Here is a 72,089-nt window from a genome sequence, read left to right on the forward strand (position 1 = left end):
GTGTGGTGGTTCTAGACTGTCCAGCAGGTGGTTCTGGCATGTCTGTCGGGTTTTTCTGGCATCTAAGGGGCCTGGTTCCAGCGTATCGGGCAGGTGATTTTGTTGTGTCCGCCTGGTGGATGCAGTGAGTCAAGCAGGTGGTTACGGCATGTTCATCAGGTGGTTCAGGTCTGTCTGGGAGGTGGTTCCGGTGTGTCTGGCACGTGGTTCTGGCATATCTGAGAGGTTGTTCCGGCATGCCCGGCATGTGATTCTGGAGTGTCCATCAAGTGGTTCTGGTGTATCCAGCAGATGATTTCAGCATGAGTCAGGTGGTTCTGGCGTGTCCTGCAGGTGCTTCCAGTGCATTCTGGACGTGATTCTCACGTCTGTGGTGGGTGGTTCCACAGTGTCCGACAATTGATTCCAGCGTGTCAGGCAGGTAGGTCACATATGTGCGGCGGGTGGTTCCGGCTGTGCTACAGATGGTTCTGGTGCATCCCGAAGGTGGTTTCGGCATGTCTGGCAGATGGTTCAGTCTTGTCGGGGAAGTGGATCAGTCATGTGGGGCACCTGGTTCCAGCATGTGCTGCACCAGTTTCTGGTGCATCCGGCAGGTGGCTCCAGCGTGTCCAGCAGGTGGTTCTGTTATGTCAGGCACATGGTTCCGGGATATCATGCGGGTGATTTCACCATGTCCTGTGGGTTGTCCAGGTGTGTCCGACACCTGGTTGTGGCGTGTCCTGCAGGTAGTTTCAGCAACTCAGGCACCTGGTTCTGGCGTATCCAACAGTTGGTCCCAACATGTCTGGTAGGTGATTCTGGCGTGTGAGGCACATGGTTCCGGCGTATCCGGCAGAGGATTTTGACGTGTCCAGCAGGTGGTTCCAGCGTGTCCGTCACCTGGTTCTGGCATGTCTGGCAGGTGGTTCAGTCATGTCCGGCACCTGGTTTTGGTGTGTGCAACACCTGTTTCTGGTGTATCACGCAGGTGGTTCTCACAAGACTGGCAGGTGGTTCAGGCATGTCCAGCATGTAGTTCTGGCATGTCGGGCACCTGGTTCCGGTGTGCTGGGCATGTGGTTCCGGATTGTCTGTAACGTGTTTCAGGCTGGTCTAGCAGGTGGTTCAGGTGTGTCCGGCAGCTGTTTCAGGTGTGTCTGGCACCTGGTTATGGCCTGTGCTGGACCTGTTTCTGATGTATCCATCACATGGTTCTGGCGTGTCCAGCACATGGTTCTGGTGTATTTGGCAGGTGGCTTCAGTGTACCAGGTGCCTGGTTCCTGTGTATCTGAGAGTTGGTTCCATGGTTTCTGGCAGGTGATTCCTGTGTGTCTGGCATGTGGCTCCGGTATGTTCTTAAGGTGGTTCCGGCATGTCCAGCAGGTGGCTACTGTGTGTCCAGGACCTGATTCCATCATGTGCGGTTGGTGCTTTCAGAGTGTCCAGGTGTTGGTTCCGGCATGTCTGGCAGTTGGTTCCCACATGTCCGGTGGGTGATTCCGGTGTGTCCGGCAGGTTGTTCTGGGCTTTTATGGAAATTGGTTGTGGCGTATCCAGGATCTTGTTCCAGTATATCTGGCAGGTGATTTTGGCATGTCTGGCAGGTTGTCCTCATGTGTTAGGCTGGTGGTTCTGGCTTGTGTGGCAGGTGTTTGTGGCATGTCTGGCACCTGGTTCTGGCATATCCAACAGGTGGTTCCGAAGTTTCTGGTAGGGTTCCTGTGTGTCTGGCATGTGGTTCTGGTACATTCGGAACTTGGTTCTGGCATGTCCGTTGAGTTCTTCCGGCATGTCCGGGAGTTGGTTCTGACATGTCAGAGTCATGGTTACAGTGTGTCTGGTCGGTGGTTCCAGGTGGTTCTGGCATGTCTGGTGGGTGCTTCTGGTGTGTGTGGTGGGACGTTCTGTCATGTCTGTGTGGTGGTTTCACAGTTTCCGGTGTGTAGTTCTGACATGTCTGTCGGGTTTTTCTGGCATATAAGGGGTCTGGTTCCAGCGTATCAAGCAGCTGTTTTTGGCCTGTCTGGCAGGTGTTTCCGGGGAGTCAAACAGGTGGTTCCGGCGTGTCCAGCAGGTGGCTCCAGCGTGCCAGTCAGGTGGTTCTGGTGTGTCCGGCATGATGTTCCCTCTTGTCCTGCAGGTCGTTCTGGCATGTATGAGGATTGGTTCCAGAGTCTCCAGCATGTGGTTCCATCGTGTCTTGCTGGTGGTTCCGGTGTGTCAGTCATGTGGTTCTGTCATGTCTGGAAGGTGATTCTGTTTTGTTTGGCCTGTGGTTCTGGCATGTTTTTGAGTGGATCAGTGTTGTCTGTCGGCTTCTTCCTTCCTGTTCATCAGGTGTTTCCAGCATGCCCATGAACTGGTTCTGGCGTGTCTGGCAGGTGGTTCTCTTATGTCCACCACATTGTTCCAGCATGTTTGGATAGTGGTTGTGGGGTGTCCGGCAGGTGGCTCAGGCCTCTCCAGCAGGTGGTTCAGGTTGTCTGGCAGGTGGTTGAGTTGTGTCTGGAACCTGGTGCCGGCTTATCTGGTAGATAGCGCTGGTGTGCCCGGCAGGTGGTTCTGGACTGTCTGCCAAGTGATTCAGGTCTATCAGGCAAGTGCTTCAGTCTTCTCTGGCAGGTGGTTCAGGTGTGTCCTGCAGGTTGTTCAGGCATGTCCGGAAGGTGGTTCCAGTGTGTCTGGCACCTGGTTCTGGCATATCTGACTGGTGGTTCCAGCATGCCCAGCATGTAGTTCAGGAGTGTCCGTCAAGTGGTTCAGGCGTATCTGGCAGGTGGTTCTGTCTTGTCTGGCAGGTGGTTCAGTTTTGTCTGGCAGATTGTTCTGGCATGTCCAGCCAGTGGTACAGGTGTGTCATTCAGGTGGTTCCAGCATGTCAGGCAGGGTTTCCTGTGTGTCTGGCATGAGTTTCTGGTATGTCCAGAAGGTGGTTCCTACATGTCCAGCGGGTGGCTACGGCATGTGTGGGACCTGATTCCGTTGTGTTGGGTTGGTGATTTTGGCATGTCCAAGTGGTGATTCCGGCATGTCCGGCAGGATTTTCTGGCCTGTGTGGAATTTGGTTCAGGTGTATCTGGGACCTGGTTCCAGTGTATCCAACTGGTGATTTTGGCCATTCTGGCAGGTAGTTATGGCGTGTCTGGCAGGTGGTTCCCTCTTGTACAGCAGGTGTTTCTGGCATGTCCGGCACCAGATTCTGGCATATCTGGCAGGTGATTTCATGGTATCTGGCACTTGGTTCTGCTGTATCTGACAGGTGCTTCCGGCATGTCCAGGACCTGGTCCTGGCATCTCCGGCGCGTGGGTCCAGGATGTCTGGGTGGTGGTTCTGATGTTTCCGGCAGTTGGTTCCAGCATGTAAGCCAGGTGGTTCAGGCATTTACGGTGGATGGTTCTGGTATGTCCGGCGGGTAGTTCCGGCCTGTCGGGCAGATTTTTCAGGTGTGTCTGTCAGCTGGTCCAGGTGCATCCAGCACATGGTCCAGGCATGTCCATCCCGTGGTCTAGGCATTTCTGACGGTGGTTCTGACGTGTCCGAAATGTGGTTTGGGCAGGTCCAGCATCTGATTCTGTCCTCTCCTGGAGGTGCTTTGGGGGTGTCTGGCAGGTTGTCTGGATGTATCTGGCAAGTGGTTCTGGCATGTCTGGCGTGTCCTTCCAGTATGTCTGGCCTGTGGTTCTGGCATGTCCAGAAGGCAATTCTGGCATGTCCGACACCTGGCTCCAGCGTGTTCAGCAGGTGCTTCCAGAATGTCCAATAAATGGTTCTGGAGCATCCTGAAGGTGCTGATGGCATGTCTCAAAGGGGGGTTCAGGTTTGTCCAGCAGGTGATTCAGTCATTTCCAGCACCTGGTTCTGGCATGTGCGACACCTGTCTGTGGCGTATCTGGCAGGTGGCTCCAGCATGTCTGGAAGGTGGTTCAGTCATGTCCAGCACCTGGTTTCAGCATGTGCGACACCTGTTTCTTGTGTATCCAGCTGGTGGTTCTGGCGTTGTTGGCAGGTGGTTTACACAAGTCTGGCAGGTTGTTCAGGCATGTTCAGCAGGTGGTTTGGGGTGTCAGTCACCCAGTTCTGGCATGCCATGCATGTGGTTCCGGAATGTCCGTAAAGTGATTCAGGCAGGTCTAGTGGGTGGTTCAGGCTGATCTGGAAGAGGCTTCATGCTTGTCTGGCACCTGGTTCTGGCCTGTGCTGTTCCTGTTTCTGGAGTATCCAACAGATGGTTCCAGCGTGTCCTGGAGGTGGTTCCGGCATGTCCGGTACATGGTTTCAGTGTATCCGACAGGTGATTTGGACGTGTCTGGCAGGTGTTTCCACTGTGCCCCGGACCTGGTTATGGCATATTCAGCAGGTGATTTCAGTGTATCCGGCAGATGGTTCAGGTATATCCAACAGGTGGTTCCGGCGTATCTGGCAGGTGATTCCTGTGTGTCTGGCATGTGGTTCTGGTATGTCTGGAAGTTGGTTCCATCGAGTCCGGTTGGTGATTCCGGGGTGTCCAGCATTTGGTTCCTGCATGTCTGGTGGGTAATCCCCGTGTGTAAGACACGTGGCTCCTTCGTGTCTGGGAGCTGATTCTGTCATATTGTGTTGCTGGTTTTGGCGTGTCTGAGTGTTGCTTCCGGCATGTCCAGCAGGTGTTTCTGGCCTGTTCGGAAGTTGGCTCAGGCATATCTGGGACCTGGTTCTGGCATATCTGGCAGGTGATTTCGGCCTGTCTGGCAGGTAGTTCTGGCGTGTCTGGCATGTGGTTGCCTCTTTCCTAGTAGGTGGTTCTGGCGTGTCCGACACCTGGTTCTGGAGTATCCAGCAGGTGGTTTCATGGTGTCTGGCACCTGGTTCCGCCATATCTGACAGCTGCTCCCGGCGTGTCCAGGACCTGGTCCTGGCATCTCTAGCATGTGGTTCCAGATTGTCCGGGTGGTGGTTCCAATGTTTCCGGCAGTTGGATTCAGCATGTCAGGCAGGTGGTTCAGGCATTTCCGGTGGATGGTTCCAGTATATCTGGTGGGAAGTTTTGGCATGTCCAGCAGGTGGTTCCAGCATGTCTGGCATGTGGTTCTGGCATGTAAGGGGCCTGGTTCTGGTGCATCCGGCAGGTGATTTTGGCTTGTCTGGCAGCTGGTTCCACCTTGTCTGGCACCTGGTTCTGGAATAGTATACTTGTGGTTTCAGTGTATCTGGCATCTGGTTTCGGCATATCCAACAGGTGGTTCCGGTATGTCTGGAGCATGTGGTTCAGGTACATTCTGAAGGTGGTTCCAGCGTGTCCAGTGGGTGCTTCCGGTGTGTCTGAGTGGTGGTTCCAGTCTGTCTGGTGGGTGGTTCCAGCATGTTTGACAGGTTGTTCTGGCATATAAGTGACCTGGTTCCAGCGAGTCAAGCAGGTGGTTCTGGTGTTTCCAGCAGGTGGTTCAGGTCTGTTGGGAAGGTGGTTCCGGCATGCCCATCACCTGGTTCTGGCATATCTGACAGGCCATTCTGGCATGCCTGGTGTGTTTCTGGTGTGTCCGTCAAGTGGTTCAGGTGTATCTGGCAGGTGGTTAAGTCTTGTCTGGCAGGTGGCTCAGTTTTGTCTGGCAGGTGGTTCTGACATGTCTGGCTGATGGTACTGGAGTGTCATTCATGAGGTTTCAGTGTGTCAGGCAGGAGTTTCCTGTGTGTCTGGCATGAGTTTCTGGTATGACCAGAAGGTGGTTCTGACATGTCCATTGGGTGCTTCCAGGGTGTCTGGCAGTTCGTTCTCGCATGTGTGGCAGGTGATTTGGCGTGTCCAGGAGCTGATTCTGTCGTGTCTGGTCGGTGGTATGGACGTTTCTGGGTGGTGGTTCTGGCATGTCCAGCAGATTTTTCCGGCCTGTCTGGAAGATTGTTCTGGTGCATCCTAGACTTGCTACCAGCATGTCTGGCAGCTGGTTCACACAAGTCTGGCAGGTTGTTCAGGTGTGTCCAGCAGGTGGTTCTGGCATTCCTGGCACCTGGACCTGGCATATCCAACATGTGGTTCCAACGTGTCCGGCAGTTGCTTCTGGGGTGTCTGGCAGTTGGTTCCTACATTTCCAGTGGGTGATTCCAGTGAGTCCGGCAAGTGGCTACAGCATGTCCAAGACCTGATTGCATCAGGTTGGGTTGGTGGTTTTGGCACGTCCAGGTGGTGGTTCCGGCGTTTCTGGCAGGTTTATCTGGTCTGTCGGGAATTTGGTTACGGTGTATCTGGAACCTGGTTCTGGCGTATCTGGCAGGTGATTTTGGTGTGTCTGGCAGGTGGTTTTGGCTTTTCTGGCAGGTGGATCTACTGTGTCTGGCAGCTGGTTCTGGCGTATCTGGCAGGTGGTTTCACGGTGTCCAACACCTGTTTCAGCCATATCCAACAGGTGGTTCCACAGATTCTGGCAGGTGGATCCTGGGTGTCAGGCAGGTGGTTCCAGTGTGTCTGCCCACTGGTTCAGCCGTCTTTGGTGGGTGGATCAGTGCTATCCAGCAGGTGGATCAGTCGTGTCCGGTTGTTGGTTTATGCATATCCGGGGGTTGTTCCAGCATGTCAGTCAGTTGGTTCTGGTGTGTCCGGAAGATGGTTCCATTGTGTCTGGTGGGTGATTTTCTAGTTCCTGTACATGGTTCCAGTGTGTCTGGAAGGTGCTTCCGGCTTGTCTGGCACCTGATTCTGGAGTTTCCATTGTCTAGTTCCAGAGCATCTGGGTGGTGGTTCTGACATGTCTGGCAGTTGGTTCTAGCCTGTCAGGTAGGTGGTTCACGTGTTTCCAGTGATGGATCCGGTGTGTCTGGTGGGTAGTTCTGGCACGTCCGGAAGGTTGTTCAGGCATGTCTGTGAGCTGGTCCAGGTGCATCAAGCACATGGTCAAGGAATGGCCCTTCTGAATTCCACATATTTCTGAAACGTGGTTCTGACGGGTCTGAAAGGTGAGTTGGGCATTTCTGGCAGGTGATTCAGGCCTCTCCAGGCTGGGCTTTGGGACTGTCTGGCAGGTGGTCTGGATTGGTCTGGCAAGTGGTCCCTGCATGTCTGGCATGTCCTTCCAGTATATCTGGTCTGTGGTTCCAGCATGTCCAGCAGGTGGTTCTGGAGTGTCCGGCACCTGGCTCTGGTGTGTTCAGCAGGTGATTCCGGCATGTCCAACTGATGGTTCCAGCGCATGCTGAGTGCAATTATGGTGTGTCCAGCAGGTGGTTCTGTCGTGCCCATCAGGTGGTTCAGGCTGGTCAGGCAGGTGGTTCAGTCATGTTCAGCACCTGGTTCCAGCATGTCTGACACCTGTTTTTGGCATATCAGGCAGGTGATTCCAGCGTGTCTGGCAGGTGCTCATGCAAGGCTGGCAGGGGGTTCAGGCTTGTCCAGCAGGTCTTTCAGTCGTGTTCAGCACCTGGTTCTGGCATGCACGACACCTGTTTCTGGTGTATCAGGCAGGTGGCTCCATCATGTCTGGCAGGTCTTCAGTCGTGTCCGGCACCTGGGTTCAGCATGTGCAGCAACTGTTTCTGGCATATCCAGCATGTGGCTCCAGCATGTCCAGCAGGTGGTTCACACTACGATGGCAGGTGGTTCAGGCATGTCCAGCAGGTGGTACTGGCATGTCTGACATCTGGTACCAGTGTGCCTGGAATGTGGATCCAGAATGTTGGAATCACCACACATACATGCCAGAACCACCCATCACACTTGCCAGAACCAACAGCTGGGCACGCCAGAAGCATCCACTGGAAATGATGAAACCACCTTCCGAAAGTTCCAGAATCACATGCCAGACACACCTGAACCACCTGCCAGACACGCCAGAACCACCTGTTGGATATGCTTGAACCAGGTGCCGGATACACTGAAACCACCTGATGAATATGCCAGAACCAGGTGCTGGACAAGGTGGAACCTGGAGCCCTAAGGCCAGAACCACCTGCTGGACACACCTGAAACACCTGCCAGAATTGTGTGAACCACCTGCCGGACACACCGGAATCACCTGCCAGATATGCTAGAAAAAGGTGTCACAAATGCCGAAACCAGGTGCTGGACATGACTGAACAACCTGCAGGACATGCTGGAACCATCTAACCAATACCCCAGAAACAGGTGTCGCACACGCTGGAACCAGGTGCTGCTCACGACTGAACCAAGTGACGGACAAGCCTGAACCACTTGCTGGACACACCGTAACCAACTTCAGGATGCTCTGGTACCATCTGCTAGACATGTGGGAAGCACCTGCCAAGCATGCTGGAGACAGGTGCTGGACACACTGGAACCGCCTGCTGGCCATGCTGGAACCCCAGGCCAGCCATACTTGAAGGACATGCCAGACATGCTGAACCACTTGCCAGAAACACCTGGACCACCTGCCAGACACCCGCAAAGCACCTCCTGAAGAGGACTGAATCAGATGCTGGACATGCCCAAACCATCTTTTGGACATGTCAGAACCACGTTTTGTGAATGCCTGGACCACGGGATGGCCATACATGGAGCATGTGCCGGGTGCAACTAGACCAGCTGATAGACATGCCTGAAAAACCTGCTGGACATGCCAGAACTACACCCTGGTCATACCGGAAGCATCCACCGGAAATGCCTGAACCACCTGCCTGAGAAGACTGAACCACCTGCCTGATACACCTGAAACACTTGAGGGACAATCTGGAACCACATGCTGGGCACGCTGGAACCACACATCAGATATGCCAGAACCAGGTACTGGACATGCCTGAACCACCTGCCGGACATGCCAAAATCACTTGCTGGATACACCAGAACAAGGCCCCTTATATGCTGGAGCACCTGACAGACATGCTGGAACCACCTGCCTGATACACTGCAACCACCACTCAGACACGACAGAACCACCCAACAGACACGATGGATCCACCAGCCAAACACGCCAGAGGCACCCACCGGACACGCCAGAACCATCTGTTGGATATTTCCGAACCAGGTGCCAAAACACTGAAGCCACCTGTGGAATGCACCAGAACCAGATGCTGCACATGGCAGAAATACCTGCCGGACACGTCCAAATCACCTGTCAGATATGCCAAAAACATGTGCCAGACATGACAGAACCATCTGCCGGATACGCCATAAACAGGTCCAGCACTGGCCAGAACCACGTGATGGAGAAGTCCACAGCTGCTGCAGGACTAGCCTGAACCATCTGCTGGACCATCCTGAACCACTTTATGGACATTCCAAAACCATATGCCGGGCATGACAGAACCAGGTGCCCTACACACCAGAACCACCGGCTGGACACACCTGAACCACCTGCCAGATAAGCCAGAAACTAGTGTCACAAACGCCGGAACCAGGTGCTGGAGACGATTGAACCAACTGCCGGACAAGCCTGAACCACCTGCTGGACACAACTGAACTACCTACCAGACATGCTGGAACCACCTTCAGGACATGCCAGAACCATCTGGTGGACATGCCGGATCCACCTGCTGAACATGCCGGTGTCAGGTGCCAGACACATCGGAACCACCTGCTGGACATCCCCGAACCAAAGTCCAGACATTCTGGAAGGACACGCCGGACATGCCAGAAGCACTTGCTGGACACACCCGGACCACCTGCCAGACACCCCCAAAGCACCTCCCAGAGAGGCCTGTATCAGATTCCAGACATGTCTAAAACACCTTTCAGACACGTCAGAACCACGTTTCAGAACTGCCTGGACCGCAGGACACCCATGAAAGGACCATGTTCCAGATGCAGCTGTACCAGCTGACAGACACGCCTGAACAAACTGCCAGACACACCAGAACTACCCCCAGGTCACACCGGAACCACCACCCGGACACTCTGGAACCACACACTGGAGACACCAAAATCAGGACATGGACATGCCAGAAGCACCTGCCGGACACACTGGAACCACCTGACTGACATGCCAGATCCACCTGTCAGATACGGTGGAACCAGGTGCCAGACACTATGAAACCACCTGCCAGATATGCCAGAACCAGGAGTCAGACATGACAGAACCACCTGCCGGACAAGCCAGAACCACCTGCCAGACATGCTGGAACAATCTGCTGGACACACTGATATCCCCTGCCCAATATGCCAGAACCAGGTCCTGGATACACCAGAACCAACTTCCAGAAAGTCCAGAAAATCCTGCCGGACACTCTAGAACCACCATTCGGAAATGCAGAAACCACCAATGTGACACGACGGAATCAGGTCCCAGACATGCCAGAATCACCCTCCGGACATGCGGGAACCAACTGCTGGACACCCCAGAAGCATCCACCTGACACGTCGGAACCACCTTCTGGACATACCGGAAACTCATGCCAGACACACAGGAATCCCTTGCCTAACACACTGGAGCCACATGAATGAAACACAGGTAATACAGCCAGGACATGCCGGAACCACCTGGGACACAAGCAGAACCACCTGCCAGACAAGCTGGAACAACCTGCTGGACATGCAGAAATCACCTGCTGTATATGCCAGAACCAGGTGCCGACATGGCAGAAACACCTTCTGGATATGTCCAAATCACCTGTGGGATACGCCGAAGCCTCCTGGCAGACACACTGGAACCATCTGCCAGATACACCAGATACAGGTCCAGCACAGGATGGAACAAGGTGCCACACAAGCCTGCAGCTGCTGCAGGACAAGCCTGATCCACATGCTGGACCAGCCTGAACCACTTTGCAGACATTCCAGAACCACATGCCAGGCATGCTGGAACCAGGTGCCCTACACTCCAGAACCACAGGCTGGACATGCCTGAACCACCTGTCCAGACTTGCATCAACCAACTGCTGGACACACCGGAACCACCTGCCAGATACGCCAGAAACAGGTGTCACACACGCCAGAACCAGGTGCTGGCCATGACTGAACCAACTGCTGGACAAGCCTGAACCACCTGCTGGACACGACTGAACTACCTACTGGACATGACAGAACTACCTTCAGGACGCACTGGAACCATGTGGTGGACATGCCGGAACCACCTGCCGAACACGCTGGAGCCAGATGCTGGACATCCCCGAACCAAAGTCCAGACATTCTGGAAGGACACGCCGGACATGCTGAAACAACATGCTGGACACACTAAAGACACCTGTCAGACACACACAAAGCACTTCCCAGATAGGCCTGAATCAGATGCCGGACATGTTCAAACCACCTTTCAAGAACGTCAGAACCACACTTCAGAAATGCGTGGAACACAGGATGGCCATGCCAGGACCATGTGCCGGATGAAACTGGACCAGCTGACAGACATGCTTGAACAACCTGCCAGACACATCAGAACTACCCACCGGAGATATTGGAATCATCCTCCGGAAAAACCTGAACAACCTGCCTGACATGCTGGAACCAACTGCTGGGCACATCAGAGCCATCACCCAGACACTCTGGAACCACGCACTGGAGATGCCAGAATCAGGTCCGGACATGCTGGAACCACCTGCCGGACACACTGGAACGACCTGCGGGAACTGGCAGAATCACCCGCCAGGTACGGCAGAACCACCTTCTGGAAACGCCAGAATCACCTGCTGGACACTACGGAACCACCTTCTTGACATGCTGGAACCACCCCTGGATATGCTGCAACCAACCACTGGACATGATTGATCCACCTGCTGGACAGCAGTGATCCACCTACCAAACACAACTGATCCACTGGCCAGACACACCAAAACCACCTGCCTGACACCCCCGAAACACCTGCCTGACACACCAGGACCACCTGTTGGATACCGCGGAACCAGGTGCCAGACACTGTAAAACCACCTACTGGATATGCCAGAAGCAGATGCCGAACACGCCACAACCACCTGCCGGCCGGTGCATGGCCCTTGTGCTTCCCCACCCCGCACCTCCCTCTCTCTCCGTCCGCGTTGCGGGTCGACCAGCATCCCGCCGCGTGGTTCGACCCGCCGCGGGCGCGCGGGTGGGCCGAGAGAGGAAAGGTGCGGCGGCGGGAGGCCTGGCGCGGGTGCCGGCCACGCCGGGCCGGGCGGAGGGGTCGACCAGCTGTCCGGCCCGGACTCGGTCCCCGGACCGGGGGCGCGCGGGTCGACCAGATGTCCGCGCCGAGCGCCGCGGGTACGCGGTCTGGGTGGGCTCCCTGGCCTCCGTCGGCTCCAGAGACCCCGCGGGCTCGTGGGTGCGACGCCCCGGTGGCCGCCGCCCTGCCGGGTCGACCAGCTGTCCCGCCTGGACTTGGTCCCCGGACCGGGGCGCGCGGGTCGACCAGATGTCCGCGCCGAGCGCTGCGGGCCCGCGGGGCGCTCGGGCTTCTCGGAGCCCCGAGGGCTCCCTGGAGCCTGCGGACGAGCAGCCGCGAGGACCCCGGGGCCGCCGCCCTGCCGGGTCGACCGGCGACCCGGCCCCCGGGTCGACCAGCAGCCCGGCCCGGACTCGGGGGGGCCCCCGGGTCCCGTGGCGCGCGGGTCGACCAGATGTCCGCGCCGAGCGCCGCGTGGCTGCGGGTCGTTCGGGTTTCTCGCAGTCCCGAGGGTTCCGCGGGCACGTAGCTGTGAGACCCGGGCAGCTGCCCTCCGCCCGGCTCACGGGGCGCTCGTGTCCATCAGCTGGTCGTGCGGAAATCCCGTGGTTGGCCTCCCTCCCTCCCTCCCTCCCTCCCTCGTCCAGCCGCACGTTTTCGGGGTTCGTGCGACTGGGATGAAATAGACCTTCCAAAGGTCAATCGGAGATCATCCATCATACCTCTCGAGTCCCCAAAAGCCAAGAAACACGCCAACCAAAACGCTTTTATTATGCCAACGGTTCCCGTTTTCATTCCTATCGTTTAGGGAGGTTTGGTGGCAGCAGCGGCCGAAAGCAAAAGGAAACCCGAGGAAAGCGGCTCCATCCACCAGGGCTGTGTCTCATCCGTGCCGACGCAGGAGGGACGGGCTTCGTTCGTTCGCTGCGGCCCAAATTCCCGGGCCGCCCGAGGACCGCTCGCACCGGCCCGAGGGAGGGAGCCCCGGCAGGCAGGATGCCTCTGGTGAAATGGCCAAGTCGACCGCGCGACCCACAACCCGCCCGACTGGGGGCGAGAAGGCGCACGGAGGAGGACTCCGTCCCCTAGTCGGCAGACGGCCCTGGGACAGGGCCGTTCGCCAAAACCTCCCCAAGGCCGCTTTCCGTGACCGAGTCGGCCTCCCCGCCTGTACTCGTCCTGGCCCGAGAAACGAGACGCGGGGTGGATCGGGACCAGGCCACGCACCAGGCCGGCCGGCACTGCATCCTCCCTCCCCAGACCTGACCTGACCTGACCTGGAGGAACGCCTCCCCATCGCCCGCCCCCGCGAGGCTGATCCGTCCGGCCGGTGAGGAGGCCGCTTGTCGGGCGCCACCTGCTGCCCGGCATCCTCTTATATAGTGTTCGAGGAGGTCGACCAGGTGGCCCGGCTGGGATGGGGGTGGGGGCGTGTGGGGGGGCGGCGGGGGCGGTGTCCCGGGCGGCGGGGGGCGGGGGGGTAGGAGTGGAGAGGGGAAAGGTGGGCGGGGAGAATGCCGGGGGCGGGGGTCGCCTGGGGCGGGGCGGGGCGGGGCGGGGCGGGAGTTGGGGATGGGGGAGGGGCGGGAGGCCGTCTGGACATGGAGGGTCGGAAGAGCGGTGGTGACAATGATTTTCATTATCATTTAGAAAGAAGAACGTGGACTTCTTTAGAGGAGTCCTTTGAATAGCTTCTCCATTTAGTTAACATACATCCAAATGGAGGTCGGGAAACTTGGGTCCTGTTAACATATGGATGGAAGTGGAAAGAACTATCGCGATGACCGTCCTTGTGTTTCTTTTTTTTCTTTCTTCCTTCTCCCCAAAGCCGCCCCCCCAACCCCTGCTCTGCCCCGCCCCGCCCCGTCCCGTCCCGTCCCGTCCATAGTTGTAGGTTCCAGTGGTAGGTCTTTCGGGTTTCTGCTATGTGGGACGCCGCCTCGGCGTGGCTTGAAGGGCGATGCTGGGTCTGGGGCTGTGCCCAGGATCCGAACCGGTGAAAACCTGGGCCGTCGAAGCCGGGGGTCGGGGTGGGGGGCGCGTACTTGACCGCTCGTCCACGGGCTCGGCCCCCGGCCCTTGTTTTCTAGGGAGAGAGACAGAGAGACCCGGTCCATTTTCTCTTGGCCTCTAAAGCGTGTGTGTGGTCGAAAGGCGACGGAGAGAGGGGTTCTGGTCCAGAAAGCCCCGACCGCTCCGCCGCGGGGATCGGTCGGTCCCGCCCGAACCGTCCGAGTCGGAAAGGAACGGACAGCTTTCCTCCTTTGGGCCCCTGACTTGGGACCAACAGGGGAAGAGAAACAGGCCTCTCTCCCTCACACCCTGGCCCCTTCCCCCAGGACGCCCTCCTTCTAGTCAGCCCGCCTCTGGCTTTTCCACACGCCGACGACCGCTCGTTGGCATGGACCCACCTTCCTTGGGGGACACCACCACACGACTCTCCCACTCGTCTGCGTGCCTTTCGTTGGCGTCGCTGCCAAAGGCGAGGGGTAGGGGTGGCGGTGGCAGGGACGGCAGGGGCCCAGCGGCTCTCTTGCGGGTGAGGAAGTCTTGCTGGTTCTCCTAGGTCGGTGATCTTTCTCGATCTCCACACACATTCTTCGTTTGGGGAGCCAAGAGACGCCCTCTGAGGAATCCCTATGGCCAGGGTCGATCACTTACTCGCTCACTGCCTCGGCCTCGGCCTCGGCCTTGGCCTCTGTCCGTCTTGTCTCTCTCCCTCCCTCCCTCCCTCCCTCCCTCCCTCGTCGGTCTCTGTGTGTGGACGTCTAGGTGGAGGCGAGGCAGGGAGGCCACCCACCTCGTGGTTTACCACACGCTCTACACGGAGGTAGAATTCCCATCCCACCGAATCCATCCTTTCCACGGGGCACAAGCCAGTGGCCTTCGGGAGTCTCTCTCCCCAAGGTGGCGCATCCGTCACGGCTATCTATTTCCAGAAGGTTTCCGTTTCCACCCCCTCCCTCCGAAAGAAAAAACGGCCCCACTCCCGGATCTGCCCCACCACGACCACCACCACCACCACCGCCGCCGCCGCCGCCATCTGCTGTCGCCCTCTAGGGTTGGACCGTTCTAGCTCTCTCCTCTGTGTGGAATCGCAACGTAGGTCGCCTTGGATGTCTGGCACCTCTCACTTAGCAGAAGGTTTTGGAGGCTCAGGCTGGGCCACGCTTTGGCCCGGGTCAGTGTTCCGTTCCTCTGGACGGCTTCCTCGTTTTCCATGAGAAGGAGCCGTGAAGACGGAAAGGAAGGGCGGATGGATGGCTTCTCCCGTGCTACCGAGTCCCTCTCCCATTTTCCCCAAAGCGTGAGGGGCGGTCGAGAGGATCGTCTCTGATGACAAAAGTCAGAGGCACCCCGGGTCAGACACCGTGCGAGGCGTTGGTGTGTTCTCGAGATGAGAACACGTCCCCGTCAGCGTTTCCTGTCGTTCTCGTTCCGAAAGGATTCACGCGCCACCCCGTCTCCCTCAAGGTCTTAGGGCTGTCGTGCTCCGCAGCCGTCCCGTGTCGTGGATCCTGGGCACCACCACGCCACCGCCCCCCCCCCGCCATAGCTGTCGATCGCTATGTGGCACGCCTACGTTTGCCCAAAAGAGCAGTCCGATGGACAGCGTGGTGCTTTTCCCAGCAGGCAGGCAGGTGAGAGTCGCCCCTCTAGAAGGTTTCCAAGCCCCGTTCCATTCTCAGAGGCAGCTCCTTTGGCCATCAAGGAGGCAGGCGATGGGGGTGGGGGTGGGGATGGGGATGGGGCCGGGGCCTCTGTCCCTCTGTCGCGGTAGAAATGATTGGGAAAGGAGGGACGATGGGCGTAGGTCGACCATCCTGGGCGGTGGTGCTTTGGGTGCTTTTTCTAGAAGAAGGAGCCAACGGCCTTCCCTGGGAAGGGAGGAAACCAGAGGAGGTCCCCCTCAGACCGACCTGGCACGAGAAGGACATTCTCTCTCTCTCTCCCTTTTCTTCCTGACTTGAAATCAGGAGACAAAACTCCCCTGCCAAAGGGGCCCTCCCGAAACGGAGAGTGAGGAAGACCTCCTTCTCTTCACGGCTGAAGTTCTCCCTGCCTTTCCTGGACGGGAAGGATAGCACCTACGCCCGCTGCCGTCGGCGACTTTTAGTCCCCCTGGAGAGGAAGAAATTCTTTCCCGTGGCTGAACCCTGGTGGTTCGTTCGTGCTGCAGAGGACGTGGCCCTCTCTGACACACCCAGGAACCTCCTCGCTCCGGGTCGAGGAGAGGGAGTTCTGTTCTGTGGTTTAGAATGGTGCTTAAAAAGGGACATCGCTTACAAAGGGTCCTCGGCCCCCTTCCTAAGCGGACGGCTCGGCTCGGAGGCGTGAGATACGTTTCACATCCTCCTCGTCGTCTTCACTCAAAGTTTTATTGGAGTTTTGAAGATTTTATTTTTTGTCTTTCCTTTTTCTCCCCAAAGCCCCCCGGTACATAGTTGTGTGTTCTTTGTTGTGGGTCCTTCTAGGGGTGGTATGTGGGACGCCGTCTCAGCGTGGTTTGATGAGCAGTGCCGTGTCTGCGCCCGGGATCCGAACCGACGAAACACTGGGCCGCCTGCAGCGGAGCGCGCGAACTTAACCACTTGGCCACGGGGCCAGCCCCTTACTGGATTTTTACAACAACTCCGGGGGCCGGCCCGGTGGCGTGGCGGTGAAGTTCGCACGTTCTGCTCCGCCGGCCCCGGGTTCGCCGGTCCGGATCCCGGGCGCAGGACCCGGCACCGCTTGGCGAGCCACGGTGTGGCAGGCGTCCCACCTGGAAAGTAGAGGGGGATGGGCACGGATGTCAGCTCAGGGCCAGTCTTCCTCGGCCGACAGAGGAGGATTGGCGGCAGATGTTCGCTCAGGGCTCATCTTCCTCAAAAATAAAATAATAAATCGATTCGATAAAATATCAAATAACACAACCGCGGGATCACGACTCAGAGTCACCATTGGCCCGATGATGCCACTCCCCACCCCCCCACCCCCCTACCCCCCACCATTTGGAGATGCCGTCAGTGGGATTCGTTCCTGTTTGTCCATCTTTCTTCCTCTTTTTTTTTTTTTTAAAGACTGGCACCCGAGCTCATTGCCAATCTTTTCTTTTCTTTTTATTCCTCCTCCTCCTTCTTCTTCTCCCCAGAGCACCCCAGTACCTAGTTGTATATTTTCTTTGAGGGTCCCTCTGGTTCTGCCGTGTGGGACGCCACCTCAGCGTGCCTTGATGAGCGGTACCGTGTCCGAGCCCAGGATCCGAACCTTCGAAGCCCCGGGCCGCTGAAGCGGAGCGTGCAAACTCAACCGCTCGGCCACGGGGTCAGCCCCTTCCTTCCTTCCTTCCTTCCTTCCTTCCTTCCTTCCTTCGGAGGAGGAGGAGGAGGCAGGCCCTGTGTGAAGTCGCCAGTGAGTCTGTGGAAAGAGACGGAGGATTTCCCATGGGAAGCTGGGGCGGGGGACACGGACCAATGTCGTGCGAACTTGAAGGTGAATGATCAAAAAACCCACACACGCCTAGAGCAGCGGGTTGCCAGTTAGGAGTTTGCTTGCCGGGCCCATAACGCAGGGCTCATCGATGAGCCAAACCGTCCGTGATCCTCAAGCAGTCTAGTAGGGTTAGAGAAAGGAGGGGAGCACTCTTTCTGCCCCAGACGAGGCGAGTTTCTCAGACAGCCACCCTGCCCCAACATCTTCCCTCCCTGCCTCCCGGCCCTTGGCGGACTGCGGCCTAAGGGTGGGGGAATTGAAGAAAGCCTTTCAATGGAAAAGAGCCTGAGGCCATGGGAGAGAGCTTCCTGCACTTGAATGAAGCCCTGACACCAGGCCCGTCGGAATGAATGGGCCTGACCTCCCCTCCCCCCGCCCCCCTCCCAGGCTGGCGAGTCCCACCGACTCGACTCGGCAGTGGAAGGCTAGGGGTTTCCTCCGAAATGGTGAACCGGCCCCCTTGTCCACAGGAAAACCACACACGGGTACAGCCTAGCCCGGATCTCGGGCCAAGTCGTCAGGGTGGCAAGATGATGGCGGATGAGAGGAAACTTGTTCTGGGACCGCCCCGCCCCCCATCGCCTCTCTGGCTGAGAAGAGGGCTGGGGAGCGGTGAGGGTCAGGGGGAGAGTGGGGGCGGGGCCGGGACAGGGACCACCGGGCAGTAGGACGGGAGGAGCCCTGAGGCCTGCCTGCCTGCCTGCCTGCCTGCCTGCTTCCTTCCCTGCCGGCGCAGGGCTGAGAGAGGCACGGGGCACGCTGGCTCCTGCCCCTTCACTCATTCGGGAAGCCTTCTGTTGTTGCTGCTGAGGTGCCGGCTGCGGTGACAGACAGAGCAAAACTCCTCTCTCTGTCTATTTCTTCAAAGGCCCGAGTCTGAGCTACGACAGATTCCCCTGTGGCTCGACCCGCAACCTCCCATCCTGCCAGACCAGACCCCTTGTCCAAAAACCTCCACTGGAGGAGCTCTTTCACCTGACCCGGAAAGGAAACACCAGCCCTGCCTCAGCCTCACACCCACCACCACCACCACCGCCACCACCACCACCACCACCACCACCACGACCCCCCCCCGCCCCACTCTCCTCCGGACCCAAATACCTAACAGAGGGAACAAAAATCCAAAAATCCTGCTGCTCTCCTTCTATCACCTCCACTTTAGAAGAGTCGGTCTCCCCCAAACACCTCAGACTCTGTGACTTCCCGTGGCCTCCCTTTCCCCGTCCCCATTCTCTCCCCGGACGGGCCCCATCTTACACTCGAACGACAGCTCCACCGCTCGGGGCAGCTGGACACGATGTCCCAAAGTGGCCCAGATGGTAGCCTGGTCGATTCCAAAGGACCCACACACGCAGTCGGCCATAAACGTGATGTGGAGATCGTGGACGTTCGCGGGCCTCTGATGAAATCGCTGCTCCGGGGACCCCGGCGTCTAGGACCCGTCTTCTCCGTGTTCTTCACACCGTTGCTCCTGGGCCGGTTATTCTCTTCCCTCTCGCTGACCTTAACGTTTTGTCTCTGCCATTGAATTTTGACTGTGCTAATGTGACTTGCCGCTGTAGGGCTGCGTGGATCTCTCAGGCATCCTGCTGTGCCATGCGGGGGGAATCCTTGGTGGGTGGGTCGATAGACGTCCGTTTGGTTGTCCCCTGGAGGGGAGAGACAGAGGGGACGACTCAATCCACCACGAACGCTGATGTCACTCCGATAAACCTGTAGCGGTGATTCTAGTTTATGGCCTGTGTCCTGAAAAGAACTTCCCGAAGGGCCAGCCCAGCGGCACAGCAGTTAAGTTCGCACGTTCCGTTTTGTCGGCCAGGGGTTCGCCGGTTCGGATCCGGGGTGCGGACGTGGCGCCGCTTGGCGAGCCACGCTGTGGTCGGCGTCCCGCCTATCAAGGGGAGGAGGATGGGCACGGATGTTAGCTCGGGACCACTCTCCCGGGGCAAAAAGAGGAGAATTGGCAGCAGGTGTCAGCTCGGGGCTTGTCTTCCTCGAAAAATAAATTAATTAAATAAATAAAAACAACTTCCCAAACCTCTCTGATAACTTGAAGCTTTGAAGTTTTGCGAGGTGAAATCAGGTGATAAAAAAGTCCACGGACGGGGGCAGCCCCGTGGCCGAGTGGTTAAGTTCACACGGCCCAGGGTTTTGCCCGTTCAGATCCCGGGCACGGACACGGCACCGCTCGTTGGGCCGTGTGGAGGCGGCGTCCCACATGTCACAACTAGAAGGGCCCTCAACTAAGATAGACAACTATGTCATGGGGGGGATTTGGGGAGAAAAATCGGGAGGGGGGAAAAAACAAAAACGGAAGATTGGCAACAGTCATTAGCTTGGGTGCCAAACTTAAGACAAAAACAATTTCCTTGATGATGTAGATCATTTCCGAGTAAGATAGAACCTGAGACGTGAGTGGCTAAATAGAAGTTTATCTACTTTGGGTTTGTGAGGATACGGAAACTAAAAGACGTTTGGGTCTATCGAGGAACACGTCTCGTGCTTTATTAAAAGCTTTGACAGGGGACGGCGGCCCGGCGGCATAGTGGTTAAGCTCCTGCACTCAGCTTCGGCAGCCCGGGGTCCTCGGGTTCAGATCCCGGGCGTGGACCTCCACCGCTCCTCACACCGGGCTATGGCGGCATCCCATCCACAAGATCGAGGAAGTGGGGCGCAGGTGTTACCTCGGGCCCGCTCTCCCTCAAGCAGAAAGAAGAGGAAGATTGGCAACAGGCATTAGCTCTGTGAGGGCCGATCTTCCTCACCCAAAAACTAAAGTGAGATGAAATCAAATAAAGCAAAGGAAAAGATAAACCTATGAAATCCCATGTTTCTAAAAGTTGCCAAGTGGTTAGAAATTGGCCTAGCGACAGAATGCTCATGGGAAGGACAGTTCCTAATTGCTGACTTCTTAGTTTTCACCAAAATTAAGGTTCGTGAGGGTTAAAAATTCTACTTAACAAATGTGATGAAAGCCACTAGGCCAGCCCGGTGGCGCGCTGGTTAAGTGTGCCTGTTCCGCTTCGCCGGCCCGGGGTTTGCTGGTTCGGATCCCGGGGGTGGACGTGGCACCGCTGGGCGAGCCACGTGGTGGTAGGTGTCCCACATATGAAATAGAGGAAGATGGGCACGGAGGTTAGCTCAGGGCCAGCCTTCCTCGGCAAAAAGAGGAGGATTGGCAGCAGTTAGCTCAGAGCTCATCGTCCTCAAAACAAAACAAAACAAAACAAAACAAAAAGCCACTAAAAGTGAATATGGGAAACATCTTTGTGTTCAAGGAAAGTGAGATGGCTGCCTTCAGGCAAGAGGGCCTAAAAAGTAAAGATCGCTTTGTCTGTGAAAAGGTGATCAAAGTCTCACAGGGAAAAAAATCTGAGAAAAAGGTCTGCTCGTGGTCAAGTGGCCTAAAATTGGAACGAGTGGACAGATAGAAATGGCGAGCGATAGGATCTATTGGAGTCTATGAGGAAGCCATTGGGTGTCGGCCTAATTCGGCCTGACAGTGTTTTTCCAAAAGGGCCTGACGTGGCCGTCGAGCACGCATCGCATCGTAGATCCGCTTTAAACATTTCCTACGGCAAGAACCAATGCCCTTAAGGGAAAGGAGCAGCTTCCCCGTGCTCGGGCCTTTCCTTAAGGAGAGGCATCTTTCCTTAGGCTAGGAACGGATGGTTGCGCTCACCTTTGACCATCCGGCTCACCTGTGACCACCCAGGCCCAGACAACAGACCTGCCACCCAGCAGTGTCTGTCGATCGCTGTGCCGACAGAGCAGTCTCGCGACTATCGTCCAAGGGACTTTTCGATCCTATGTGAAACGTCCTCTCTGGGGGTCTAGAAGCACTCTGTACACCCCACTTCCCGGGTGCCCTTTCTTCCTTCGGGAAGAAAGGCCCCGGGCCACAGTCCTCACATTTTAGGTCAGAATAAACTCACCCAGATTTTCACGGATAGATTGGTTCCGGATTATTTCCGTCGACAGAATGGAATCAAGTCAATGAGTTTCAAGATCGGAGGGAAGCTGATGCAAAATCAGAATTTGTTTCTCTCGCTCTCGAAAGGATACTTTTCTCTAACTTCTAGTCTCCTCCTGATAAAGACATTGGAAAAGGTTTCTCTTGACCTCTGAGGGAATCGACACCAAAGACAGAGATCCTCCATTTTGTCAGAATGATTTCCTAGGCCTCCAATGGAGGAGGCCTCCCTCGGACGGGAGCTCAGCTTTTGTTTTGCAACAGTTTTCCTCTCTCTGCTTGCCTTTAACATCTCCTTTCCCGTTCTTCTTTTTTTGGAAGGGAAATACGTGCACCGCTGGGAAAAAAAAAAAAAAGAATTTTCTAAATGACCAAAGAAGATCTACGACTGTTGTTATTTTGGTTTCACGGAGCAGTTCCACGTCCACATTTACTCCATTTTAAACACCCACACACACTCACAGCACGGCGCTGTGAGGATGTCCCGGGGAACTCGATTTGTGGAGGGAATGGCTGTGAGGTCTCTGCCCCCCAACCCCCACCATTTGGGTGCTTCTGCTTGTTGATGAGGACGGGAAGCCCTGCTGAAATCCATATTCTTATCACCACACGTGCATCTACACCCATGCTCCCCCCGTGTGTCGTCTTTGGGCTTTGCTGTGGCCCCGTGCGGAGGGAGACCCGTTTTGTCTTGTAAACTTTTCCGCGGCCAAGCGGCTCGGTCCTTTCCTCTACGACTTGTGGGCTCTGTCTGTCCGTCTGCCTTAGAAAGACCCTCTGGGCCGGAAGTGACAGGCTGCACACAATTCCTGACAGACTACGGACAATTCCTCCGTCGTCACGGTCCTTCTGAATACTGGCACACTGCCTGCGCTGGGCCTGGACATGGAGTGTTGGCTGCACAGGTTGCTGGGGCCCTGAGAGCTGGCCCGGCAGGAGGGACTCGAGGGGCATGGCCAGTGGTTGGGTCTTTCCCGGACCTTGGTGCTGTGCCGGCAGCCCTGGCATGAGCTGCTGTGGGAGCCGCGGAGACATGGCAGCAGGGAGGGGCAGGAGCAGCCTGCTGGGGAGCTGCAGGAGGAGCGCGCAAGCTGGCGGCTCAGCACCGAGGCCCCGTGGAGGGGTCTTACCGCTGCTACCTTTGCTTCTGTCCAGCGAGCTGAGCGGCCTGAGCAGTGGAGGCATTACTCCTGCAAGTACAAGAAACCAAACCCAAACCCTCAACATTTCAAAGCCCAATGGAAACAGACCTGGAGACACTGAAGGACTTCACTGCTCCCCAAGCTGCGTTACTTCCCAAGTGTCCACGGGTATATGAGTGGATGAATCAAATAGGGTGTATACAAATATGGATGTTATTCAGCCTTAAAAAGGAAGGAAATCTGACACACACTGCAACAGGGTGAACCTGGAGGACACTGTGCTAAATGAAGTAAGCCAGACACAAAAGGACAAATATTGTAGGATGTCACTTACAGGAGGTCCCTAGAGTCGTCCAACTGATAGAGACAGAAAGCAGCATGGCGGGAGCCAGGGGCTGGGGGAGGAAGGGGGAGTTAGTGTTTAGTGGGTGCAGAGTTTCAGTTTGGGAAGATGAAAGGTCTGGAGATGGGTAGCGGTGATGGTTGCACAAGAAGAATGTGCTTAATGCCACTGGGCTGTACACTTACAAATAGTAAAAACAAAAGAAAACAAAAAAGAACCTCGAATTGTTTTGTGTTAGAACACATGATCACAGTTTTTTTTAAAAATCATGTTTTCAGCAGTTGCACCTGTTCTAAAAGTTCTCAAAGTAGCCAATTTAAAAGTTTTATTTTAACTTTTAGAACAACAACAAAAAGGTAATTTCTAGAATCCAGGGGTGGCTAATCTCTGCCCATGGCCAGGAACCCAGCCCCCCTCACTTCCCCTGGGGTCTGCCCCAAAGCTCTGCCATGTCTGCCCATTCCCAGCCACCTCCCTCCCTGCCCTGTCAGTCCTTCACCCTCTAAAGGGCAGTCTTCCTCACGCTCAGGGACCCACTTGCACTGTTAAGGACCCACAGAAGCCCTTCGCTTCGCATTTCTTTTCTCCACCATCATGCTGTCCTTCTTCGGTCCCACTTCAGGTGCTACTCAAACCAGAGGCTCAACCTGTCTACACCTGCCTGTCTCTTCCACTCTCTGCCTTTGCCCTCCCCAACGCTGGAAGGTGCCCCCTCTGCCTCCCATTGCCCAAATCCCACTCTTCCAAAGCCTAGCTCCATCGCCACCTCCTCCAAGAAGCTTTCCTCATTCCTCTTCCCAGAATCAATCTCTCCTCTTTTTCGCCATTGCAGGATGGACAAGCTACAGCCTGCGGCCAAATCCAGCCTCCTTCCTGTTTTCTGTTTTTTTTTTTTTTTAAATTTTACAAAAACTTGGAACATTTTTATTGAAATTCTCTTAGAATGACCCATGTGAGAATTACCAAATTGCAAGAAAATCTTCTTTCTTTTGAGGGCTGGGTTTAAATCTGAAGCACTTGACAGTGTACTGGGACAGAGAGGTACTAACTCAATGAGTGTTGAACAGTTAGATATAGACATGGTCCTGTTTTCTGTACTAAGACATGGAGAGATCTTATAAAGTGTTTGAACACAAAAAGAAAAAGGAAGCTTTAAAAAAGACATACTTAGGGGCTGGCTCCATGGTGTAGCAGTTAAGCTCAGCGTGCCTTGCTTCAGTGGCTTGGGTTCACAGGTTCAGCTCCCAGGCATGGACCTACACCACTCATTAGCCATGTTGTGGCAGCAACCCACCTATAAAGTGGAGGAAGATTGGCTTTATTATTTTCTTTTTTTTTTAATTGAGTTCATAATAGTTTACATCAATGTGAAATTACTGTTGTACATTATTATTTGTTTTTTGAGGAAGACCAGCCCTGAGTTAATACTCATGACCATTTTCCTCTGCTTTATACATGGGACGCCTGCCACAGCATGGCTTGACAAGCAGTGTGTAGGTCTGCACCCGGGACTTGAATCGGCAAACCCCAGGCCGCCAAAGAATGTGCGAACTTAACCACTGCGCCACTGGGCTGACCATAGTTGTACATTAGTTCTTGACTGTCACCACATAGGTGCTCCCCTTCACCCCCTGGGCCCACCCCCTACCCCCTTTCCCTGGTAACCACTGAACTGTTTTCTTTGTCCATGTGTTTGTCCATATTCCACATATGAGTGAAATCATCTGGTGTTTTTCTTTCTCAGTCTGGCCTATTTCACTTAGCATAAGTCCCTCCAGGTCCAACCATGTTGTTGCAAATGGGATGATTTTGTCTTTTTTATGGCTGAGTAGTATTCCATTGCATATGTATACCACATCTTCTTTATCCAATCATCGGTTGATGGGCCCTTGGGTTGCTTCCATGTCTTGGCTATTGTGAATAGTGCTGCAATGAACATAGGGGTATATATGTTACTTTGGGTTGTTGATTTCAAGTTGTTTGGGTAGATACCCAGGAGTGGGATAGCTGGGTCCTATGGTAGTTCTATTTTTAGTCTGTTGAGGAATCTCCATACTGTTTTCCACAGAGGATGCACCAGTTTTCATTCCCACCAGCAGTGTATGAGGGTTCCCTTTTCTCCACACCCTCTCCAACATTTGTTATTTTTAATCTTAGCGATTACAGCCATTTTAACAGGAATAAGGTGATATTTTAGTGCAGTTTTGATTTGCATTTCCCTGATGATTAGTGATGTTGAACGTCTTTTCATGTGTTTAAATTGCAGCCTGCCACCTGTTTTGATAAACAGTTTTACTGGGACACAAACTGCCTGTTCATTTATCCACTGTCTACGACCACAAGTCCTGCAAAGCCTGAAAGATAATAGATGTCTCTGGAACTGAAAGTAAAATTTAAACATCCTTTTGACTGCATGCAAGTGCATTAAGTGTTCGGCACGTTTAAGGATAATCTCTAAGCCTGTGCAAACACCATTAGCTTGTACATATGGCTGAGTAAACAAAATAGGCATAAAGGCACAATCTGCCAAAAAACTATTTACGTCTGGCAGAGTCTGCAGTGGCCCCCAAATGCTAGCTGGATCCCCAGTCCCACTGCCTGCGCTCCAGGACCAGCACCTGCCAGGTGTCTCAACACAGATACCTTGTGCTGTCAGCATCAGAGCTGGAGAGGGACTCCCGATCACCCCTGGGTGCTGGAAGCCATCCTAGTGTGGCCCACCTCCAGTCGAGGGCTCTTAGGAGAATCTGTGACATCAAACTCCAAGCACAGCACAGGACAGTGAGCCAGGCTCCGTCTTCAGAGTTCATGCTGCACTATACCTGCTTTCATCAGAAATGCAGGCTACTGTGATGTCACAGAGTTATAGCTTAAGGGAGCAGAACACATACAGTTATATGACAGTCACTAGAGAGGTAGCCCCAGTTAGGCTTGACTTTTCAAGGACTGGGTAAACTACATCTTTTGAGATCATCCATCTCACTTTATTCTGATTCCAAAGCTGCTGTTGAGTAATTCAACTCCCCAGGTATCCTGATGCTAAACGGGGTGACCTAGTCTTTCATGTGTGGTTAGTGAGTGCACTGACAAACTCTGAGCTGTGAGCCATGTCCCAGAGCCCCTGGCCGACCCAGGTACCGCCACTCCCTGTAGGCTGGTATGACCTCCCACATGAGAGGACATCTTCACTACACCTCCCACTGCAATGCACTAACTGGCCAAAATGGCCAACAGCATGTTAAATTAGTTCCTCCTAAATAAGAACAACAGGTTCTGATGATCACTGAAATAAGGTACAGTCACTTTCCTGAGCCCATAGAACCCATCAATTGTAAACTTGTTGATTGATTAAAATGATGAAAAGTTTTGAAATAAAAGGCTAAAGGTGACTGGCAATTTTCATTTGTTTGTTTGCTTAATGCTGATTAATTGCTGCATATCTGCTGGCTTCAGTGTTTGCTGTCTCTTAAATGCTTCCATTTCTATGGGATTTATATTTTAGGTGCTGGAATCCCTATGTGTATATGCTATAAGAAGACAAACATTTTAGAAGGTAAATGTGCATTGACTTATATAATACTGATTTTCAAAAAAAAAATCTCCCCACTAAGCTAAAGATAGTACAATAGAATTAGGCCTCAGAAGCAGCATCTGGGTAAGAAATGCAGTTAGCACATTAACAAAAAGTGTAAGAATAAAAACATCAAAAGTGTTACTGTTAAAACTAAGTTTAGTGCTTAGAAAAACGGTTGTATAAACTAAAGTAAAAAATGATAATGTCAATAATGTTTTTGGAAAAAAATAAAGCTCTAATCCATAACATACTTTCACAAAAAACTTAAAAGTGTGGGTGGATCTGATGTCAAAAGCAAGAACATCTTCACATGCAAACAAAATCATAGTAATTAGTGAATAATACAAGAAGAAAAATCAGGAGTCTAAACATTTACTGAGTAGAAAGTACAGAGATTTGGGTTTTATAAATCTACCATATATAAAAATATGTTTTGTAAGACCAACTCAACTGAAATAAGGACAAAATCATATAGAACACTACAAGAGGGTATGGCACAGGAGAATCTGAAATGTACTAAAAGTATTTCACTTTATTTTTATATTTTTATACTTGGGATAAGGCACAATGAAGCTTTGTCTTCCAAGTGCACACCCCCGTCTTTGCCTTCTTTGAGGCTGGGCTGCGTTCTGTACGCTCTCACAATCACTTCCGGCACTCATCTCCTTGACCTCCTATACAGAGACTTCTTCATCTTTGACTGCATCAAAGTTATCTAGGGCACTTTCATAAATATATGGGTGACCATTTCTGAGATATGAAGTGTATATGTATTGATCCTCCGGCATTATTCTTATATAAAATAACATTTAGGGCCAGCCCTGTGGCCGAGTGATTAAGTTCACACACTTTGCTTCAGCAGCCCAGGGTTTTACCAGTTCAGATCCTGGGTGTGGACATGGCACCGCTCATCAGGACGTGCTGACACAGCGTCCCACAGGCCACAACCAGAAGGACCCACGACTAGAATATACAACTAAGTACTGGGGGGTTTTGAGGAGAAGAAGAGGAAGAAAAAGAAGAAGATTGGCAACAGATGTTAGCTCAGGCACCAATCTTTAAAAAAAGTTTTGTTTTAACATCCCGATATATGAGATCCTTCCTCAAGCAGAACGTTCCATTTTGGAGAGCAATTTAGAATGGAGATTTATGCAGGTTTATGACAAAAACCAGTTTGCAGGACCATGTCAAATATACCTGAGAATGCTGCCACCAGCTGAGTTTCAGAAATGCCAACAAAGCTTGAAAAAGATACTTTAAAACATACTTTGCTTATAAAGTCAAATACTTGTGTTTTTTGGACTCAAAGTGTTAAAAAAGTTTGTTTTTGTGTGAGTCCAAAAAGAATTTGAAAATGTGTCAATATATACTCTGCTGTGTAAGGCAAGCTGGAGGAGCCAAATTCACCCCAGCAAAGAACGGAAGGACAAAGCACAGCCCGACGCTGTAGCCCTCAGGTGCCCAGGCAGGCATCCCAGCCCACCAAGTCTTCCCCCTGCTCATGCAGCCTCTTGGGAAAGCTCAATGCTTGGTGTCTAATTCCTGCTGCTGGCTTTCGTCCAGGAAAGGGCTCTGATGGGGGTCGACAGCAAGAAAAAGGATCCTAGGAAGAAGAATTTTGAACAGAAGGAGCAAGGAGTTATAAAGAAATGGACAACTGCTAAGCCATGGGTTTCAGGCCAAGCCCCAGCTAGTGAAAGAGAGCACGCCTCCTCAAGGGATCCCAGAAGACAGTGCAAGGACATGAGCCACGTGCCAGCACTGGCCGGCAGGAGCCTCAACCCAGCAGCGTTCCAGCGCCACCCAGCCAGCCAGCATCTGCATCTCCAGGGGCCCGCAAGTCTGCCTCTCCTTGACAATCCACCAGCCTGGATTTTAAAGTAATGTTTGTGCAACATCGTGTATACAATATTCTTGGCAAAACTGTTTAACCTTACCTAATACTGAGGAAACTCAGAAAAACCCAAGTTGTGGCAACTCTAAGAGTGACTGCCCTGGGCTCTTCAAAATTGTAAGTGTTGTGAGAAAGAAGGAAAAAACAGACACTGTTCTAGATGAGGGTAGACTAGGCAGACATGGCAGCTAAAGTCATCACATGGCCCTTATTTGAATCCTGGGTCAAAACAACCCAGCTACAGAGGATATTCTGAGACAGTGGGGAAGTTTCGACTATTAATGCAAGAAAGTTAATGGGTGTGACATAGCATTATGGTTATGCAGGAAAACGTCCTTGCTAGGAGATACCTGATAAAGTATTCAGGAAAGAACCACCATGATCTAACTTTAACACGATTTGGAAAAAACGTGTTATTATATATAGAGAGATAACAAACAGTTGATGATAGACAGATAGAGAATAGACAGTTGATAGATAATAGGAAGATAGATGATAAATAGACAAATGATGGATAGATAGATAATAGACACATAGATGATAGAGGGAAAGAGAGAGAGACAGATAATAGATAGATAGAGTCAAGTAGACAGACACATAGACAGAGAACACATAAATGTGGCAAATGTGAGTCTAAGTGAAGGGTCTGTTAGCATTCATTGCACTATTCTTTCTATATTTTCTGTTTGAAATTTTTCAAAATAATTTGAGGAAAATATTTGTAGTGCTCTAGCATATGAAATGAAACAGTTACAGAAAGTTTGACTGCACAGTAAGAAAATATCAATTTAAAGTTGAAGTAAAAATTTTAGAAGAACTTTCTACAAAAATTCTGTGTACATGTAGACATATGTAAATAAATCAAATTGTTTCACACAGGCCTATAATATTTTACCTACATTCCATAAAGAGATCATCAGAAACATGAGTTATATTTCATACTCCTGGCCAATGTCAGCACATAATGAACATTCCACATATGTTGGCACTTCGCTGAGAGCAGGTTCACACATTATTATGCAATGTCCTGTACTGTTTCTAATATTTTCTAAATTATATTCCAAGAAGACTCAAGGGCAGAAACTTTGGAATGTTGTTTGTTTTGTATCTGCTATAATGTAGATCCCTAAAGAGGTGGTGACAAAATAGTTGTTAAGGTGAAAACTGGGGCTTCCTAAGTGCTCCCAGAAATAACGACCGATATACAAAAATTAAAGAAAATTCACATTCCCCACAGCTTGTGGGTTTCAGATACACTGAACTCAGTTTCCATTGTTAAGACCACAGGTGTAAGAAGGGAGCTGAGCAACCCTTGGTCCGTGTGTGGTCCCAGCACCCCCAGACACAGCTGGAGAGTGCCTTTCCACCCGAACAGCCCCACCTCTGCTCACAAGAGCCCCCTGTCCTTCCACCTCCTCCAGGGGACCCTTCCTCTGGGATTCTGCATGTGCTGCCAATACCACATTTGTCACTCTGAAGTAAAGCTGTGTTGTAAATGTTCCCTCCCTCGTCAACTCTATATCATCAATGGTGCCAGCTGATTGAATATTAAAACTGTGAATGTCTTCAGCTTTATGTACATATGTATTCAGTGACTATTTTCTATTACACTTTAAAAGTATACAGCACATCCATTAAGATGGCTACTATTATAAAAAGAAAAAAGAAAAGAAAAGAAAGTGCTGGCGAGCTTGTGGAGAAATTGGAACCCTTGTAACTGTTGGTGGGAATGTAAAATGGTACGGTCACTATGGAAGATAGTATGGTGATTACTCACAAAATTTCTTGTATTCAAAAATCTAGAATTGTTGTTCTTTGCTTCTCATTGCCTAAAATATGTCTAAAGAACAAAATAAACTTACCCTAGCAAAGAAGTAATTTGGAAAATTTACTTCTTTTCTAAAAAGCAGACAAAGAAAGGGGGAAGAGAGAAGAGAAAAATCTATCACAAAGAGGTCAGAAACATACAAAAGGCATAAAAAAGCAGACGTATCAGAAAAGCAAATAAAAATGAAAAAATTTCACGCTCAAAAGTTAATAAATGTAAGCCAGTGAGCCAGAGACAAACACTTCTTCATTTCAACAACAGTAGGAAAAAATAACGTAATTCATGCATTAAAACTTTGATTCTTCATAAAGTTGTCTCAATAACATCTTTTAACTACAAAGGATGGACTCTTAGAAAATATCTGGCTTTTGCTAGAGAACACCAATTCCCCAAATTGGAGTCAGGAAAATCTGAGACAAGGCTATGTTTTAGAACCACCAAAAATTACCTGAAATGGTTGCTGCTGGGATGAAAAAGTAGAAAAGAACAGCAGGAGTACCAGCCTGCCCTTCCTTTTCTGTCACAACCTTTACCTAAAAGGAGATATTGGGAGGAGGGGAGGAAGAAAGGAGAATCATTTTTAAGCTTTTCAAAGTTGATCAACACTCTGATGGTGGGAGCTCACTGACGAGAGTGCAGGGGAGGAAGACTTTTCCTCTACCCACTCTGGGTCCTTCTGGCCAAACAACAAATTAAATTCACATGAGACAGAATGACAGGAGAAAATTAAACTAAGCTTTATAACATGTATACACGGGAGACACTCAGGAAAACTGAGCAACTCTCCAAAATGGTAGAAGCCACCACATTAAATATCGTCTTCAACTGAGGACAAAGGAGGATGTTGGGGGAAGTTACCGGACAAGTACAGTAAACAAGAGTAAGATTATTATGCAGATTTAAGTCCTTGCCTTCCATATTGATGAGTTTCTAGAGATAAGGTCATCCCCCCTTCTTCCTGGTACAGAGAGGGACACACCTTTACAGATGGAGATTTCCTTTACAAATGTAAATGTCTCTTAACAAAGGGGAAGTAAATTCTACTCTTCAGCATTTCTTTCCTGTCTGCAGTTTTTTAAAAGTAACCAGCCCAAAATATTCTTCATGCCAAACAGACATATCTTGGGGTGGCCGATTCCAGTCCCCCACAAAGGGACATCACTGAGTTGCCACTGTATGATTTCAGATGAGCACAGCTGAACACACAGTTAGTTGCTGCTGTTACTGAGTCACAAGTGGTCTGGAAAGAATGAAGCTAGGACCTCAGCACTGAAAAGCTTTGTTTTAAGTCTGGTTTGAATCTTCACTTCAACAAGGCATATTCGATTGCTGGAGGTAACAAGGCAGGCAGGACAGGTGTCTTCACTGGTCAGTTACAGGCTGAGTCCAGCAGGGAGGGGATGCTGGTACTGCAGGTGACTGGGGAGGACACACGTGAGGAAGCGGGGAATGAGAATGACATACACACACACACACACACACACACACACACTGAAAATGTATGATCTCTTAAGAACACATTTTGATCTGATAAAGCAGAACAAAAAGACAAGGTTAACCTGCATATCCATGATAATGCATTTCTTAGAATTAAGTAAATGAGAGTCTTTCAAGAGGAGGAATTATCTGCTGGACCAGAGTCTAAGATAATTGAATGGAACATACTCTTAAATTAAATTAACTCAAAGTGAAGCAGCACTTCACATCTTAAAAGCTCACAAGGTGGGGACTGGCCCAGTGGTGCAGCGGTTAAGTTCGCATGTTCCACTTCGGCAGCCCAGGGTTCGCTGGTTCAGATACCGGCTGCAGACATGGCACTGCTTGGCTCGCCATGTTGTGGTAGCCCTCCCACACATAAAGTAGAGGAAGATGGGCACGGATGTTAGCTCAGGGCCAGTCTTGCTCAGCAAAAAGAGGATGATTGGTGGTAGATGTTAGCTCAGGGTTAATCTTCCTCAAAAGAAAGAAAAACACTCACAAGGGGAAATGCAAGAAAAGAAACTGGTTCATCTAGCTAAACATGTCTAGAAGGCTAATTATAAACAAATATATATCATCATAAATAATAAAAACTAAACCTTAGTATTTATCAGTGCCCTGGAAAAAATGTATACTTTTAGAAAATCAAATAAGCAAAATGGTAAATTTTATTTTATGTATATTTTACCACAATTTTTTTTTAAATCAAGTAAATTAACTGTAATCAAATGAGCTTGAATGAAATGTGCAAACATTTCTCATTCTTTCAGGAACCTGCAATGTAATTGCTAATCAAAATGTCTAAAATGGCTGACATTGGCGAAATGTCTTTGTCTTAGGGAGTCCAGTTCTCTTAAGAGGTACTCAAGCCTTTAACCTTGACCCAGAAGAACCATACTGTGAAAGCGGGAGCTTTGGGCATTTCAGCCAGCTGGGACATAATCAGCAACGCTTGAGGAAGAAGGAGACTTTTAGCTCTGAGGCCCTCTGAGTGACGTCTGTGCTGAGGGCACATGCCAAGGTCTCTGCCTGAAGTTTATTTGGGGGCCGAGTCATCCAAAGTTGAAGTACATAAACTGTTAGTAGAAGTTGCTCATTCTTGGAAGGTCAGAAACCTTTCAAAAATAAGCCTTCTCACACAAGTTTAAAACACTGAAATTCAATGTTATGGAGTAGTTTACTCTATTGAAAAGCTTAAAAGGGATAGAGATGGACCACTCTCTTGACACTTACAGTTTTTGATACATTGACTACAAATATATGGCTCAAAGGTGTCAAGGGAAATCCTACCATATCGAGAAGCAAAATTAGCAAAACATACTGAAGATATGAAAATAAGGCATTAACACATCAATATAGGTTTATATACTGACTTCTAGAGTACCTCTGAAAAATCTCTGAAAACTCGATGTAATGATTTTTAAAGTTTTAAAAAATGTATAAACATAACTTGCTCAAAGTTTTAAAAAGTGTGTTTTCACTTGTACTAACTCCCCAAGTACATAACCCATGGGTAAAGTTACTTAACTCCGCTTAAATAATTTGGTGAAATCAGTAATGGATACTGACTCTGACATCAGTTTCCCTACATTAAACCCAGCATATATGGGGTTAAAACCAAAACACTCAATCCCTGCTTACTCTCTGGCTTCCTGGCTCCAGAATCCACTATCCTCCATGGAGACAGACACCACCAAGGACAAGCACCTGGATTCATTGCCTCCTCCCTCCCAAGGAGATGCAGGTTGGTGAGAAAGCTGCTGACCAGCAAGGTCATGGGCTCCCTCCTCTCTGCAAGCATCTCAAGGCCAAACACAGGCTGTTGGGAAAGCTGCGACCAACAAGGCCACATGCTCCCCCTCCCCTCCCTAAAACCCCAACTAAAAACTCTTCCTTTTAGCTTTTCGGGGAGTTTGGGATTTCAGCGTTAGCTGCCCTCTCTCCTTGCTCAGTGCTGTGCAATAATAAAATTCCTACTTTCTTCCACTACACCAGGTGTCAGAGATTGGCTTCCTGTGCAACCGATAAGTGAACTCACTTCAGGTTCAATATCATAATTAGTAGCCCCCAAATATTTTATGGGTCTAATAAAGTTTGATAACCGAGCTGATGTTAGAAGGGTAGACTTAAAATACACAAGCACCTGGAATGAGAACAATGTGATGTAGAGGAAAATATTCATTTAGAAGTCTGAATGTTAGTAAATGTTAGTTGAATCCAACATTCTCTTGTGAAATGATGGTAAAATATAAACTCTTGAGATGTTAGCCAGATTCTCTAAGAACTTGTTTCTACTACCTAGAAGTAAACACTAAGAAAAATTAACTTACTATGAGTCTGACCATCAAAGCTTTCAGAACGTTCATCTTCCATGTTTCTTGTTTCTCACATAATTGACTTTCTGAGTGGACCATCAGCTTCTCCCACATGGTCTGGAGGATGCAGCACTCCTGCTGTCATCTACTTCAGAATATTCCATGATTTCCATGAGGATATTCTCTTCAACCCATGAATTCATCAGAAGTAATTTTCTTAGTTTCCAAACATAATTTGATAATAATAATTGATTTCTAATTTTATTCATTGAACGCAAAGAATAGTCCATATGGGGTTGATGTTTAAAATCTTATTGAAGTTTCCTTTGGGGTTGATATACAAAAAATTTCCATGTATCCTTTAAAAGAATTATTTCACTTTGTTGAGTGAAAGTTTTTACACACACACATACATATGTACATATTTCTATACATATGTAGTCAAACAGGATAATTTATGTTGTTACTTTGTGTTCTTCACATGTTCTATATCCTTGTAACTATGTTATTTCCTGATTTGTTGTTTTCTGAGAGAAATGTTAAAATCTCATCATATAATTGTGGATTTTGGAATTTCCTCCTTAAATTCTGTCAATTGTGCCTTACGTATTTTGATCTAAGTTAGACCTGTAACTTACACAGAGACTCTAACACCAAGATGTGCATGTTCAGGATTCTCAGCTTCAGATACTGGCCAGTCCTGCCCACCGGGCATGGCAGGGGGGCTGTGGGCACCACCACTCTGAGCAGCACAACCTGGAAAAGCAATGGGAAGGCCTGGAGGGACAGTTAGAAGGAAGGGCAAGCAGCTTACGGGTAGATGCTAGCAGACTCAGCTATGTGCAGGGTCCCCAAACCAGCCTTCATGAATGGGGAGGGCCTCAGCACATCTCTGAGACAGCTGTCAAGTCACTATAACAGTGTTTTGGTGTAAAAGTAAAATGTCTAGAACACCTGCTCTAAGATGATGCAACTCTGAATTTGACTTGTGGTGGTATAAGCCATGATATCCATTTCCATGACAAGTAATTAAACATGAGAGTTTTCACCTCATTGCTAATAACTTCAGACTGCTCCTCCTCCCCCTCTTCCTTAAGGTCCAAATCATTCTAAGATGAGCTGTGATGGAGTCATAATGTTCCTTCTTAGAAGCTAAGAAATCCATCATCTTCCCTGGAAGTTGTTGCAAGAAAATCAGCTCAATGAAACACTCCTTGAAGACCTCCTTCAGTGCCTCCATCTCTCTTAGTGATGGTCCGTGCACTGCTTCCTCATCCCAGCCAGCTCCGGGGAGGCCAGGGATTCTCCTCCAACTTCTTGGGAGCATTTCTCACCTCCACACTCCCTGCAGACATGAGAGGAAGGCTGGAGAGGCACAGGGGCACCATGGTCCTGGAAGGGCTGGTGGGGGGAAGGGTATATCATCCAAAAAGCTGAAGTCTCCCCAACCCTGACCCTGACCCCAGGGTACGGAAGTCTGGTCAGCAGTGGCCCCTGCAGCACCTGCTTCTGCTGGATCGCCAGCCCCTGGATGCTGTTGCTTTGGGGTGGTGAACTCATGGTGGTGATGTAGCGGGGCTGGCCAGGGGCTACAGGGTGCCCTGTCTATGGCCTCAGGGCTCTGGGGTCTCAGGTGCTGGATGGTCTTCCTGGACCACATGTGGGGCTGTAGAGTCTCCATTCTCTGGCCACGATGGGAGTCCCTGTGTGCTGCGGCTGAACCAGGGCCCCCAAGCCATCTGGGCAAGGCTATAGCCCTCCTGAAACACAGATTCCCCCCACTGAATGGGCTCCAGCTTATCTGCCTCACCAGGTGGGACTGCTGCTGCAAAGGCCCAGGCCACTGTCAGGGGTCCCGCCCACACGCTCAGCAGGCCTGGCCCAGGCCCAGGGCTGGGTGGGCTGGGGCTCTGGGTCTGCACCTGTTGGGACAGCGGTAAGGTAAACTGGATGTATGACAGAGATCCATGTTCAAACTGCCTCTGCTGGGCACTGAACTGAAAACCTGGGAAGTGGGGCTGGTGAGTGACATAGGGGCAAGCGTCCTCCATGGGCTTCCTCCCACTCCTGGTCCAGCGTTCTGAAGGGCCATGCTCACATTCTGCCCAGCCACGGGACTCCTATTCACCAGCTGCTGAACTTGGGAACTGGGTGACTAGGGTGTGAATGGGCTCACCGATGGCATGAAGGACGTGGCGGGAGACTGGGGTGGATTTGCATGGGCCTGCTGCTCTCCTCCTTCGCTGCCTGTGAAAGCTCTCGACCTCTGCAGCTGGTGCTGGACATGCTAAGGGCTGCTGGCATGGAGCATTATCACTTCTTTGTGAAATAACTCCTAAACAAATGCAGAAAAGATGAGATTCAGTGAGGCAAATTTTATTTCTGGGCATCTTTCTGAGTGCTGTATGCAGGCATTTAGAAAGTCTGATTACTGCATCAAAACGCATACCCTTATTACCTGCTTTAAGAATAGGTGGGCCATCTGCCATGGTTAACAACGGTTAGGCACAAACTGATTACTTTAGGTGGGGAAAACCCTTACAGTAATTTCAGACTAAAAGAACTGCTCAGCAGGAGATGTTCACTAACACTTGCTTACATCACATTTTTCATGAACTAAAGAGTCTACTTAATTCAGTTCTACTGGCTAGTGGCTTCTGAGCTGATGGTCCAGAGGACAGTGACAAGGAGGAGCAAGAGGAGACTAAGGGCAGGGGCCAACGCTTACTGAGAGCAGGCCTCTGTGCTCCCGGCAGGTGCCAAATGCTGCCCATCCCTCACCCCACTGACTGCTCACCAGAAAGCGACAGGTCAATTCGACCATCATCCCATTTTACACAGAGGGAGCTGAGGCCACGAGAGGGGAACACCTCCTTTGTCTTTATCAGAAGGTGGTATTTAAGGAGAGAGCTGCTGCCATTTTGGTGATTTGCTCAGTTTTCCTGAGCCTCTCCCATGTACAGTTGTAAAGCTTTATTTAATTTTCTCCTGTTATTCGGTCTCATGTGAATTTAATTTGACGTCTGGCCAGAAGGACCCAGAGCAGGTAGAGGAAATGCCTTTCTCCCCTACACCGTCCAGCGTCTGAACGCCCGCTGGGGGGAGGTATCTGCCAGCAGCTGGGGGCCGCCGCGGAGAGACCCCCGCCCTCCTCGGGCGCGCAGCGCGGTCCGCCCACCGGACGGCCAGGCAGACGGCGCGGCGGCGTCAGCACCGCGGACAGCGGCCTCCTGGCGGGGCGGGGCGGGGTCGCCGGGAGAGGCCGCTGCACTATGGGAGGCGTCGTCGCGGCGGCGGGGGTCGCCGGGCCCAGGTCAGTGGCGGTAGAGGAGGCGACTCCACCGCTGGGGGCGAGGGCGGGGCGGGGACGAGAGGAGGGCCGGCCCGCCGTCTGTCACCGCGGCTGCCGGGCGCGCGGCGCAGGGCTCTGGCCAGAAGAGCGCGGCGGCAGCGTCAGGGCTACCGCCACCGGACCAGACAAAACCGGCTGGCCGACCCCAGGGTGCAGGCGCGGCGGCCCGCGGCGCGGCTTGGGCACGGGCAGTGCGCAGTCGCGACGGGGCCGCTAAGAGCGGGGGGCGGTGGGGGTGGGGCGTTCGAGTGGGGGGGGGGGAGGTTGGGGGGGCGGTGTTCGAGCGGGGGGGTTGGGGAGGGCGTTCGAGCGGGGGGGGGGCGTTCGGGCGCGGGGGAGGGGGGTCTGCGCCTGCGCACCCCTCCGGCTGCGGTCTCCTGCCTTGGCCGCCCTTCCATGCCTGTGTCTGCCCACCCGCGCATCCACCCGACGCTTAAGATTTGTGACGCTGAGCAAGCACGTCTAGTTCCTGTGCTCATGAAACCTGCAGACTCGCAGGGGAGGGGTCATGTGTTACTAAACAAATGCCCAGTTCGGCAGAGCAGCTGAGAAAATGGGGTGGTGGTTGACTGCCAGTTTTAGACTGGGGACAGGGAGTCGGGAAATGCTCAACAGGCTGTAATCGGGATCTGAAGATCCACAAGGATGGTTCTTTCTCCTGCCTGTGACCAAGAAATGGGCTAGTGTGTCCCTGATTTCACTCCTGCTGCTTTTAATCACGTGTCCACCGCAGACAAGGTGACGTTTCATAATTGTAAATCAAGTTATCTTCCCAGCTTCAACCTTTCCCATCTACTTAGGATGAAATCCAGATGGTTGTCATGCTCTTACTCATGTTTCTTCATGGTACTTATCCCCATTTGAATTATTTTATCATCCCTCTGGCCTGCTAAAATGTAACCTCCTTTTACATTTTGCTCACAGCGATAGCGGCAGAGCCTAAACAATAAACTGCCACATACTATGCACTCCTTCAACATCAATTGAACAAACCAATAATTTATCCATCTCTCTCTCATTAGCTTTGAATTTCTTGAAGGAAAGAGCCAGGTGTTGATTTTTTTAAATTTCTGCCACTAGTGATAAAAGTTGGCACAGGATATGATATAGAACCTGAAGTGAGTTCGCTCACCTGTTGCACAGCAAACCAATCTCTGACACCGGGTGTAGTGGAAGAAAGTAGGACTTTATTATTGTACAGCGCTGAGCAAGGAGAGAGGGCAGCTAATGCTGAAGTCCCAAACTCCCCAAAAAGCTAAAAGGAAGAGTTTTTACTTGGGGTTTTAGGGAGGGGAGGAGGAGCATATGACCTTGCTGGTCGGGGCTTCCCCACCAGCCTGTCTTTGGCTTTGAGACACTTGCAGAGAGGAGGGAGCCCATGACCTTGCTGGTCAGCAGCTTTCCCACCAGCCCGTATCTCCTTGGGAGGGAGGAGACAATGAATCCAGGTGCTTGTCCTTGGTGGTGTCTGTCTCCATGGAGGATAGTGGATTCTGAGGCCAGGAAGCCAGGGAGTAAGCAGGGAATGAGCATTTTGGTTTTAATTCCACATATGCTGGGTTTAATGTGGGGGAACCAATATCAGGGTTGGTATCAAATACACTTCAATAATTGCTCATTAAATAGGGATAAACTAGAACGGCATTGCAGCTGGGGAAATAAAACAAATGCTACTGTCTAACAAAGATACTACTAGAAAACAACATTATGGAGAGTATGAATGGATGAATGAGTGCACACTTTGCTATGTGGGCTGGTCCTCAGAGAAGAAGGAGAAATAGTTTGCAACAGAGGAGAACAGAACAAAACAGAGCATTGAAAGCTGGGAGGAGAATGAATGCTGTCCAGGGAGTAGAATGATATGCTGGAAGCTCATGAGAGTCAAGGTAGCTATAAGGGATCAATAAAGGAAGCTGGAACCTGCTCCCGTAAACAATTAAGTTTCCTGAGCTGGGGAGCCTGTGATGAGCAGGCTATTTTTAAGGCTATATTTAAAAAATAAATAATTCATGCACATGGCAAACTATTCAAACAATAAAAGAATATGCCAAACAGTATGCAGTAAGCACCCCTTTAGCCCTGAGCACACCCTCATCTCCCTCCAAGAGGCAGCCACTGTTAACACAACATGTTTCCAGGATACTCTGTGCACATGCAGGCATACAAGTAGTTCTATTCTGGTAGCACACTACTTTCTGCACCTTCTTGCTCACTACACCTTAGAGAGATCTTTCCATTCCAGGATATATAACTCTACTTTGTTCTTAATAGCTGCACTCATTTCCACTGAATGTATGTACAAAATGTATCCAGTAAAATGGAAACTTTGAAAGGTTAGTTTACCCTGGGGTGTAGATGATGTGGGCCGAGGACAGAGCAGGGAAGAACTGCTGCCCAGAGCCTATGGCAGGGGGTCCCCCTTCTCTCCCGAGGGCCCCTGGGTGATGCGGGCCGAGGGCAGGACAGGGAAGAACTGCTGCCCAGAGCCTATGGCAGGGGCTCCCCCTTCTCTCCCCAGGGCCCCTGAATCATAGCTGCCAGTCTGGAGAGTGGAGAGGGTGCTGACACGGGATCCGAACACCTGATAGGAGGATAGGAGGTTAGAGTCAAGAGAAAGACTTAAGTGAGACCTCTAACGCTGGCACAGCTGGGTGGCCTGCGGGGGAGCCTACAGGGTGTGTTTTATGTTAACCTGAATTTAGATGCTCGTACGTATTGGAGGTGGTGGCAAAGGACTCATGGGTTCAGAGGTGCTACCCGCTGTGACCGGATGCAGAATCACTTCACCTGAGTGAGCCCAGCTCCCACTGGATGCACACAGAAACACAACTTCATGTCCAGATCAGTCCGCCCTGGGCCTGCTGCCATCTGTACCGTTGGCTGAGATGACATTATAAGGACACAGTGATGGAGTGATAGCTCTGAAAACACAGTTTTTTCCACTGAGAATAATCACAGTAAAAGAATCAATGACTGAATGCAGGCATCAGAGGTTGAGTGCTTTCTGAATGTCACAACTGCCTTGGGGGAGGGGGTACATAGGAGGAAACTGAGGCACTGAGGGATGAAGTTGCTGGCCCCCATTATGTGGCTAGGCAGGCTTCTGAGTCCTGACCCACAAGGCCATGGAGCATCGGGGTCCCAAGCACCCCGTCTTCCCAACACCCAGCAGGCGCTTCGCAAAGGGTCCCACGTGAGGCCCCCTGCAGCTGCCCCCAGCCAGGTCTCCAGGTGCAGGTGATGCTCACAAAAGCCCTAGTGCTTGGCTCTGGGTGGGGAGGACATGAAAGGGGAGCCTGAAGCTGCAGGCCCATGTGGCCCCTGTGCCTCCATTTCTGTGGTGAAAGAGAAGATACCAAAACTAGCCATGGATTTTTTAGAGTACTTCTTAATTTTGTATAAAGTATGCATTTTTAATAAGAAGTAGGTAATTTTCTCTGTAATCAGAAACTTTTGTTTTACAAAAGGAAAAGGAGTCTGAAAGCAAAAGAGAAGATAAAGAAAGAAGCACCTGTGGGCCGCCTGGCTAGAGGAGTGTGTGCTGGAGCATCTGAGAGCAGGAAGGTTCGAGGTCTGAAACTGCCCTGGGTTGACCCAGCCTCCAGGGAACCAGGTGCTGCGTGCAGCAGGTCACCAGAGACAGGGCAGCAGGCTTCCCTTCACGTGTGCTTGTGGGGAGCAGCGGCCCCTGCAGAGGTAAACAGTGATTTTTCACTCATGACCTCTGCACACGCTCCATTCCTTCTCGTTCCTCCCACAGCCTGGGGGGAGAGGGCCAGGAGAAGAAAACCTCTGCCTCCAACACTGCTTGTTCCCTGTTTCTGTTTAGTTTAGTTTTTAATTTGTAGAAGTGAAATAAACAAAACTAGCATCTTATTTAACTTGAATACTAGTTTTCTATAAAAGACAGAACAAAAAAGCATATAAAAAGGCCGTTTACTATACTTTTGTTTCTTTTTTTTTTTTTTAGAAACATTAGCCCTGAGCTAACATCTGCCGCCAATCCTCCTCTTTTTTGCTGAGGAAGACTGGCCCTGAGCTAACATCCATGCTCATCGTCCTCTACTTTATATGTGGGACTCCTGCCACAGCATGGCTTGCCAAGCGGTGTCTAGGTCCACACACTGGATCTGAACCAGCAAACCCCCGGCCGCTGAAGCTGAAGCAGAACATGCAAACTTAACAGCTGTGCCATTTATTATACTTTTTGTTTGGTGAGCTATCAACACCCTTTAAAATGCTACTATTCAAGTACAAAGGATTATGTTTACAAAGTGTTTACAATTTCAGTCTTCTTCCTTGGTATTTTAAAACACAACAGCTCTCTGGTTACAACAGTTAACAAAAAATCACAAACACTGCAAAAAGGAATGCCTCTGCCTCACTAGGCAGCAAATCTGAAGGAGCGCTCAGATCTGACCTCCTGCTTCCCGGGGGAGGCTTGAGAAACAGCCTGGCCTTAACAGAACAGATGGCTCTGATTTAAAGGACAACTGCCTTCCGTGGTGGCCAATTGGAGCTTGATAGTGTTCTGGCTGCTGTCTCTATTTCTGTTCTAAGATTTCTTTCAATCATTGCATACTGTGCTGGTAGGGCCCCTGGTTCACAAAGTCATACAGGATTCTGCTAACAATGACGATCTGAGAAGGCTTGGATGACAACTACCTACACACATTTTCTCAAATATGAAAAGTTTAACCTTTAAAACAGAAGACCAAAAAACACTATCCCTGAAGGAAAATTTTTACTTAAATGACTCTATTAAAGACAGTGGTGACAACTAGATGTTGCTAAATTGAGTGATACTGTTACCAAACCAGGTTCGTTTTTGCCCACTGCCCAGAAAGCCAAACACCAAGATGACCAGATCGCAGCAGAGTGAGGGTTTACTCACAAGGCAGCCATGGGAGGAAGCGAGAGCATGAGCCTCAAATCCGCTTCCCTGAAAATAGGGACTCAGGGATATTTATGGGATGGGGGCAAGGTGGTCTGAAATGTGGAGAGAGGTGATTGGAGGTGAGGAGAGGTGAGGTAATTGATGATGTGTGCAAGCATAGTCAGACTCCATGCCTCTTCATAGGACCCATGTTCACAAAATGTCGGTGTTAGCATGATCAGAGGGTGGAGTTTTTAGCCTCTTGACGTCAAAAGATCGCCTATCCGACATCTCTGCGGGCCTGGTTGATGAGTTGGTGGTCTCAGCCGGCCTGAATTGTGGACAAGGAGTTCTAATTCCTGAAAAACAGCTCACACACCCATTACCACGGTGACCCAGGCTCCAGGGAGATGTTATCTGTAGGAGCCTAGTGGGAGTCAGACAGCATATTGCCTCAGCAGCACAGTTAACAATGGGAGGTTTAACCAGCTAAAGCTATAATCAGTCATTGTGAAAAGGAAAAACCTTTAGTACCTAGATACGTAATCATCAATGGCTGTTTGCTGGTTCAATACAAGTAAAACTCTTTTCTGTTCCATATTGTATGTTAGGGACTCAGTGAAGAAAACAAACTTCAGGGACGAGAGTCGCTGTCACTCACATAAGAAGATAGGGCAGGATTTCCACACGGCAAACATTCAGAACCCCAGTTCTGTTCCCTTAGAAAGCTTCTGAGAGATGTTTCTAAGTTCTCTTCTAGTGTCTAGATTAATGAGAACTTCTATTCTGGCAGCTATGTCTAGGATACTCTAAAATACATGCACTCAACATTTATCATTGTCTAAAAAGAGGCCGCCGACCCCCCGTGAAGGACAAGTGGAAAATGAACAGGATGCACAAATTCAAATCAGCTGAACAAAGGGATTCCTATCTCTGCCGGTTCCACACACTTGAGGATAAACAGAGCAGGCACTTTCCTCAGGAACCAGACGCGAGGCATGCACAGATAGCCTTGCTGCAGGCTGTGCGTGCTCATGGCAGCACGTGCCAAGCCAGAAAAAGCAAGTTTGGTTGTAAGAAAAGAGTGCTCTGTTTTGATATATTCAGTTAATTATAATGTTAAATTCCTCCCACTTTTTCAATACTTGATTTCTACTTTTTCCAAATTTCCAACCAAGAGGTCAGCAATGAGCTCCCAGTTGGCTGCACTAAGTATCGCCATCTTATTGTCCACATAAGTTGATGGGAAACAAAAGATTACATGACAAAAGGCTTTCCTTTGTGTCAAACTGATACAATGGGGAGGGAACAGGTTAAATAAAAAAAAAATTAAAAATCTCTCAGTATGCCCTAACTAATCCTTAGTACATGCAGACCGAATTCAGCCTGATTTCCTGAACCGAGTAATGTAAGAGAGGCACAGAGGGCGTCGTGGGGCCTGCACCTCTTGCTTGGGGGAAAACTTCCGGGTAAGCAGACATCATCAGCCAGTCAAACCCACTGCAATCACTTCTATTATTTTGCTTCAGTAAAAAAATAAAAACAGTACCAAACAGGCAGCCTCCTGTTTGCCCTTCAACTGTGCGCCCTCAAACAGCTTGGACAGTTCCTGGCTTTACGCAGAACCGTGAGTGAGCGTATCTGCTAATGTATGAGATCCTGGCTCAGAAGCTTGGCATTACGAGAGTGCAACGAAGAGTTCACTGTGCCCATTTCTGTGGGCAATACTTGTAGGTTCATAAATAAACCACCTGGTACGAGGAGGTCTCTCACCTCTGCAGATCACCCTGAGGAGGGCATGAGAACAAGGGGGCAATGACAAGCCTCTGCCCTAATTGCATCCCTTACCCTGCACTCAGCAGTGACGTCTGCAACAGAACAACACTTGAGCTGTGCTCTGGGGCCCCACACCACCCGAGACGGGAGCCTCACACGTTCACCGGAGCTGCTTCAGTGCACTGAGTCCAAACACGAGCTTCATCCAAAAGCTGGGAAATACCGTGGATGTGCTGGGAAGAGGAGCAGTCCCAAAGGCTATGTTTCCATGGAAGCAAGTCACACGGGGGAGGCTCTGGGGAAGCCACACTGGCTGCTCTTTGGGATGAAAACTCAATCAGAGATTATTTCCCCTCGACACAAGCCAAGAACACATCGTGAATGTGCTTCGGTGGGCGTCAGTACTAAACACTTTCTTTCAAAGTTCAAACAAGTCACATTTTAGGAGGGAAGGGAAAAACCACATTGGCTTCCTCTGACCTGAAATGATCTACCTTAGTCAGTCTCTCTCCTGTCTCAGGACCATGATGCCTTTCCAGTCAGGTATAAAGAGCCAACCAGACGCAGGCTCTGTCAAAGACCATGTTCTAGCTTCATAAAGTCTGTTTTATGATTCACTGCACCGCCAAAGGGCTACTGTGATGTGCAAAACCCTGTACACTAACAGAGAAGTCCTAACTGGCTTTCAAGACCCAGCAGTATTGCTCTGGAAAAGAAATTAAAAGTTAACATTATTTTGAAAAAATTGCCACTGTCCCTTTTTCAACTAGTTGCATAATACAGAAAAGGGGATGTTCAATGAGGATCCTTGCTCCCACAGTGTAGGATGCATTGTGATAAAGTAGTTACACTACTTTGTTTCAATTACAGCTTTCCAGGTGATGGACATCTCACAAGACACTGTCCCAAGGTTCGACAATAAATAAAATCTACCCAGTTTGGGCTGGATTGCATGCATGGCTTGTGCTGAGGCTGCTCCACTTTCCTGACTAGGCGCGTGGAGGTTTGGTGGGCATCGTTAACCTGATGGCAGGGACTCCCATGCGTAACTGGGCAGCTGGCTTGGGCTATTGGAGCTGGCTGGCACCTGCACTGGTGGGACACTAGAGGCCTGCAGTGGGCTGCCGCTGCTGTCCTCACAGCCCGCTGCTGCATGAGTTTCTGCTGGACCACCGGCGCTGTCACGGTCCCTGTGGGGATCATCTAGACCAGCTGCCCAGCTGCTGTCGCCTGGGTGAGGGTCACAGTCCATGGAGAAAGCTGAGCCAAGACAGAAAACACAAAGCAAGTGACATGATGAATTAAACATCTTTGGGGGTAGGAAGGGGGCTTTTAGAAACAATTAGCAGGAATGCTTTTGTGAAATCTGAAAACTACCTCACATATCAAAATGTGATCTCTGATTTCTAACAAAACAAAAGGAGAAAAGTAAACCACTGTTTCTTTTAGGCTAAAACTGAATGCCTCTGGGAAAAAGGCAAGAGTTGATGACTGGTGGTTCAGCTTTTAATACGATTTTGTTTCTCGAAGTCTACATGCCAGTGTGATTTTTAACAAAATAAAATTTTGTTAAAGCACTGCCTTTACATGGCTATATTTTGTAGCAGTAAATAGTAAGAGCCTGGTGGCCCCTCTGTTGGGAAGGTAAGTCATCCCTGCCCCAGGAGGACCTAAACTTCTAGGACCCAAGGTCGCTATGAGCCAACTGTTTTCTTTCTGCATTTCCCTAAGGTTGGGGTGTGTGGCTTCAGCTTGTGGGACACACCTAAGATTACTGGCTGAAGGAATTATCCTAGAAATGAGCTTCTTCAGTACCTTTGACACCGAGTTGAGACATGTTTGTTCCATGTTTTTCCTGCTAGTCTAAGGATATTAAAGGTTTTCCCCAAAGTTAATTTTTTCCTGTATTATGAAAATCAAAAGTAACTCTCTAATAATTAAAATTATACTTAGGATGAAAACCAACAGCTCTCTTACCCTGAGAATGTGAAGTTCCCTGAAAAGTCCACGAGAGAACTTCCCGGATGCCTGCGTGTCTCCAGGTCCCAGCTGCTGTGAGGCAGAGGCGACCTGCCGGATGCTGGCCATAGGCACTCGCTCTGGGAGACTTGAGGGAGTCTGCAACCTTTGACAAAAAAGGTCAAAAGTAGAATTCAAATGAATATATGCACAGAAAGAGATTTTGTCCTTCTGAGTTCTTAACGCAAAAACAAAACAAAACAATGGCCAGATGACACAAAAGAGCAATTCTCAAAGTGCGCTCCCCTGGAATCCTGAGGGGCCTGGTTATTTGACTTTCGTGCTGAACAATGATTTCCTTCCGAACCTGCAGTCATGTCACTTGAAGCTGAGTTTTGGTCTTAGATTTCAGACAGTCAGATTTCTTCTTTTACTAAAAACTGCTCCAAGCTTACATGAGAGAATTAAACTGAGGACAGAATGAAATATTTTAGCATTTCGTGAGTTCTCTAAAGAGCCCTTCTTCAATTCTTGGCGGCATTCCAGGAGGGCTCCCCCGCTCTGGAGTGACTCGGACCAGCACCAAAGTTCAGCCCTAGCCCAGAGAGGTACCAAAATGTTCAAGTGTTTATTTTATCATTTCTCTACATTTTTCTTAATCAGGATTGAGATCTCCCTCGTAGAAAACACAACCTCCCACCCTGCAGTTGCTTTTTGTAAACATTTTGTCACATGCAGATCTGGTGTCTTGATGTAATGAGATAATTCAGGTCACTTGTGACTACTCAGGGCTGTCCCGATGCTGGCTCACAGAAGCAGACGGTTGCCTGAATGGGCAGTTGCTGGGAGCCATGACACACCCGTCAGGGTTCCTAATTTGTAGAACAAGAACAATTGTAATGAAAAGCCCAGCAGTTTTGATTGTGGCGTGCAAACTGAATAAGCTGACTCGAAATTAACAGAGACGTGCAGAGAGCCACAAGCAGCAGGATATTCCCAATAGGCCGTGGTGGAAGGATTTGCCTTCCTGATGCCAAGTCTCCTTATGCACCAGAGAGATGAAGACAGAGCCGCGTGGGCACAAAGACCAGCGCTGAAGGAAAACCCCACAAACAACCAGGGGGGACACACAGAGGTTGCGCTGTGGATCAGAGGGAAAGAATGCACTCCTTAATGTGTGATGCTGAAAACAACAGGGTATTCAAATGGAAAAATTTAACTTAACTCCTATTTTTATGTCATCTGGAAAAACCAATTCCTGGAAGGTTTAAAGACCTAAATATGAAAGAAAATTGTAAAGGTTTTAGAAGACAATACAGGAAAATAACATCATGACCTTTGGGAAGGATTTGTTTAGCAAGACACAAAAAGCACTATTCAGAAAAGATTGATAAATTTCTATATATTAAAATTAAGAACTTCTATTCAACCAAAGACACCATAAAGTAAGTGAGAAAAATAAGCCACCAAGTGGGAGAAGACAGTGGGACACACAGAACGGAAGGCTAATATCCAGAATGTAATCCAAAATTGGGAGACACGTGAACAGGCACTTCACAGCAGAGGAGATGTGACCGTCCACAGACGGTGAAAGGAGGCGTCGCGTCAGTCCCCAGAGGCGGAGGCCGAGGCGAGGGCGCGCCTCTGGGGCCCCGCAAAGTTCCAGGGACGTGCGCGCCACAGCCCCGCACCCAGGCACAGGCAGCCGCGGGCGGCGCTGACACCCCTGCAGCAGACGCGCCTGCGACTCGGGGCAGCACTGGGCCCCACAGCCAGGGACAAAACCAGGAGGAGCCGCGCGGCCCTCGGCAGCAGTGACGCGGCAGGCTGACCCCCAGCTCCTGGAGGAGCGTCACAAACATACAGGACGTCACCACAGTGTGACCTCAGCACGGACCCTGAGCCACACTGCGCTGATCCCGCAGGCGGCACAGCTGGTAAGGAATGTAAGGGGACCAGCCACCTCTGAGGAGCAGCGGGGTCCCTCCTCACAGGGTGCTGGCTCCGCAGGCGTCCGCCGTTCTTCTCTGAGACCTGCGCCTTGGAAGACTAGCCCTGCTGTGCGCCCGCGTTTTGCAATCCAGCCATGGCGCTCGCTCGTGCTCAGCTGGGTCTGTGTCTGCCCCAGCTCAGTCCCCACTAGTTTCTGGGCATGGTAAGAAACTGGATTTTAAGGGCTGGCTCGGTGGCATAGGTGACCTTTTCTGGTTGACCCTGAGCAGCAATCTGCTGTGCACTTTGGGGACAAAGAGACCTCCCCGTTAGAGCTAGGCGCAGCTCTGCGGCCGCTTCTTAGGGCCCTCATGGCCTCCTCTGTGGGCTCCAACTGGCCCCAGACGTCCCCACAGTGTGTCCATCCCATGCTCCTGGCACTGCCGGCCCTGTGCCCCGTTCTTGCAGCTGCCCCTCTGGCATCCCCAGCCTGCATGTCACCTGCCTTTTCTCCCGGGAAGGCCTCTCACAGTTCTGTCTGGGGTTCAGCTTTGCATCCTCTGTAGCACTTGGTGCAATGTCTGCTCATCATGTAAGTGAACTTGACCAGTGTACAGAAAATATACACACAGAACTTCTCGAATCTAATTATACACACAGAACTTCTCGAATCTAATTTTAAGAATTTGGCATATACCCAAAAATATTTAGCACAGGTGGTAACAAACCAGTATGCACAATCTTTGCACATTTAATCCAATTTCTGGTTTTCAGGAGGCCGTGCATATATGTGGTCTATATTTGGCTTACAAAGCCATAGCTACATATAAGTATTTTTTAATGGCTCAGAAGTTTTATTTCAAATCATACTAATATGCAGACCAGCACTCTAGCTAAAGCACTTCTCTTTCTCTCTTTCAGACATAAACTAAGCCCATGCAATTATTACCCTGGCCCCCCTGCTGGTGTCTTTGTCCTTCTGTCACCAGTGCCTCTCTTCTCCCGGCGCCCAGCCATGGCCAGACCTGCTAGCTGCCCTGCGCCCTCCTCCCGCTGCTGCCCAGCTGAGCCCAGAGGACTGCTGGAAAGGCCTGGGGAGGTGACTGAGTGTTGTTTCCTTCTTGAAACTGTCCATGCCAGGGAGAAGACACCTCCCAGAGGGTATGAGGACTGTCTTTACTCAGAGGAGACACACCCTTCCTCGGGCCCAGCACCATCTAGTAAGAAGGAGGAGGATATCTGAAAGGCGTGTCTGGCATGATGGGCTGGTGCAGCCAGGACAGCTCTTTCCTGAAGGTCAGTCCTGCCCTTTTCCACTGACGTCCTAAATGCTTGCATCCTTGTGTGCCCTGACCATCTCCCTCATCAATGCTGTCCCTTCCTAGCATCCTTTCCTCTTGGCGCCCACCATCTCACATGAGGTCACCAAAGACAGCTCTCCTTCTAGCTTTCTGTTCTGCTGTCCTCACAAACCAAGATGGTCAGGATCGGCACTCTCTCAGCCCCCACCAGACCACCAGCTGGGTTCCCTCCTACAAGAGGGGCTGCAACACTCAGGGAAGAGCTGCCCATCTGATGCCTGATGAGCACAGGACCCTGGAGTCCGACCATCAGCTCCCTGACTCCGGGTGAGTTGCTTCATTTCCCTGAGCCTCAGTTTCCTCAAAGGAATAAAATATTTTAAAGAATAAAGTATTTTTTTAAGAAAATTTATACTGAGTTGTTCATGACTATGGGATCTCTTTCAACATGATAAAAATGGAAAGGACTTTGAAATTGGCTTAGGGGAGGGAAGAGTGGAGAATAAAGGAACCAGGCCATGAGTGGGTAGGTGGGGCTCTGGGCAGCTGAAAAGGGGTCAGTAGGGGCCTTTGAAGGCCCTGCATCCTAGAGAGGGGGGAGCAGGAAGGTGAGAAGGGATGGCAGCCCTGGTGGGGGAACCAGCTGTGACACTTGCCTGTGCAGGGCCCAGGAACTGTTCTTTAATTTTGTGCTGTCCAGCAGAAACTTCTGCAGTGATGGACGAATTCTAGTTCTGGGCTGTTCAATAGGGTGGCCACTGACCCCTTGAAATGTAGCTGATGTGACTGAGGAACTGAATGCTTTATTTGGTTGCATTTCATTTCTCTGGCATGTGTTCTGGTGCTTCAAGGGTGAAGCCTTGGCTCAGTGCCAGCACGTCCTCCACAGCCCTCCAACATGCCGTCTTGTCCCCTCTGTAACTGAGAAGGGGCAGGCCCCAGTTCAGGCACTTACTGTGGCAGGCCCCACAGCTAGCTGGAATTCTAAAATCCCAGCCATGTCTTATTTTTATTGCATATGTTTTTCTGGTTACTTTCTATGCCAAGTATTAATGCTTTTCTATTTATGAGGAATATATTTCCTTTTAAAGTGAATTATTACATATACAACAGCACAAGTGGTGCACAGATTGGCAAAAATCAGGAAGATCAGTACTCAAATGACCGACTTGGAGAAACGACACTGCAAATGAACTAACTCTTCCTGAAGAGACCAAGTCTTCACACCTGGTCTCCAAAGTTGCTGAGAAATGCTTCTCAGCAGCATTTTCTCGGGTTGAGAATGGACCAAGTGGCCTTCTGGTCCTCTCTGGAGCTGAACTGCCACATGGAGCACAGGAAGGCAAGTTGGAAGATGTGTTTGGAAATGGGAATTTAGTCTCCAGAGCACTGTGAACAAACTGGTCATGCGATCATGAAAGTGCCACTATACGGAAAGTTGTTTTTAAAGACAACACAAACACACTTCCCACATAAACACCATGGTAGATCTGTGCAAAATACACTTTGAATTACGTGATGCAACAAGGCATCATCCCACAGACAGTCTGTGTCTATGGTTTTCTGGAAGTTGCTCACCGGTGTCAACTTGCCTACAGCTTTGATCTGTGCAGGCGACTGGGCTGGGCCGTGGGTCTGCGGAACCTGCACTTGAGGGGTCTGCTGCTGCCTGGGAGGCTGGACTTGTGTGGTTGTGATGGTTTTCCCAGGAAGTGGGACCCCTGTGGCTGGAAGAAGTTGTTGCGTTAGACTGCACACTCACACTACAACTGGAAGCTTGTGTCTTAACTAGCTTTAAGTTGGGTGTAAAGATGTGAAGATTACATTTACATCCTTTACATTTCATCTATTTAGATCTAAATCCAGCATCTTATTCTGTGCTTTCTACTCAACTCACCTGTTCCATGCTTCTTTTAATCTCCTTTCTTGCTTCTTTCAGATTGTTTTTTCTGATCCCATTTTCCCCCCTAAAGTTTGGAAGCTACACTCTATTCTTTTGGTGGCTACTCTAAAAATTATACCATGAATACTTACCAAATACATAATAATCAATAATTTCACACTTTTCCTGAACAACAAAGAGATTCTAGAACATTCCAACACCTTTAGCCCTTTCCTAACTTATATGTCATTGTTGTTGTGTATATTATTTCTGTCTTTGTTAATCCCACAATGTTACTGCTTTTTGAAAAGTCAATTTCCATGTCAATTAGTCTACATATTTACTTCCCTTACTCTTGCTTCTCAGACCTTCCATCTGGGAAGACCTTTGTTCTGCTTAAAGTACATTATTTAGCAAAGATTTACCAGTAATTCTTTCTGTTTTTGTTTGAAAATGTTTTTATTTTACCCTTGTGTTTCAAGGCATTTTGAAAAGATATACAGAACCCCGGGGTTGCAGTTCTTTTCTTTCATTAGAGTAAATACGTCATTCCATCAACTTCTGGCTTCATTCCTACCATTGAGAAGTAAGCTGCTGTACCTCTGAAGGCAAGCTGGCTATTTTTTGAGCTGCTTTTAAGACTATTTTGTTGTTATTATGTTGTGGATTCCTTTTCATCATCCCTGATTGGGGTTACTTGAGCTTTTTGTATATATAGATCAGTGTATATCTACTTGTATATATAATCAGTTCTGGAAAACTCTCACATCTTCAAATGCTGTCTCTGCCCAACTTTCTCTCTGTCTGGATTAATCACATATTACATCCTCTCACTTGATCTTCCGTGGAACTTAAATTCTCTTCCACACGTCTATCTGATTGTCTCCCCATGCTGCATTCAGGATAACTTCTTCTGATTTATCTTCCAGTTCATTAATTTTCTCTTCAACTGTGTGTAAACTCATATTAAGCCCAATTATCAGGGTGTTTTTTCTTAATTTTGGTAGCCGTACTTTTCATCTCTAAAAGTTCTCTATATTCTTTTTAAATATAGTTTATTGGTTTTTACAGACAATCTCAAGCTTCTCTTTTCTTTTTTTAAAATAGAAAGTATAATTGTTTTATAATCTATTCCTGATAATCCCACTGTCTCAAGTCTTCAAGGGTTTGCCCAGTGTCTGGGGGTTTTTTGCTGGTTCTCACTCATGGTGCCTTCTTTTCTTGTGTGGTTGGTTGTTTTCTATTACATGCTGCTCATTATACTCGAAAATCATTTGTGGAGATTCTAAGAAGTCCGGGATGAAGGCATCTTCCTCCAGAGAATCTGCATTTGCTTCTGGCCACCTACCCAGTAACATTGCCCATCCAGGTCTACCTCACTTGATTTGAGGGAGTTTGGGGGCCCTTTTGAGGCAATATCAACTTGAGCTGCAAACTGACAGAGAGCTGACTTGTGGCTACAACTTCACAGGAAGAGTCCACACCCTGCCCTTCTGCTCAGCATGAGGGTGGATGGCAGATGGACGTTACTTCCTGTTCACCCCTGCCCTGAGGGCTGAGCTCTTTGAGATCTTAGCTCAAGGTTTTAATGCCTCCTTTTAGTCTCGCCACCTGGGCAAGCCAAGCCTTGGGCTTGAACTGGAGTCCCCTTGTCCAACCAGGTAAAATGCACTCCAAGGCAGACACAGCTTCAGTGCACCCTGTTTATCTCTCTAGATTTCATTTTCCCTTGGATTTTGGCCTAATAAATATTTATTCTTGTGTCAGCTTATTGAAGCTTTTAGGAAGATTTTTTAAAGTTTTGTCTGATAACTTTATTTCTTTTCATTAACAGAGTGGTGTAAATAAAATAACTCAACTCATCTTACTCCCATAAACAGAAGTCCTTCCTGGACTACTGAAATAGTTTTCTTTCTAGACTTTTCTGCTGTAACCCACTCTACACATATAATATCACATGAATTTTATTAAAACACACCACTGCTCAAAGACTTTCAAGGGGTCCTCATCATCAGGTGAACAAGATCCATACTCTTTAACTTGATATTCAAACCTCAAGACAATCCAGCCTCCACATCACACAGTGCCAGGCACACGTAGCCACTCAAGAGCCTCTCAGAACTTGCAGGAACCACTACTCTGTTAATACATTTTGTGCTCCCTCCAAACAGAACTCCTTGCTGTTCCCCATACATACTGTCTACTTTTCCACTGCTGAACCCTTGCTCATACTATCTGCTCTGTCTCCCAAAGACACATTTTTGTGGGTGACATCTTCCTATCCTTTTGAAGCCCAATGCTACCTTCTCCAGAAAGCCTGTATCTCTTTCACGTTCCAGCCCCAGGACTGGAAGAGCGCTGTGAAAGCTTTGTGTGTGATTCCTATTTCTATCCCCACCTCACCAGGAAGAATATCTTGTTTGTAAGAGCTGCTCAAAAAATACATCATATATGAATTACTTTATCTTTTTAAAATATCACACATAGAAATAGGTCTTTTTCAAAATAAAATATCAAATGCAATGATTTGGGCTTCCTGCCCTTGTAGAAGTAGTAGTATTAGTTATATGGATGTTCCTAATGCCACAAGCCTAATAGTGTCTGTTATTTATTGAAATGGCCAAGTCTAAAGTGGTCTATTGCAAAGCAGAAAGAAAAATAAAATCATTCTGTCACACATTAGAAAAACTGTTTTCATGTATACTCTATTGCTTAGAGAGTATTTTAATTTTTTAAGTCAGATTTACCGAGGTATAATTCACATACAGTAGAATTCACCTGTTTCAGGTATACAGTTCTGTGAATTTTCACAAATGTATATGGCCAAGTAGCCACCACACAATCCAGATACTGAACATATTCTATTTTCTGTCCCTACAGTTTTGCCTTTTGCATGTTATTTAAATGGAATCAAACAGCATGTGAAGCCTTTTGAAAATCTGATCACCTAGTAAAACATATTTAAAATCCATCCATGCTGTTGCATGGATCCTCATGTATATATAGTATATAGTACAGAAGGAAAGTAGCTTAACATAATAAAGGCCATATATGACAAACCCACAGCCAACATCATACTCAAAGGTGAAAAACTGAAAGTTATTCCTCTAAGAACAGGAGCAAGACAAGGATGTCGACTCTTATCACCCTTATTCAATGTAGTATTTCCCTTCTATACCCATTTTATTTAGAGTTTTTATCATAAATGGATGCTGTATCTTGTCAAACGCTTTCTCTGCATCTATTGAGATGATCATGTGGTTTTTATTCTTCATTTGGTTAATGTGGTGAATCACATTGATTGATTTGTGGATGATGAACCATCCCTATGTCCCTGGAATAAATCGTACTTGACTGTAGTGTATGATCCTTTTAATGTATTGTTGTATTTGATTTGCTAATATATTGTTGAGGACTTTTACATCTATGTTCATCAGTAATATTGACCCGGAATTTTATTTTTGTTGTTGTTGTCTTCATCTGGTTTTAGTATCAGGGTAATGTTGGCTTCATAAAAGCAGTTAGGAAGCATCCCCTCCTCTTCAATTTTTTGGAAGAGTTTAAAAAGGATCGGTATTAAATCTTCTTTGAATGTTTGATAGAATTCACCAGAGTTTTTCTGGTTCTAGACTGTTGTTTATGGGAGGTTTTTGATTACTATTTCAATCTCCTTGCTGGTGACTAGTCTATTCAGATTCTCTGTTTCTTCTTGATTCAGTTTTGGAAGGTTGTATGAATCTAAGAATTTATCCATTTCTTCTAGGTTATGCAATTTGTTGGCATATAGCTTTTCATAGTATTCTCTTATAATCCTTTGTATTTATGTGGTATCTGTTGTAATTTCTCTTCTTTCATTTCTGATTTTATTTATTCTGACCTCCTCTCTTTTTTTCTTAGTCTAGCTAAGGGTTTGTCAATTTTGTTTACTTTTTTGAAGAACAAGCTCTTAGTTTCACTGATTTTTTTTATGTTGTCTTTTTAGTCTCTATTTCATTTATACTTCAATTTTACATCTTTTTGACTACAGCCATTGGGTGTAAGTTAATATCTTATTGTGGTTTTGATATACATTTCCCTAATGACTAATGAAGTTGAGCTTTTTGTTTGTTTGTTTTTTTGGGTGAGGAAGATCGGCCCTGAGCTAACATCTGTTGCCAATCTTCCTCTATTTTATGTGGGATGTTGCCACAGCATAGCCTGACCCACTGGTGCTAGGTCCACACCCAGGATATGAACCTACAAACCCCTGGCCACCGAAGCGGGGGGCGCACACTTAACCACTATGCCACTGAGCTGACCCCTTGAGCATCTTTTAATGTGCTTATTGGCTATTTATATACCTTCTTTGGAGAAATGACTTTAAATCCTTTGCTCATTTTTCTTTGGATTATTTGCCTTTTTATTATTGAGTTGTAAGAGTTCTTTGTGGATAGGACTCCCTTTCAGATATATGATCTGCAAATATTTTCTCCTATTCTGTGGATTTTCTTTCTTTTAAAGATTTTATTTTTCCTTTTTCTCGCCAAAACCCCCAGGTACATAGTTGTGTATTTTCAGTTGTGGGTCCTTCCAGTTGAGGCATGTGGGATGCCGCCTCATCACGGCCTGATGAGTGGTGCCATGTCCATGCCCAGGATTCATACTGGCAAAACCCTGGGCCGCTGAAGCGGAGTGCACGAACTTAACTACTCAGCCATGGGGCCTGCCCCTTCTGTAGGTTTTATTGTCACTTTCTTGACAGTGCCGATGCAAATAATCCATAACCAATCTATAAATCAAAATTTGGGTGAGTTTATTATGAGCCAGATTCGAGGACCATATAGCCCAAGAGAGTCCTTCCACAAAGGAATGGAGACTCTAAAGAAGTGGGGTTGCATGGGGTGGTTATATACCATCAAAGAGTATGTATCACATATGATCGACATGTCCCTTTTACAGTAGTCACGAGACAGTTGTCCTACCAGTACAGCAATTGATGGACTCAGCAGGTAGTAGCTCTGCTGTCTTGAGCTGGGTGGTCACAGGTGAGTGCAGCAGTCAGCGCCTAGCCCAGGGAGAGATGCTCACCCTTCAGGAAATGCCAATGTAGGGGAAGTTGCACCTTTATCTTAAGGGCATTTGTTCTTGTCTTTGGGACAGAGCAAATACTTAAAGCAGATAGACAGCGCATGCTCAATGGCCACGTCAGGCCCCTTTGGGGAAAAAGCAAGGTTAGGCCAAATTAGTTTTACACAAAATGGCTTCCAAATATACTCCAATATATCCTATTGCTTGCCATTTGTTTATCAATAGTGTCATTTGAAACACAAAGTTTTTTTTGTTTTATTTTCTTTAAAGATTGGCACCTGGGCTAACAACTGTTGCCAATCTTTTTTTGTTTTTCTGTTTTATCTCCACAAACTCCCCCTGTACACAGTTGTATATCTTCGTTGCACGTCCTTCTAGTTGTGGAATGTGGGACACCACCTCAACGTGGCCTGATGATCGGTGCCATGTCCGCGCCCAGGATCCGAACCCTGGGCCACTGCAGCAGAGCACGCAAACTTAACCACTCAGCCATGGAGCCGGCCCCTGAAATACAAAGTTTTTAATTTGGATGAAGTCCAGTTTATCATTTTTTTCTTTTATTGCTTGTGCTTTAGGTGTTGTCTCTAAAGAATCATTGCATAACCCAAGAACATGAAGATTTACTCTCATGTTTTCTTCTAAGAGTTTTATACTTCCAGCACCAGACATAATCCACTTTGAGTTAATTTTTGTTTACAGTGTGAAGTAGAGGTCCAAAATTCATCTTTGTGCGTGCACATTTCCACTTGTCCCTGCATCATTTGTTGAAAAACCTATTCTTTCCTCCGTTGAATTGTCTTGGCATCTTTTTCAATATGTCTTTATTCTTGATTAGTAGTTTGGCTGGAGATTCATTTCAAAAATAATTATTGAGCCTCTGCTAATTTCCAGGCATGTTCTAGCCTCTGAGTGTGCAGTGGTCAAAGAATTGATAAGGTGCCTATGTATTAGACACGATCAGTGCTTTGGACCTTTCAGAGTGCCCCAGAGTACTTCTCTGCCAGTACTGCATCTGGAAAGTGCCAGGGAAGTAACACTTTGTGGTAGCATCCCTCAATTGATGACTGAGGAAAGTTGATTTCTGTAATTACCCCAGCTCTCTATTCTCTTCAGTGTAGTCATTCGAGGAATTTGTTGTATACCATTTTCCAGAGTTTCTCCGTGAGTATTAGCTCCAGTCACCCATGGTGATAGTTGGCTTAATAATACATCATTTATTGGCTGTTTTTCCTTCCCTATATCACTTTCCTACTCTGCTGCCATTGATCTTTACACTGTCCAAATAATCTGTTAGTGGTCAAATCCTCATCTAAGAATTTATTCTCAGAGAAACCCAAATTAAGATACTCCTGACTTTCAGAAGTTTACATTCTAACGGAGAAGGTGGGTCCAGAAAACATTAAAAGTTTCCTTTAAGAAGTTTTACTATATGAGCAATATAGCAAGAGAATAGCAGTTGGTGATAGATATGGAATTAAGATATGCTCCTTTTTATGTTTGATAATATTAAGGCATGTTTACACATGAATGGAAATCATCCAATATCTAGAGAGAAACTAATGATGCAAAAGGAGAAGGAGCCTAACTGGAGGAGGGAAATCTTAGAGAAGGTCAGAGGGATCTGTGCACACACAGGAGCAATGGTTTTAGGAGCAGGGCCAGGAGAAAAATAAGGCAATCATTATAATGATAGATCATAGACTCTAAAGTAGATAAAAAGGAAGTGAGCATGTGAGATAGGTGAATGCACTGGAGAGACACACAGAGTTGAGGCAATATAATAGTGAAGTTTGAAGAAAAAAATCAGAGTATTGAAAATATAGGAGATTGGGATACTGGAAATTGAGATTTGGGGATGTTATTCATATACAGGCAATTGCATGGTCTAGGGTATGAGCATGGAAAAGTGTGGCTAACATGAATAGAAGATCATTGAAAGTAAGGAGATGGAGGAACCAAGCCACCAAAGTGTTGGATGGAGAATGGATCATCTTTGTAGATATAGAAGTCATCAAGAATGATGAAAAGACCACAACTAGAGGGACACACAACTAAAATGTACAACTAAGTACTGGGGGGATTTGGGGAGGAAAAGCAGAAAAAAAATATTGGCAACTGCTGTTAGCTCAGGTGCCAATCCTTAAAAAAAAAAAAAAAAGAATGATGAAAAGAGAAGTCATAAAAAGAAAAAGAGTAAGCTAGATGGGAAACTATTCAGTGAACATGAGCCACAACTCACGTGATAGTGGATAACTGCAACACTGTGGGGTAGAAAGTGGTCTAGTGCCTGGAAAGAATTGTGAGATTCTAGAAAGCAAAGATCAAGTGGCAATGAGGAACCACAGGACAACTGTCCAACTCCGGTTCCAGTGATACATAGGGCATGAGAGAGAAAAAAACAACAGACAACAGGACCGCAGCCAAATGACTAAGAGGAAGCAATATCCCCAGGGGAGAGCCTGGTTTCAATTAGAGCAAGGAAGTGAAGGGAACATTCAGACAAGAGGCTAAGGAAATGGAGGGTTTTGTTGATAACAGATTGTGGACTCCAGAGCACACAGTGGAAGGGTTGGGGCATTGAGTAGAAGTGGAAGATTTGTCAAATCAGTAGAAATACAGGAAGGTACAGGGATACAGATCCAGGTAATGTGGGAGGATCCAAGAATGCTGGACTCTGGGTTCTGGTAGAAGGACAGAATAGGGGGGAAGTGGTCCTAATGCTCTGTTAAGGGAAACTGGGTAATCAGTCCTGATTTTAGTCTCCTCGTAGAACTGCTATTTCAGGCAGTTTTTAGTAGTAAAAAGAGGAATATTCAGAGTAAAAAGATCTCATTGTCTCATCACAGAGCACAGAGACCTGTGGCCCCTATCATCACGTTAAATTTTGCTGAGGAGTGCGCCAAGACAACATTCATAGTGTGGCTCCATTGTTTTCTAGTTTAGGGAAGACCAATGCCATTATTCTACTTGATTCTTTGAATATTACTTAATTCCCATTCTATGAAATATTTTAGGGTTATCTCTTTACCCTCGTGCTCTGAGATTTTAGGATAACGTGAGATGGTGTGAATTTTTTCCATCCTTCGTTTTGGATACTCGGTAAGCCTTTTAAGTCTGGAAACTACTGACCTATAGTCTGGGCAAGTGTGTGTGTGTATGTGTTGATCTCTCTCATAATGCAATTTTCCAAGTTGTTCATCATGTTTAAGAAGGATGCATTTGAAACCTGATTGGGAGATCTGTGTGCAAGGTTAGAAGGAAACAGGATTTCACTACAGCCTCTTATTGAACCCCCCCAGGCTTCAGTGTGGAGCCCCTCTGTGGTCTGCTGTGCCTCTTGTTGCCAAGTATGGAGGCTTTCTGGTTCACTTTCTCCACAGAGCAAACATCTTCATTCTTGTCAGGATGAAGAAAGGGCAAATGCCTGGCTGCAAAGGATAACAGAAGGATTTTATTACAATAGAGAAAGAAAAAGAATAGAATAGTCCTTCCAACCTCATGCCTCACCTCTACCTTCCTTAATTCCTGTTCCTTCAATTTCTAAATCTTTCCAAGATTCTCTGGTGTGAATTGTTTGATTTTTGCTGTTATTGTCCTGGTGTTCAGCTCTCATCTCTCTGCTAATACTCCATCTTTTTTTCCTTAATAGATTACAACAAAAGCAATCATTTTATTTTCTCTCACAGTTTCTATGGGCCAAGAATACTGGAAGCACCCAGGGTTGGGGCGGGGGGCTCTGGCTTGGGGTCTCTCATGCAGCTTTGGTCGAACAGTGTTGGGCAGGAATGATGGGGGTCTGGAGCAGCTGTGGGCAGCCAGGCCCCTCTCCCCATGTCTTCTTAGGGCCTCTCCATCCAGTCTCTCCACATGGGCCACTTTGGTGGCCTGAAAGTGGTAGGTTCTTACATGGCAGCTCAGGGCTAAAAGCAAGGGTTCTGAGAGCCAGGCAGAAGCTGCAGCCCCTCTCATGACCTAGCTTCAGAAGTCACCAAGTGCTACGTCAGCTATACTCTGCTGTTCACCAGTTACCAGATCCAAGAGGAGGGGACATAGAGACTCTACCACTCAGTGGATGGAGAGTTAGAAAAAATTTGCAGATGCATTTTGAACTACTACTGCCATTTTAAAATTATTATTTTTATTTTCTTATTTCTTTTCAAGAAGAAGTTAGAAACAGCTGTCATTCAGATGACAAATACAAGCTGCTGGCCTTTGAGATAGCAGGTAAAGTACAGTTGAAATTTAATTAGCATTTAGAAAACCTGCACATTGAATCACACCAATGCAAAGGAAATGCCTATTGTTCCCTGGAAATTATTCCACCTATTAAAATTAGTTTGGATAAAAAGACAAAAACACAGACAAATATTTGAACATTCAAAAAAATAGTCCTCTCCTCTTTCTAAAATACTATACTTACAAATTCAGATTAACACAGATGAAAACACATCTGCGTTTCTTGCATTTAGGAGCACACATAATTTCAAATTCACATGAGACATTCAACAAACTGTCACATGACCATGTCCAGTGCTGACCCACACAATGGCCCTGCGGGAGTTTGGGATTTTTTTCTCTTTTTTTCTTTTCCTTTTTGCTTTTTATTTGGAAATTATTTTAAACTTACAGAAAAGTTGTAAGAATAAGGATAGTACAGAGAACATCATATACTCTTTACTCGTTTTTATGTACTGTTAACATTTTGCCCTGTTTGCCATTTTTTTATCAGATGAGTTCTCTCTTTCTCTACCTCTTCCTCCCTCTCTCCCTCTCTCAGTCCTCATATGTGTATGTGTGTGCATATATATATATGCACATGTATATATTCATATATGCATCTATATCTATACATATCTATATATATGCATAAAACTTTTTCTAAACCACATGAGAGTAAAGTTGCATAGTGTTATAATGTATACAACTTTACCCTCACATGGTTCATAAAAATATTAGATGCACACACATACTCCATGTCCTTTATAGCATTCTTTTCCGTGTGACATTTCTCCAGCCTTTTTTTTTCTTTTAAAATATTAACATTTTGAAGTTTACAACCAACTCCTCTCTCCACTTTTTTAATAGAACTCTCTTCATTTGGGGTTCATCTGATATTTCCTCAAGTGTAGATTAAGTTTTTGTGTTCCAGCCCTGAATACAACGTAGGTGATGTTGTATCATTGTCTGGCTACCAAAATCAGAGGCAAGGATGTTCGTCTGCCCTTCATTGGTGATATTCATTTGTATTACCTGGTCAAAGTGTTGCCCAGTATCTCCACTATATCATTGGTACTTTCTCCTCTGCAAGTAAGAAGCAATCAATGTGGAGACACTTTAACATCATAAAAATATCCTGCTCCTCATTAAAATATTCTCTTATCTCTACACCATTGAAGATTCTTGCCTTTCTTTATTATGAAGATATTGCAAAATGATTATTTTCCAGCTCCAGCACTCCCTTATATCTACTAGTTGGCACTTAACATTCTTTTGTAAGCAAAAGCCCTTCCTTCCTCCCACATATATATGAATGCATATGTATACATATTGCCTTATGTACGTTACATATACTAGCTACGTGTACACGTTATTATATATACAATAGGTATACACATATCCACATATATTTACACATTCTCTATATTTAATGTGTGTATGTTGTGTATACATATATATATTACAAATTAGAAATCATGAGACTAAATTGATACCACTAATTCTAATACATCTCCACAGAATTCTTTCATACCTTTCCTCCATTCCTTACTTGTGTGTCTCTTCTTTCACAGTGAAATTCTTGTTTCCTCAAAACATCAACGTATTTACTCATTGGTTCAATCTTATGATACATTTAAAATATTTCAAGAATTGCTTTGTCCACATTACTTCAAAAAGCAAAACTACTACTAAGAGCTTAGGATTTTTTGCATTTCCCCCACCCACGGCTGAGGGTGTGTAACTGAACATTACATTCTCATGTTACTTCGATTAATTATTTTCCCATTGCAGTGTGGTTATTCTGCTCATTTGAAACAGCGTGCATTCCTTTGTCTGCTCTTCATTCTTTTTTTTTCTTGTCATCTGTCATCTGCTATTGTCTCCTCTTCCTTTCATGTTCTTTTTTGTTTCTTATAACTTTGCTGTCATATTAGTGAAATTTTAGGGGATTATATACATTATAAATATATAATACATATTATTACACATATTATATAGTATATACTATAAATAGTAAAAAATATATATTGAGTCCACCATATTAATTGAACCAAGGTAATTTTGAAACATGAATTAAATTATATTTGTCAAAAAAGGTTTGTTGTGCTGCAATAACAAACACTCTCAAAATTTTTGTCCTTGACATAGATTTTATTTCTCCTCCACTCTCCATGTACTATGTGAGTTAGCTGGGTGACCATAACCACTCAGGGGTCCAGGCTGATCGAGAAGTCAATGTGACACACACCCCCATGAATATCAAGATGGGGAAAAGAGAATGTGATACACCAGACGCTGACCTTAAAGCTTTTATCAAGGGTAGAATATGTCACCTGTGCTCGCATTTTATTAGCCATGTCTAACTTAAAAGTGGGCTGGAAAGTGCAATGCACCATGTGATCACAGGAAGGCAGCCAGAATATTTGTGAACAGGACTATTGACACCTGCAATATGCCTTATGTGAAACCCTCCAGTGTCTTCCTGTCACTCCTAGAATAAAATCTGTACTCCTTACTCTGGCCTCCAAATCTCTATATGGTACGACCTCAACTGCTACTCCAAGCTCATCTTCTAACTCTCTCCCTTGGATGGTACTCTGGCCTCCTTGCTAATTTTCACACTTAACAAATCTTTACATATTACAAAAACTTTGCATATGATTTTCCCCACCCAGAATGTTTTCCCCATGACCTTAACATTGCCTACTGCCTCAGTCCATTTAGGTCTCCATTAAAATGCTGCTTCCTCTATCAGGCTGTCCCTGACTGAAGCACCTCTCCATACATAGTGATGTCTATCTATTTACTGACTTCCTTTTCTTTCATAGCAGTAATCACTGCCAGAAATAATATCATATATGTGTTTGTTACTTATTTGTTTGTTTCCTTTAGAATGAAGGCAACTGTTTTTATTACATCTATATAATTTATCACTATAGACCCAGTGTCTAGAAAAGTGTTTAGCACAGAAAAGATGCTCAATAATCATTTGCTGAATGAATGAATGAAGGCTTCCCATACACATTACCAGACCATAAGCCTCAATAAGACAGATTCCGGATGCTTAGAAGCATTCAAGTGAAGAATGTGCCTGGACTCCAACACAAAGGGCAGCCACCCGCTGTTGTAAGTGGCTTGACTTGCTCACATATGACCTGTTCATCATTTGTACTGCCACATCCAGGAAGAGCAACTGAGACTGACAAGAAGACAGCTTTTCCTGAACTTTCCCCAATTCTGTGGTCTTGCTTATTTCTCTCACTCCTCTGCACAAAATTTGAGTCCCTTCTGGTTGCTGAATATCTTTTCCATGCCATTGTGCTGTCTACCTTAACCTCTTCCTCTAAAGCTAAGTGAACCATTTGTTTGCTTATTCTACTGCGTGAATGCACTTAATCATTTTCATGCAAACCAATGACAAATACAAGAGGGACCATATCTTGTTCACTGCTATATCTCTAGTGCCTGGGTTCGCTGGATGGGGCCTGGTGCTCATAGGTGCTCATAGGGCCTCATCACATATTTGTTGGATGGATGAATATATGAATAAATGGTGGCACTCAGCTTATATTCCCTGTACCTTGATCATGTACCTATACGCATAATACATGATACTAGACAATGAATACTCAGAAAAGAACTAGTCTCTATTCTGGAGTTGTTCCCAATTTCCATTGCCATTGTCTTCTCTGGTTCTGCCCGGCTCCCTGAGTAGTAGTCTCCCCCTTCCAGGAATGGTTCTTCTTAATACCCCTCTCAACTATCTTAACTACCTCCAAGACCAATTAGACAATGCCTGATAACTTCATCTGGCATACTGCATGTTGGCATCTGGATTCCCCACCCCTAACAAGTCCCATGCCTCCTCTTGAATGTGCCATTGCTAAGCACCAGTTGATTGCCCAGACAGAAGCCATCTGCTGGTTATTAAGGAAAGTTTAATAAGTAAAGGAGCTCCAGGCAAGTTTAGCATAAAAGAGTACCATGTGCATAGAGAATTGGCAACCAGTTGGCCCCTCTGACACAAGGTTCATTATGGCTACGTTAAGCATGCTTCACTCGAGATTGCTCAGCTTATTGTCTCATGGGAAGCCCTTCTGATAAAGCCTACCCTTGTGCTCCTCCCTAGTGCAAAGGCAGCCCCAGAGCACTGCATTGTATTCTGTCACTCACCCTGTCTGAACCACAGTCTCACTGGGACCAGGGTGGGCCTGGTTAAGGGTGTGAGTTCAGGTAAATCTGTATACTACTTCTTGATCTTTGTATTGGGTAGTCAGTCCATGGTGAGCAAAACAGAGGATATCCTTGTTCTTATGGAGATTTATAATGGATTAGTCAAAGTCATGGTCTGGCTGACAAAGGTGGGAAGCAAAGTAGGAGATCCAATCCAAAGTAGTTTTCAGAGAGCAATAACAGTCAAAAGCAAGAATGTCAAAACCAACACTTAAAGGCTGAGCCAAAGCCATGAGACTATGCCAAGCACTGGAAGTTAGCCGGATGTGGAATGGGAAAAGGGCAAAGTCAGGAGAGAAGCCAGGAAGATCCTGAGTGGCTAATAAGAGTAGGGCTGAGGCTCTCAGAGCTTACTTAATGGCCATATTTTTCCTGGTGCACAGAGATGTCAGAAGGGTTTTCAAACAAACAGGATGGGCTCTTTCACATGCTCACTGATTCAGTATTTGTTAATCAACTGCTATGCACTAGACCTTATGCTATATGATCCAAGAGATAGATAAGTTAAGACCCAAGCCCAATTACAGGCTTCTTACAGACTTGTGTGAAAGATAAAGACCCTATATACTAACTAAAATATTAAGAAACTAAGAGAACCTTCTGATTTACTTACCTGAAATAGAGATGAACTTTTTACTTAATTTTCTGATGTTAAGGACCTTAAGAGAAATGCTATGGAAGGTCGAGTTGGAGGACTATTTATTTCAAGCTTAGAATAATAGGGAAGGTAGCATTTTTTCCTGGCCCTTGAAAGCCACTTGGAAACTGGACATACAAACATTAGTCAGGAAACGCTTTAGAGATAAATAAAAAGAAAGCTGTAAGGCAGTATAGCATAGTGGTAAAGAACACAAACATGGGAGTAAAATTGATCAGAGTCAAATCTCGGGCTTGCTACACGCATGCATTGCTTAACAACAGGAGCACATTCTGAGAAATGCGTCTAGGCAATTCTTTTATTTTTAAAGATTGGTACCTGAGCTAACAACTGTTGCCAATCTTCTTCTTCCTTTTTTTTTTTTTTTTTTTTTGCTTTTTCTCCTCAAATCCCCCAAGTACATAGTTGTATATTCTAGTTGTGGGTCCTTCTACTTGTGGCATGTGGGACGTGACCTCAACATGGCCTGATGAGCAGTGCCATGTCCGCACCCAGGATCAGAAACCCTGGGCTGCTGAAGCGGAGCCCGCAAACTTAACCATTTGGCCATGGGGTGGCCCCATAGGCAATTTTGTCATTGTGTGAACATCACAGAGTGTACTTAGAGAAACTTAGATGGTATAGCTGACTACCCACCTAGGCTATATGATACTAATCTTATGGGACCACCATCGTATATGTGGTCCACCATTGACCAAAATGTCATTGTGCAGCACATGACTATGTTTAGCAGTTGAGTGACCTTGGGCAAGTTATTTAACCTCTCCATGCCTCAGTTTCCTCAGCTGGTGTGGAGATTGTTTTCAAAAGTGGCTTCAGTGTTCCTCTCACACTCTTTACAAAGTGACTTTGCCATTCCTGCCTTCACAAGGAAGACTCTAGTTCCTCTCCCTTCGGTTTGGGCTGGTTACTTGCTTCTACCAATAGAATGTGGTGAAAAGTGAGGCTTTGCCAATCAAGGCTCAGGCCTTAAGATGGCTTGCAGCTTCTGCTCTCACCACTTGGAAGTTAGCCACCTTGTAAACAAACTCAAGCCTACTAAATGGTGAGAGGCCATGTGGAGAAAGAGGCCATGTGGAGGAGAATCAAGGTGCCTCAGCAGACAGCCAGCATCAAGGGCTCAGATGTTAGCTGAAACCTCTTGGATCTCTCAGTCTCAATCAAGCCCCTGTAGGCAGCGCCACACATCAGTGAGTTGAACATCCTTGCTGAGCTCTGGATATCCAAAATCCTGACCCCTTGAACTGGGAGCAATGAAATGGCTTTTCTCAGCCCCTATGTTTTGGAATGATTTAGATACCTGCTACAGCTGGTAAACAGCAAAACTCATTCTATATACCTCACCCCCACACGAGGTGGCAGAGTTTGGCTAGCAAAACAAACAACTCCATGCATTCCAGGTATAAGGAGTTTGATATAGGAGTTAAGAACTTACACATCCATTGGAATAGCTGCGAGAGCAAATGTCAGAGAAGTTGACATCTGAAGACTCAGCCTGAGGAACTGAAGCAGGTGGTTCTAAAGAGCTTGCCAGAAAGTTGATGAAGATATCTAAGAAGCTCCCACCAATTGTGTCGAACTGTAGCAGCAAATTAAATGGTCTCAACAGCTTGTAGGAAGACCTCTGAGAATCCCTTATTTGACCCTGCTATGGCTGCAGCTAGCTCTAGAGAACAACAGCTTCTTCTCTTCTCCCACTTTCCAAAACTCCTGCTAGTTCTGCTCATTGGCAAGCTCTAACCTGAAACCTCATGGGAAGGGAATTCTGGTATATGGAGTCCACAGCTTCTTAGAGTCCTTAGGTGGAGGCTAGTGATGTCAAGTTGACAACAGAACATTCAATCCGAGGTGCAATTCATTGACTGTTAGACGTCTTGATTCCTCTGTTCTGCCTCTTGAATTGGACCATGCCCCTCTATAACTGCCAAAGGAGGTCTTCTACTTGTCGCAAGACAAACCAACAGTCAGGAGGCAAGGTGGCAAGAGAGAAAGGGTCTTTTTATTACAGCTTACCAGCAAGGGGGAAGATGGTGGACTCGAGTCTTAAAGAACCATCTTAAAACTACCAAATTTTGGACGTCACCAAAATGGCGGAATGAGTAGTCTTCTTTGTCTCTCCCCCTTCAAATCTACAATTAATTGGACATTCATCAGTTAACAAAGGATATCCATATAGCATCTCAGGACGCCTGAGAGACCTGTACTGCTATACATCTGAAAGTAGACAGACTTCACCCCAGGAGGAGGTAGAGATAGGTGAAAACTCTCTGACACCCGACCCCTGGACAGCCTAGTACCTGCAAGCGGCTTTCTTCCTGCGGACACACCCATAGCATCGCCACGCACCAAGGGTGGGCGCGTGCATGCACCGGCAGAGTGACGGTGGAAACAAGTGACTACAGCCCTACCTAAGCCCCTGCAATTTCTCCTAAGCCAAGGGGGAACATCCACAGTCCCGCACCAGTGGCAGGGAAAGCCTCTACTCGGCGTTAGTGGTGAGGCCACAGCCAGCGTTCAGAATGCTGGGAGGCTCCAGGAGAGGAGGATCCGGGGCAGGGTAGCAGCCCACCAGCCACCTCTGACTCACGGACTCTGGCTGTGTCCCAGAGAGGGCAAGGGACACCCAGTGATACCCTGGGAGTGGCCAGGGGATGGATGGAGCTCCAGCGGCCTGGCTCTGCAGCCCAGGGGGAAAATCCACCATCCCACAGCAGCCACTGGCAAAGCCTCTACTCGGCGTTAGTGGAGAGGCCCTTCCCAGCATTCAGAATGCTGGTAGGCCCTGGGACATGAGAATCCCGGGCTGGGAGGATGCCTGCCAGCTGCTTCTGATTCATGGTCTCCTACTGGGGCCCAGAGGCTGCAAGGGACACCCAGTGACCCCGTGTGAGTGGGCAGCAGCAGATTGGAGTGCCAGCAAACCTGCTCCACAGTCCAGGGGGAAAATCCACAGTTCTACAGCAGCCACAGTGAAAGCCTCTGCACAGCACTAGTGGAAAGGCCCTGACCAGCAATCACAAGGCTGGAGGGCCCTGGGGCAGAAGTAGCACAGCTGGGTGAGCTAACCACAGACTGCAGTAGATACCCATAGCTCTGCTGTGGCCCATAGTGGACAAGTGAGATCTTGCGGGCCCTGACAGTGACAGAGCTGTGAATATAGGTGATCCTGCTCATGGCCGCTGGGAAAGCCCATAACACTGCTGCAGACTCTAAGGAGGGAGCACATCTAGGTGGTCTGCAAAAGTAGGCACCAGCAGCCTGAGGCCCCCTTGCAATTGTCCCCACATCTGACAAGAGAACCCACAGGACGACTGTAGCTACGAGGAAAGGCCAGGTCTGGTCAGCAACAGCTGACAGGGTTCTTGGTCAGTGCAGACGAAACAGCTGCTCCCCCCAACACACACCAGTAGAAGCAAGTGGAAGCAGTGACTAAACTCTCTCTCTATGCAGAGGCACAAATCACACCATCAAGCAGTATGAAAAAATATATTAAATCTCCAGAACAGAAGGAAAATGACAAGTACCCAGAAAACAATCCCAAAGACAATGAAATCTATAACCTAAATGATAATTCAAAACAGTCATTATTAAAAAACTCAATGAGTTAAAAGAGAATACAGATAGACAACTCAACGAGTTCAGGAGCTATGTCACAAAAGAGCTTGATACCAGAAAGAAGAACCAGCCCGAAATACTGGAGATGAAGAACACAATGGAGGAGATTAAGAAAAATCTGGACTCTCTGAACAGTAGGGTTGATAATATGGATGACAGAATTAGCAATTTGGAGGTTGGAATATAGAAATGCTGCAGACAGAAGAGGAGAGAGAACTAAGGCTAAAAAGAAATGAAGAAACTCTCCAAGAATTATCCGACTCAATTAGGAGATGCAACATAAGGATTATTGGTATCCCAGAGGGAGAAGAGAAGGAGAAGGGGGCAGAAAGCCTGTTCAAAGAAATAATTGCTGAGAACTTTCCAAACCTGGGGAGAGAGATGGAACTCCATGTGACAGAAGCCAATAGATCTCCACACTTTATCAATGTAAAAAGACCAACCCCAAGTCATATAGTAGTGAAGCTGGCAAAAGTCAATGACAAAGAGAAAATACTAAGGGCAGTCAGGCAGAAGAAAATAACCTACAAAGGAACCTCCATAAGGCTGTCAGCAGATTTCTCAGCAGATACCTTACAGGCTAGAAGAGAGTGGAATGATATATTCAAAACTCTGAAGGACAAAAACTTGCAGCCAAGAATACTCTACCCAGCGAAAATATCCTTCAAATACGATGGAGAAATAAAAACTTTCCCAGATAAACAAAAGTTAAGGGAGTTCATTGCCACAAGACCTCCTCTTCAAGAAATGCTCAGGAAGACCCTCATACCTGAAAAATCAAAAAAAGGAAAGGGTTTAGAAAACCCAGAGCAAAGGAGATAAGTAGAAGAACAGTAACAGAAAGTAGCAGCTCTCCATCAGAACAGGTTAGCAAAAGTTAAATAAAACATTAAAGATAAAAGGGAGGGAAACACCAAGAATAAATATAATCCTGTCATTTTAACCACAAACTCACAACACAAGAAGGAAGAGAAAAAAAAAATCTGACAATAACAACCTAGAAGTGGAGGAGAAAAGAGATGGAACGTTTTAATTTAAGGAAATATGAGGCTATCAGAAAATGGACTATCTCATCTATGAGATGTTTTATACAAATCACCTGGTAACCACTAAACAAATAACAAGAATAAAGACACAAATTACAAATAAGAAGAAAGCCAATATAGAAATTTACATACCTGAATTAGTAGTCCAAAAATCATGGGATGAGAAACAAAGGAAGTGCAAGAGAACCAGAAAACAAGTGATAAAATGGCAGCAGTAGGCCCCCACATTTCAATAATCACTCTAAATGTAAATGGATTGAACTCTCCAATCAAAAGACACAGAATGGCAGGATGGATCAAAGAACAAGACCCAACAATATGCTGCCTCCAGGAAACACACCTCAGCCCCAAAAACAAACACAGACTCAGAGTGAAGGGATGGAAGATAATACTCCAAGCTAATAATGAACAAAAGAAAGTAGGTGTCACCATACTTATATCAGACAAAGTAGACTTCAAAGCAAAACAGATAAAGAAAGACAAAGAGGGGCAGTTTATAATGATAAAAGGAACACTCCACCAAGATGACATAACACTTATAAACATATACGCACCCAACACAGGAGCACCAAAATTTGTAAAGAAACTATTAGCAAAACTAAAAGGAGACATCAACAACAATACAATAATAGTAGGGGACGTCAACACCTCATTAACACCAATGGATAGATCATCTAGACAACAAGGAAATTATAGAATTAAATGAAAAATTAGAACAGATGGACTTAATAGATATATATAGAACACTTCATCCAAAAACAGCAGGTTACACATTCTTCTCAAGTGCGCATGGAACATTCTCAAGGATAGACCATATCTTGGGAAACACAGCAAGCATCAATAAATTCAAGAGGGTTGAAATAATATCGAGCATCTTTTTGGATCATAATGCTATGAAACTAGAAATCAACTAGAAGAATAAAGCAGAGAAAGAAGCAAAAATGTGGAGACTAAACAACATGCTACTGAACAATGGGTTATTGAAGAAATTAAAGAAGAAATCAAATATTATCTGGAGACAAATGAAAATGAAAACACGCCATACCAACTCATTTGGGACACAGCAAAAGCAGTCCTAAGAGAGAAATTCATTGCAATACAGGCTCACCTCAAAAAATAAGAAAAATCTCAGATAAGCAACCTCAAATGACACCTAACAGAATTAGAAAAAGAAGAACAAAGCCCTAAGTCAGTAGAAGGAGGGAAATAAAAATTAGAGCAGAAATAAACGATATTGAAACAAAAAAGACAGTAGAAAGAATCAATGAAACAAAGAGTTGGTTCTTTGAAAAAATTAATAAAATTGACAAACCCTTAGCCAGACTCACTAAGAAAAAAGAAAAAAGACTCAAATAAATAAAATTAGAAACGAGAGAGGAGAAATCAGAATGGATACCAAAGAAATACAAAGGATCTTACTAGAATACTATGAAAAACTATATGCCAACAAATTGGACAACCTAGAAAAATGGATAAATTCGTAGACTCTTACAACCTCCCAAAACTGAAGCAGGAAGAAATAGAGAATCTGAATAGACCAATCACAAGTAAAGAAATTGAAACAGTAATCAAAAACCTCCCCAAAAATAAAAGTCCAGGACCAGACGGCTTCTCTGGAGAATTTTACCAAACATTCAAAGAAGATTTAATACCTATCCTTCTCAAACTATTCCAGAAAATTGAGGGAGATGGAGCACTCCCTAACACATTCTATGAAGCCAACATCACCCTGATCCCCAAACCTGACAAGGACAACACAAAGAAGGAAAACTACAGGCCAATATCACTGATGAACACAGATGCAAAAATCCTCAACAAAATTTTGGCAAACCAAATACAGCAATACATCAAAAGGATTATACACCATGATCAAGTGGGATTTATACCAGGGACACAGGGACGGTTCAACATCTGCAAGTCAATCAACGGGATACACCACATTAACAAAATGAGAAACAAAAACCACATGATCATCTCAATAGATGCAGAGAAAGCATTTGACAAGATCCAACATCCATTTATGATAAAAACCCTCAATAAAATTGGTATCGAAGGAAAGTACCTCAACATAATAAAGGCCATATATGACAAACCGACAGCCAACATCATACTCAACGGACAAAAACTGAAAGCCATCCCTCTGAGAACAGGAACAAGACAAGGGTGCC

At 47.6% G+C, this 72,089-nt stretch overlaps 3 long non-coding RNA genes across 3 annotated transcripts; all 3 read left to right on the forward strand.

Annotated features, from left to right (window-relative positions):
• Positions 1 to 17,338: 17,338 nt before the first annotated feature.
• On the forward strand, positions 17,339 to 18,519 carry LOC139045297 (uncharacterized). Its single transcript, XR_011503356.1, has 3 exons — positions 17,339 to 17,458; positions 17,846 to 17,943; positions 18,327 to 18,519. It is a non-coding gene; the product is annotated as an uncharacterized lncRNA (long non-coding RNA).
• Positions 18,520 to 37,045: 18,526 nt separating this feature from the next.
• On the forward strand, positions 37,046 to 44,748 carry LOC139045298 (uncharacterized). The gene is made up of 3 exons (XR_011503357.1): positions 37,046 to 37,319; positions 40,826 to 41,054; positions 41,329 to 44,748. It is a non-coding gene; the product is annotated as an uncharacterized lncRNA (long non-coding RNA).
• Positions 44,749 to 47,161: 2,413 nt separating this feature from the next.
• Positions 47,162 to 49,542, forward strand: LOC123285926 (uncharacterized). The gene is made up of 3 exons (XR_011503358.1): positions 47,162 to 47,906; positions 49,042 to 49,197; positions 49,349 to 49,542. It is a non-coding gene; the product is annotated as an uncharacterized lncRNA (long non-coding RNA).
• The last annotated feature ends 22,547 nt before the right edge of the window (positions 49,543 to 72,089 follow it).

This window comes from Equus asinus, chromosome 5 (assembly GCF_041296235.1).
Source record: "Equus asinus isolate D_3611 breed Donkey chromosome 5, EquAss-T2T_v2, whole genome shotgun sequence".
Taxonomy (NCBI): domain Eukaryota; kingdom Metazoa; phylum Chordata; class Mammalia; order Perissodactyla; family Equidae; genus Equus; species Equus asinus.